Raw genomic sequence first — 72,089 nt, 5'->3', positions numbered from 1 at the left:
GATTTCTTTGTATTGCTGTACATTTAAAATGAATAGCCAACATTTAAAATAAAGCCTGTATTTAAAATATTTAAAATATCAAGTTGTATACGTACTCTGACAGTGTAAATCATATTCCCAGGTTCAGCTAAAATAATCATCATAAACAATGCTTTCTTTTAAATAATTAAATCTAAAAAGTACTGATATTTGATGATAGGCATGATACTCATTTAAATTATTTTTAAATTAATAGATTGTTCATTTAAATTGAAAGCAAGAGAACAGACCCTTGCTCACCAGATCTCTTTTTATGTGCCGTGCAGGGAGTATGGGCAGAATTAGAACTGCTTTCAAAGATTTGCAATTAATCTCACTTAGATTTTTCCTGAAGAGGTAAACTGTAAGTTCATCACAAAATGATTCAGAATGCAAATATGTAAGACCCCTGAAAGGGACAATGTCATCTGGCTCAAAGAGTCAATTTGTGACTCGTAGTAAATAAAGACCTGGGAGATGCAGGATAGTGATATCTCCGTAGCCCCTGATGTGAGAGAAGCAAATCTGGCCTTACCAAGACCTGCTGCTCCCTCTAAACAGAGTTCCCCTGCAGTCAAAATATGTAAGAATGCTGAGCTCCAGCCTGGCCTTATAACCATAGATCTTGTTAACGTTTCATCAGTTTAAGCTTCAGAACCCAGAGAACTATTTGATCTCGCTTTGATATTTCTTCTGCATGTGACAGGTTTGGGTTTCAGTATCTAGCTAGGCACTGCAGAAATAACTACCCTCAAAAACTCAGTCATAAATAATTATTCAGATCTTCAAAAGATTTTTCATTTATTCTCTCATGACACTTATATCAATGTCATGCCTTCCTTAATAGGGTTAACAAAACACATTATTGCCAGTGCTTACCATTTAAATTTTCATTCTCATTCCTTTATTTCTCAAGGCATTTGAATTGGTCCAGATTTTTTTAATTGCACCATTTTGAACCTATATATGAAAGAAGAACTTAAAATACATCTCTTCTTTCAACCATTTATTAAAAAATAAATATTGTTTCAATATTAGAAAAAACCTGGAAGGAAGGCAGAGTTACATACATTTAAGGAGGACATAGTGTTTATTTAAAAATTGTTGGACTACATTGTGTAGGTAATGAATAGTCCCCGATGGCCCGTGAGCAGCGGAATGGCTAGAATACAAAGATTACACAGATTTCATTGCCAGAGTTGAATTAAAAGAAGAAAGTACAGAAGAGACATTAATCTCTAGATACTGGTCTTAATTCTTCATCTTCAATTCAGTCCCTAGCCAACAGAATTCCAGTTTCTAATTTTCTCTTTACAGAATGAATTGTTGTTAAGATTATCAGTGAGTTCATAATAGCAAAATAAAACGTATTTTCTTCAGTTTTAATTCTATTTGATGCAAGTATAGTGTTTGCTTTCCATGTGATTCTTCCCTCTCGCAGTATTCATTTGATCATGTATTTTTGTTTCATTTCCTGTCTTTTTATTGTCCGCTTTCTTTCACAATTGTTTAAATATTTGCCATCATTTTGTACCCTTATTTTTTTTAACTTGACTTTATATTTTAGAGCAGTTTTAAATTTACAGTTTCCATGTGACATTCCTTCCCCTTAGTATCTACTATTATCAACATCTTGAAATAATGTCGTATATTTATTACAAGTGATGAACGAAAATTGACACACTATCATTAAACAAAATTGATAGTTTACATTAAGGGCCACTCTGCTTCATATATTCCATGGTTTTGAAGAAATGTGTGATGACATGTACCCATCATTGTAGTCCATACAGCATATTTCACTGCCCTAAAAATCTCCTGTGCTCCACCTACTCATCTCTCCCTGCCTGTAAAGCCTGGAACCACTGATTTTTTTTTACTATCTCTGTAGTTTTGCATTTCTATAATGTCATGTAGTTGGAATCTTACAGTATGAAGCCTGTTCAGATTGACTCCTTTTACTTAGTAAATATGCATTTAAGCATCCCTCAGGTAATTTTTTTTTTTTTGAGGCGGAGTCTCACTGCATGCCAGGGAGTGACAGCAGCACTTGGCTCCTGTAGCCTCCTCCTGGGTTCAAGTGATTCTCCTGCCTCCAACCTGATAATTGGGATTACAGGTGATTATCCATCACCACACCTGGCTGATTTTTGTATTATTTTTATTGGAGATGCAGGACACCATATGGTGGTCAGGCTGGTCTGGAACTCCTGACCTCAAATGATCCTCCCGCCTCAGCTTTGAGTGCACTGGGATTACAGGCTGAGCCACTATGCCTGGCTTCTTCCAGGTATTTTTCATAAGCTTGATAGCCCATTTATTTTTGTTTCTGAATTACAATTCATTGTGTGGCTGTACCACACTTTATCCATTTACTTATTTGAAGAGCACCTTGCTTGCTTCCAAGTTTTAGTATTTATGAATAAAAATAATATATGTCCCTCTTTTTTAATCATCATATTTTCTTGCTCCTCAGGACTACAGATTCATTGCATCTCTTCTCAATTATTTACTGTCCCTTGATGAAGTACTATATTTACCTTTATCAAGTTTTGTATTTTTAATATGTTTGCCACAAAGAAGTCATACAAGTATGACAAAATTAATCTCCTTAAGCCAGAATTCATCTTCTTGTAGCTAACCTGACATCCTCAGTCCTCATTTCTCAGATCTACTACGCGAATACCTTATCCCTGGTCACCCAGGATCAAAGTTAGACACTCTTTAGCTTTCTTTCTCCATTCTTATACCATCACCAAATCATTTAACAATATTGGCACAATATTTTGTTTCTACATCCTTTTTTCACCCTTACAACCTCTGACATAAACTTTCAAAATATTCTATCTAAAGACTTGGTCTTCCAGGCTTTGTTTCTTAACTCTTAACCCAAAGTCTTTATGTAGCCAGATTTAGCTTCTTAAAGTGTAAATCTGTTCATGTTATTGCAACAAATGCAATATTGCAAAAATGTCTATTTAAAAATAGCCTAAGTTAAAATTATTTTTTTTTTATATAGCGGGCCCTTTATTATCTGACACTAGCTGACCTTTTCAGACCTAATTCTTACAACTGACTCACAGATACAACAAATTTCTATAAATTTCTTTACCAGGCCTATTTCTTCCTGCTTGTGTTTTTGCATGTGTTTACTTTTATCCCACTCAACTGGAATGTCCTTTATCTTATTTTGCCTCTTAGTAAAATCTAACTCTTCCATTAAAATTGTAAAGAGACTACTTTTGAGGATTTCCCCTAAATGTTTTACATAAAATTTTTATTTCTCTCCTTTGTGATACCTAGAGTTTTTAACATATGTCTCTTTCAGTCTTTTCATATGCTGTTAAAATATTTTACACGAATATTTCACCACCCTATAGTGTTTACCTCAAGAACTGAAATCATCATGTGTCTTCTGAATTTGACACACATACAAACCCGGCAAATTGAGTTGCCCATATTAATAAGTGACTGAATTACACAACTGAAACGAGTCATTCAAGGGGAAATTTATCAGCGTTTATACTAAGAAGGTTGTACATAACAGATCTATCTTGCTTCATTTTTCTGGTCTGTGGCCCATAAAGAGATACCTAGGACTCTCAAACGTCAGAAGAATGAAGAATTAGTATTCAAATATCAGCATGAGCAATAAATGAAATTTCTAAATACTCTACCATTTAATGTCAAGTTCCTGAACTATACAGGTCTGCAGAAACCTCTAAAATCATGAAACATTTTCAATCAAGTAATGGATTCTATAATCTATTCTCTGAACTTAATAACCTTAATGAATATGTGATTAGCATGCACCTATTTTTCTGGCCTAAGACAAAAAACATTTTTTCATTTTGTTAAAGTAAAAGCTGCTTTAATCAAAATTTAAAAATAAATTTTTTTTTTTAAAGGACACTTTAAAATGCTGACAACAGCTGATTAAGTCTGCTACAGAAACCTTTTCATTATTTTTATTTGGAAAACTCAGAAATCACTATATTTCACTGGTAAGAATTCTGATGTTAAAGCCTTTTTTTAGTGTTTTGTAGAATTACTTTACCTGAGTGACCCCACTCCACAGCGATTTACAGACTCACCAGTTTTATACATTTATAATAACATAGATATACACAGTAACATTATCAGTCATCCCTTTCTTGGAAAAATATTTATGTAAACTGCAGGTCAATAATGTTAATGAAGGTTTCTACATTCATTGAGAAAACTGTTTTTGACTTCAAATGATATATACTTTAGTCCGTATCTAATTCATCTTTTCTATCTGCAACTTACAGATTTATAAAAATAAATAATCTCAAATCATTTAAATGAAAGACAATGTATGTATGCCCATATCCGTATGTATTCTGGGGCAGGTGACTATCAATACTCCCTTTCTTCTAGAATCATATGCTCAAGATACTTTAAGAAAGGCATATCATGATGAATTTTTCCCATAGTTTTGTTGAAGCCAACTGGGAGTGCACTTTTGTTCTCCTGACACATTTGTGGGTCAGGTAGACACGTAGGGGCTGGCTACCTAAAACCAACTAATCACTAGGTCTGTTTACAATAAAAAGACATTTCAAGGTACATTTCTGCTATATGAATTCCTGACAATTTTTTCTGTAAGAGTAGCCTCTTTTAACATACAAATAGTTTCCTTTATGTAGAAAGTGGATATAATGCCAAAGGGAGTATATCATATCTCTATTTAATAATTACATATAAAAATTTTTATTTACTACTTTCCTTGCTTTCAGTCTCCCAGTCTCGTCTCTAGTTGGATTAAAACATTTGTAGCTGCAGCCTAGCCAACATAGTGAAACCCTGTCTCAACTGAAAATACAAGAAATTAGCCGGGCGTGGTGGCAGGAGCCTGTAATCCCAGCAACTCAGGAGGCTGAGGCAGGAGAATCCCTTGAACCCAGAGGCAGAGCTTGCAGTGAACGGAGATAGTGCCACTGCACTCTAGCCTGGGTGACAGAGTGAGACTCCATCTCAAAAAAAAAAAAAAAATCAGCAAATCAGCTGTACAAAGAACTGTGTAAATATGGCAATAAGAAGGGTTTAAGTAAGCACATATATATGTATATATATATTTATATATTTATATACTTGTATGTATTTATATATTTATATTTATTTATATATATTTACATATTTATATATTTAATTGTCAATTCTTGGAAAGTCTCTGGATTCCATATCTCTCTACATTTTAAAAACACAAAAATGATTTTATTCATGTATCCATTGTTCCATTTTTACTAGAAAATATTTTTTTCTATGCTGTCAGAGATTTTTACTTGAATCTCCTTTCATTTATTTGTTCTTGGTTTTGTGGTGATAGGGGTTGGATATTTTTTATTTATTTTATAATTAAATCTATGTAAACCATAAAGCCCTCAGTGCAGTTGGCTTGAATTAAGACTGTGGGTTATTTTATCAAGTCATAATTTTACTTTCCCCTGAATTGTCCATGCATTCGAATATTGCTTATAAACAAAAAGGCTTTGTTTCTCCTAAACAAATAAAATTCTATTTGTGTTTATATTTTTATATGTGCTGTTATTTCTTGGGTTTTTCAAAAGTTCTGAAACTTTCTTGGAGACATATTATAATTCTACTCCTTGTTACATTTTGGCATAAAAATTATTCTGAGGTATAGTGATCTTGCCCCTTTAAAGATATTTGCCCTCAAATTGTAGAGACAAGGTCAGTATCTAGATGTATCTTATTAAGATAAAAATAAGAATCGTATCAGAAGTTATCAGGACCTAAAGATGACTGGTGGCAAAATGCATGTGGATAGACGTTTTAGGGAAGATATCCAGGCAGCAGTGAAATGATGGCATTGTCACTGTGTGTCGTTTAGAAATGCCTGCATTTTCTAATATTTCAAAGCTTAATGAACTTTGTTCATTATTTTACAAAACAGTATCATATATGAAACAGATAGGGGTGGTACTTCTATTAAACTTGTGTATTACCATGCATTTATATCTTTTTCTGTCTTCCTTGCAGCCTTCCATGACCCTCAACCTAGTGGAATTTTGAAATTACTTATTTTGTTCAAACTTTTCATTTTGCCACTGAAGTATAGGAGGATTCAATGACACAGTTCAGTTCTCACACACACAAAAGAATGTCCTTCTACTCTCTTCTCTGCTTAAACCACACCAAACACCAAAAACCTACTAACTAACTAAGTAATAACAAAGAATAAAACAAACATAATAGTCTAGTTCCTAAGTACACAGGCTCTGGAGCCAAACTGCCACTGAAATATTTTATGACTTTTGATAATTTGTGTTTTGGTTTCATAATCTGTAAACTAGGCTAATAAAAGTACCTTTTATAGTACAAATTAATGCTATGAAAATTAAAGCTTAATAATCATAAAACTTTTCAGAATATGTTTTAGTTCATTGTAAGTGCTGTATGGTGTTTATTAAGTAAATTTATATTATAAAACATAATACTTATAAAAACGTGCATAGAATATACTCATATAATTTAGTAAACAAGTATGAAATAAACATCCATGTATCTATGTAACCTTAAACAAATTCAACAGATAGAAAATTGCCAGGACCCCAGATATAACTCCAACACTACCACACATCTTCTCAGTGATAAATTCCTTTTTCCTCCTTGTGTATCTATATAATAGCTACTAATATTAATAATAATATTAATATTAGTATTATTAATTAATTATTAATTAGTAGTAGTAGTATCATCATGTATTCTTACAGAATCATTTTCTCACTTTCCTTTACATTTTTGCAACTTATGTGTGCAATCCAAAACAATATAGTCCATTGTCACTCTTTCTGAGAGATACATAGAATAAAATCATATTGTATCTTCTTGAGGTCTGGAAATGTTATTTCAGGAGTACATTGCCTGTTTTTAATGATAGGTAGGGTCATATTGATATGTAGTATCTATTATACGATTATACGTCATTTTGTTTTTTCAATTTTTCTATTGTTATTAGACATTTGAATTATAACCAGTTTTGCTGTTATAAACCAAGACCGGTGCAGATTTTTTTTTCACATGAAACTGTAGTATATGAGTATAAACTGTAGTATATGAGAATAAGTGAATTTGCTAAGCAATATGGTATGCATATTTCAACTTTACTAGATAATAGCAGGTTTTTCCAAAGTATCTTTACCAATTTATACTTTCAAAGCAGATATGTAAAAGTAGTCATTGTTTTACATATTACTACAGATAAACTTCTCTAAAACTTGTTAACTGCGAACAACCATAGTGATTTATCATTCCTCACATTTTCCATGGGTCAAGGATTAAGGAGCTTCTCAGCTGGGCAGTTCTGGCTCAGAGTTACTCATTAAGTCACAAGCAAACATCACCTGGCACTAATGGTCATATGAAAGCCTCACAGGAGTTAGAAGATCTGCTTCAAAATTGATTAATTCACATGGCAGATGAAAAGTGAAAAATGGCAGGCAGGGCATTTGCCAATGGCAGGCAAATTGGTGGTGGCTGTTATCTTGGTGGCCAACTTTCTGTCCACATGGGCCTCTTCAATTTCCTCATGAATGGCATGACAGGCAGCTGGCTTTCCCCAGACTGAACAATCCCAGAAAGGAAAGCAGAAACTGAAATGTCGCCGGGCGCGGTGGCTCAAGCCTGTAATCCCAGCACTTTGGGAGGCCGAGACGGGCGGATCACGAGGTCAGGAGATTGAGACCATCCTGGCTAACACGGTGAAACCCCGTCTCTACTAAAAAAATACAAAACAAACAAACAAACAAACAAACAAACAAACAAAAACTAGCCGGGCGAGGTGGCGGGTTCCTGTAGTCCCAGCGACTCGGGAGGCTGAGGCAGGAGAATGGTGTGAACCCGGGAGGCGGAGCTTGCAGTGAGCTGAGATCGGGCCACTGCACTCCAGCCTGGGCGACAGAGCGAGACTCCGTCTCAAGGAGAAAAAAAAAAAAAAAAAGAAACTGAAATGTCACTTAAAACCTAGTCTCAAAGGGCATAAATTACTTCTGCTATATTATGTTGATATACAGGCTAGCATGATGCAATTCAGATGGCATTACACCAAAGTATTAATGTCCAGGAAGCGAGGCTTACCAAGGAAAATCTTGGAGGCTGGATATAACACACTTCTAATTTCTCATAATGTGAGACTTTTAAAATATTTTATAAGTTTTAATTTGGATGTTTATTATTACTAATTAAGTTAAGCATTTTCACATGTTTATTGGCATTTACATATTTTGGGAAGTTTTTTTTTATATTTTATTTTTTATTGTTATGGTTACCTAGTAGGTATATATATTTATGAGGTACATGAGATGTTCTGATACAAGCATACAATGTGTAATAAGCACACAATGGAGAATGAGGTATCCATCACCTCAAGCATTTCTCCTTTGAATTACAAACAATTCAATTATATTATTTAATTTATTTTAGAATATACAATTAAGTTATCATTGACTATAGTCACCCTGTTGTGCTATCAAATAATCTTATTCATTCTTTCTATTATTTTGTACCCATTAACTGACACCACATGCCCTAACCTTCACACTACTCTTCCCAGATTCTCATGACCATACTTCTATTTTCCATGTCCATAAGCTAAATTGTTTTGATTTTTAGATCCCACAAATAAGTGAGAACATGGAATTTTTGTCTTTCTGTGCCTGGCTTATTTTATTTAACATAATAATCTTCAGTTGCATCCATGTTGTTGCAAATGACTAAATCTCATTCTTTTTTATCACTGAATAGTTTTCCACTGTGTATATGTACCACATTTTCTTTATTCATTCATCTCCTAATAGACACTTAGGTATGTTCCAAATCTTAGCTATTTTAAACAGAGCTGCAACAAACATAGGGAGTGCAGATATCTCTTCAATACACTGATTTCCTTTCTTTTGGGTCTATAACCAGCAGTGAGATTGCTGGATCCTACAGTAGCTCAAAGTTTAGATTTCTTCTTTTTCTTTCTTTTTTTTTTTTTTTTTTGGAATGCCTAAATTGTTCTCCATAGTGGTTGTTCTAATATACATTATCACCAAAGGTATAGAACTATTCCCTTGTCTTCACAGCCTTGCCAGCGCTTGTTACTTCCTGTCTTTTGGGTATAAGCCATTTGAATTGGGTGAGTTGATCTCTCATTGCAGTTTTGATTTGCATTTCTCTTTTCATATGCATGTTTGCCATTTGTATATCTTCTTTTGAGGAATGTCTATTCAAATATTTTACCAATTTTTAAATCAGATTATTAGATATTTTTTTCTACAAAGTTGTTTGAGCTCTTGAATATTCTAGTTACGAATTACTTGTCAGATGCATAGTTTGCAAACATTTTGAACACATTCTCTGGGTTGTCTCTTCATGTTATTGATTGTGTCCTGTGATATGCAGAAGTTGTTTACTTGATGTGATCCCATATGTCCATTTTTACTTTGGTTGCTTGTGCTTATGGCAAAATTGCTAAAGAAAATTTTACACAGACAAATATTCTGGAGACGTTTCCAAATGGTTTCTTGAAGTAGTTTCATCGCTTGAAGTCTTCAATTCAAGTCTTTAACTCATTTTGATTTGATTTTTGTATATAGCGAGATACAGGGGTTTAGTTTCATTCTTCTGCATATGGATATCCAGTTTTCCCAGTACTATTTATTAAAGAGACTGTCTTTTTCCCCACTGTATGTTCTTGTTAGCTTTGTCAAAACCAATTATTACTGTAGGTGTGTAGATTTGCTTCTGTGTACTCTATTGTGTTCGGTTAGTCTGTGGGTCTGTTTTCATGCCAGTACCATGATGTTTGGGTTACTACAGCTCTGTAGTATAATTTGCAGTCAGGTAAAATGATTCCTCCAGTTTTGTTAAATTTGTTTAGGATAGTTTTGGGTATTCTGAGTCTTTTGTGGTTTTATAAATTTTAGGATTTCTAAAATATTTTTGTGAAGAACATCATCAGCATTTTGATAGGGATGGCGTTAAATCTGTAAAGTGTTTGGGGTAGTATGGACATTTTAACAATATTGATTCTTTCAATCCATGAACGTGAAATAATTTTTCATTTTTGGTGTTTTACGTCATTGATGTCTTATAGTTTTTATTATAAAGATCTTTGACTTATTTGGGTTATTTCCTAGGAAGTTGATTTTATGTGTGGCTATTGTAAATGGGACTACTGTTTTAAATTTCTTTTTCAAATTGCTCACTGTTGGCATATAGAAATACCACTGATTTTTGTGTGCTGATTTTGTCACCTGCAACTTTACTGAATTTGTTTATAATTCTAATAGTTTTCTTGTGATGGACTCTTTACATTTTTCCAAATATAGAATCATATTATCTGCAAACAAAAATAATTTGACTTCTTCCTTTCCAATTCAGATGCCCATTATGTCTTTCTCTTTTTTGATTGCTCTAGCTAGAACTTCCAGTACTGTGCTAAATAACAGTGGTGACAGTGGGCATCCTTGTCATGTACCTGATCTCAGAGGAAAGGCTTTCAGTTTTTCCCCATACAGTATGATAGTAACTGTAGCTCTGTTATCTATGGATTTTATTATATTGAGATATATTCTTTCTGTCATGAATTTTGGAATTTTTTAAATCATGAAATAATGTTGAATTTTATCAAATGCTTCTTCAGCGTCAGTTGAAATGATTATATGGTTCTTATTTTACATGTTGTTGATATGATGTATCAAATTAATTGATCAACATATGTTGAACCATTCTTGCACCTCAGTGATAAATCCAACATAGTCATAATGAATAATCTTTCTAATATATTGTAGAATTTGGTTTGCTAGTATTTGGTTGAGAATTTTTGCATACATATGTATCAGAGATATAGTTTTCTTGTTTTGATGCATGTTTGTCTGGTTTGGTATCAGGGAAATTCTGGCCGTGTAGAATTAGTTGGAAGTATTCCTTCTTCCTCTATTTTTTTTAGAATAGTTTAAATAGAAGTGGTATTAATTCTTTAAATATTTGGTAGAATACTGCAGGGAAGCTATCAAGTATTGAGATTTTCTTTACTGGGATACTTTTTATTATGGCTTCAATCTCATCGCTTGTTATTGGTCTGTTGAGATGTTAGATTTCTTAATAGTTCAGTTTGTGTAGGTTGCATGTGTCTAGAAATTTGTCCATTTTTTTCTAGATTTTCCAGTTTATTAGCATATAGTTTCATGTAGTAGCCACTAATGATCCTTTGAATTTTTGTAATATCAATTTTAATGTCTCCTTCATTTTTGATTTCATTTATTTGGATATTATGCTTTTTTCTTATGGTGATTAAAGGTTTCTGAATTTTGTTTAACTTTTCAAGAAACCAACTTTTTGTTTAATTGATCTTTTTATTGTTTTCATTTAAATTTACTTATTTATATTCTGATCTTCCTTTTTATTTCTTCTGATCTTAGTTTTTTCTTATATTTCATATTAATGATGGGTTTGGTTTGCTCTTGGTTTTCCAGTTCTTTATAATACATCATTAGATTGTTCATTTAAAGTTTATCCTCTTTTTTGGTGCAGGCAAGTATAGCTATATAATTTCCTCTTAGTACTGCTTTTTCTGTATCCCAAAACTTTTGGTATGTTATGCTGCCATTATCATTTGTTTCAAGATATTTTTCAATGTTCTTTTTAGTTTCTTCATTGACCCAGTGGTCATTCAGGAATATACTGTTTAATTTCCATGTACCTGTATAGTTTTCAAAATTCCTCATTATTAATTTCTAGTTTTATTCCATTGTTGTCAGAGAAGATGCTTTATATTATTTCAAATTGTCTTAATGGTTTAAGACTTGTTTTATGACTTAGTATATGGTTTTTCTTTAAGAATAATCAACATGCTGAGGAAAATGATTGCATTCTGCTGCCATTGGATGAAATGTTCTATAAATATCTATTAGATTCATTTGGTCTATAGTGCAGATTAAATCCAGTATTTCTTTGGTGATTTTGTTGCCTGGAATATCTGTCCAATGCTGAAAGTGGGGTGCAGTCTCCAGCTATTTTTGTATTATGGCCTATCTCTCTTTTTAGTTGTAATAATATTTCCTTTATAAATCTGGGTGCTCCAGTGTTAGATGCATATATATTTAAAATTATTATATCCTCTTGCTGAGTTGACTCTTTTATCATTATATAATGACCTTCTTTGCCATTTTTTTGGTGATTTTCGTCTTGAAAACAGTTTTGTCTATTATTAGTATAGCAACTCCTGATCATTTTGGTTTCTATGTGCATGAAATATCTTTTTTTCATTCCTTTATTTTCAGCCTATGTGTGTCTTTACAAATGAAGTGTGTTTATTGTAGGCAACAGATCAATAGGTCTTGTGTTTTCATCCATTTAGCCAATGTATGTCTTTTGATTGGAGAGTTTAGTCCATTTATGTTCACTGTTGTTATTGATGAGCAATAACTTACTCCTGTCATTTTGTTATTTGTTTTCAGGTTGTTTTGTGATGTTTCTCTTCCTTCTTTCTTCCCTTTCTATCTTCCTCTATGCAGAATTTTTTGTGTGTATGTGTGTTTTGTTTTTTTCTGGTAATATGATTTAGTTTCTTGCTTTTTATTTTCTGTGTGTCTATTGTATGTTTTATTTTTGAGGTTACCATGAGGATTATAAATAGTATCTTATAAACCATTAATTTTACCTGATAACAATATAAGTTTATTTACATAAACAAATAGACAAACAAGCAAAAAGAAAACTAATAAAAACTCTATGCCTTAAATTTGTCCCCCTGCTTTTTAATTTTTGTTGTTTCTTTTTATATCTTATTGTACTGACTATGTCTTTAAATGTTGTTGTATTTACTATTTTGATTGGTTCATTGTTTAGTTTTTCTATTTAAGAAAAATGTACTTTACACACCAGAGTTACAGTGTTATATAATATTTTGTATTTTTCTGTGTACTTAGTATTACCAGTGAGTTTTGTACCTTCAGATAATTATTTATTACACACCAATGTCCTTTTCTGTTTGAAGTACATTTCTTTCTATTTGAAGTATATTTTTTTCTATTTCTCAGTTTTTGTTTATCTGGAAAAAACTTTCTTTCTCATTTTTAAAGGATACTTTCCCTGGGTTTCCCAGCATATTTACTTTTTTCCTTCAGCACTTTAAATATATAATGCCACTCTCTCCTGGCCTACACATTTTCCATTGAAGAGTCTCTTGCCAATGTACTGGAGTTCCATTATACATTGTTTTTTTTCTTTTTTTGTTGCTGCTTTTAGGATCCTTTCTTTATCTTTGACTTTTGGGAGTTTGATTCTTCAGTGTCATGAGGTAATCTTCTTTGGGTTAAATCCTCTTGGTGTTCCATAACCTTTTTGTACATGGATATTGATACCTTTTTCTAGGTTTGGGATGTTCTCATCTATTATCATTTTTTATAAATGCTGTACTTTTATCTCTTTGTCTCCCTTTTAATGCCAATAACTCTTAGATTTTCCCTTTTGAGGTTATTTTCTAGATTCTGTAGGTTTGCTTTACTGTTTTTTCTTTTGTTTCCTCTGACTGTGTATTTTAAAATAGCCTGCCTTCCAGCTCACTATATCTTTCTTCTGCTTGATCAATTCTACTATTAAAGGACTCCAATGTATTCTTATTTTTCGGCTCCAGAATTTATACTTGATACTTTCTAATTATTTCAATCTCTTTGTTAAATTTATCTGATAGAATTCTGAATTTCTTCTCTGAGTTATTTTGAATTTCTTTGAGTTTCTTCAACAAAGCCATTTTGAATTATCTGTCTGAAAGATCATATACCTCTGTTTCTCTAGGATTCATCCTCAGTGGCTTATTTAGTTCATTTGGTGAGGTTGGTATTTTTCCAGGTGGATGTTGATGCTAGTATATGTTTTTCAGGTTTGAGGCATTGAAGAGTTAGGTATCTATTGTAGACTTTGCTGTCTGGTCTTATTTGTAGCTGTCCTTCTTGTGAAGACTTTGCATATATATGAACAGACTTGGGTATTGTGATCTAAGCTATATCTACTTTGGGGGCACCCCAAGCCTAGTAATACTGTGGTTCTTGTGGACTTGTGTTGGTACCAGTTTCATGGTCATGGACAAGATTCAGAATATTTCTCTGGATTACCATGTGGATACTCTTGTTCTCTTCCCTTTCTTTCTCCCAAACATACAGAGTCTCTCTTGCTCTGTTCTGAGTCACCTAAAACTGGGGGTGGAATTACACAAAAGTCCCTGTAGCCACCTCCACTGTGACTGCTCTGGGGTCATACCTGACATACCTGAAGCAAGCACAGTGTTGGGTCTTGCCCAAGGCTTTCTGTAACTACCACCTGGCTAACGTCTATGTTTTCTCAAGGTCCTGGGGCTCTACAGTGAGCAGGTGTTAAAACCAGCTAGGCCTGTGTACTTTCCTTCAGGTCAATGAGTTTCCCTAGGCCCTAGGTGACTACAGAGTTGCTATCCGGGAGTCAACTACTAGAGTCAAAAACATTAGAAGCCTATCTGATGTTCTATTGTATTGTGACTTAGCTGACACTCAGGCCACAACATGTAGTCCTTTTCACTCTTCCTTCCAATTTTCAAAAGCAGAAGAGCTTCATCCTTTAGCCACTGCCACCTCAGGTCATGAAGAGTACTGCCAGACTTCCTGCCAATGTTGCCTTAAAGCCCAGGGGCTCTTAAGTCAGCTGTGATGAATGCTGCCTGGCCTGGGACTCATGCTTCAGGACAATGGGCTCCCTTCTGGCCCAGGGCAAGTCTAGGAATGCTGTCCAATAGTCACGTCCTAGAATCTAGAACCCCAAGAGCCCACTTGATTCTTTTCCCCACTCCCCAGCTATCCCCCATAGCTGTGCAGGTACCTGATTTTTAGTTCTTACGAAAGTGTCTTATCTGTATAGCCATTTGTTAACTTGGTGTCCTTGCAGGGGATGGGAGACAATCAGTGGAGTTTCTATTCTGCCACCTTGCTCCACCTCTGAGCATTTACATATTTTGTTTATGTTTCATAAAGTATGTATTTTTTGCTTATTTTTCTTCTATGGTCAATTATATATTTTGATCCATGATAAGGTGGCTCCTTCTAAGATTTCTGAATTGGTTTTTAAAAGTGTCACAAGCTCAAATGCCAGTTTACTGGTTGAAAGCATGGACTCAAGTATATAAATTTCTAAACATATAGAAAAGTACTGTTTATCTCTAGAGCTATAGGAATGAAGTAGATGACAGTAAAATCCAAAGTTTTCATTCTGATCACTGAATTAAAATATCATAAATTCATATTTTCTACAGACTTTCTATGTAAAAGTTTGGGAATTGTATAGGAAAGAGAGTTTCAAAGACTTGTAATAAATTAATAAATTAAAAAAATGAATACCATGCAAAACAACAAGTCTCACTGAGCATTTCTTGAACTTAGAAACAGATCTTGCTGCCCTATCTCAGGATGCTATAACTCCTTCATCTAAGAAAATTACTTTGCAATTGACTTAGAAAACCAATTCTCCTTGCTCTCTATATTCACAACCCATAATTTCCTACATCTCTATTACTAAAAGTAGATGTCAATGTGGTCATTTGGGAAAGAATCTTAGATGATTATTTTCTTTCCATCTCTCCCCTTACTGGGACTATTAGGCTCAAGTATTTTGATTTTGGCCAGTAATAGCAAAATGCTCACTATCATCTAAATCCACATGCATTTTTCTCAGGCTTCTAATAATAATAATAATAATAATAAACATGGTGCTATACATCTGGTTTAAGAGACAGTTTGTAATGCAGAAGCAGGAGATATACTAGGAAGGAGGAGATGCCTAAGTCTAGGCCTAGAAATATCACTTATTTTAGATGGTGAAATTTTGATGAGCATGCCTAAGTATATGGATAGAGGTAAGTTAATAAAGGGTAACATAGGTTTTATTGTTAGTGTCTAACAGTCAGGCAGTTAGTTTTTATCAGTACAAAGAGCATAGTTGTAGTTTCTTCTCAAAAGAAAATTTTACTTCCTGAAGAGGGAATTGCAATGTTCACAATATCCTAGGAGCCACTGTGACTCTCACTAAGAAATGGGACAAGATTAAGACATTATATAAATATGCTATTGATATTCCAAGAATATTGGGTCCAATGAAACTGTAGGCCTAAGTGATGGAGATGTTCATGTGTGTTTCTGTTTACATATATGCATATAAACAGCATCTGGTAGACTAATATGTTCACAACAGGTGCTAGGGTTTGTATTTATTTATTCTAAGAAGAAGATTACATTTGGTGCAGTACATTGTAATCCTTTGCTGTCCCACTGGAAGCACCTATTCAGGGCAGTGTCCAACAAGAGAATGCCAGTGGTTTCATCTGCACATCTTTCAAGATTTTTGTAATCGGTTTACTATCTGAAGTATCCTGAGGAATATAGCATTCATTTCATTTATTATTTTGTTAGCCAAGCTCTAGTGACTACCGTTTGATGGTTCTCATAATATTTTCAAGGGTACAATGTGGAGTTTATTTCAATGCAAAGGATACATATTTCCACTATACAATGAAAAATGAAAAATCATAGGCAGATGTTAGAATCCATATACAAGTATGTCTGGATCAAAAATTGTACCACCTTATCCTTAAAACTGATACTCTGAATGATAGTCAATGTGAAATAGTGTCTTCATGAAAAAGTCATAGCTCAGGGCTATTGTTGAGTAATTCCTGCAAGGTATGAATACCTTTGTTTTTGTAGTTCACAATTACTCTGGTAATCAGTAATTAATCTGTGTGGGGAATGCTAAATGGACAAATGCATAATAAGTATTTGAATTACATTTCCTTAAGATCATCCAGGCTTCACTTCATTTAAAGGGTTCTGGGGGTATAAAATCAGCCAAGTATGGGTATTAAATTATTCATTCTAAAGATATCAAGTCAAGCCCTATTCTTTAGAGATCAAGTCAACATATCTGAATTGGGGTGTTTATACTATGAAAATTAAGCAGGATATTAAAGAGCTTTTTGTTTATTTTTGTCCCAAGGATCCCATGATTAATTAAATACTGCCAAAGATCCTGGGAATCAGACAGTTTTGTGTATCATGTAGTCAGCTATTTTGTCTCTCAGTTATGTGGCTTTTGTTGACTTCTATTCTTACGGGATACTTCCGTACTCAACGAACATTTCCATGTTATGGTACCCAACCAGGAAAGTCTGCTTTAAAATGGGATTATGTTATTTTATTTCTTAAATATGTTGAGCAGTTGTATTCATTTTTTAAAATTGTATCAGTTTTGTGCTTGAAATCTAATTACCCAAAATCTAGTAGCTTAAAACAACACAAATGTATTATATTACAGTTCTGTATTTTAGCACTGAAGATGGGTCTCACTAGGCTAAAATCAAGGTCTCTGAAGTGCTGTGTTTCTTTCTGGATGCTCTGTGGGGAGAATCTATTCCACTGTCTTTTATAAAGTCTGTAAGCTGAGGTTCATGGCCCTCTTGTTCATCTTTAAACCCAGAAATTGTTATCCTTCTGACCTTGTTTCCCATCATCATATCTCCTTGTCTTACTCTGACTTTCTTTGTCTCACACTTTCTCATTAAGGGCCTTAGTGTTTACACTGGTCCTACCTGAATAATTCAGGATAATCTCCTTGATTTAAGGTTATTTTTGTAGTTGCCTTATCTTCATTTGCTACATTAATTCTCCTTTGTCACGTAACTTAATGTAGCCACAGTTTCCAGGGATTAAGACATGGTCATCTTTCTTTAGATTATTATTCTGCCTCCCACAATAGTGTTAATCAAACACTTACCCATTATTCAATAATTATATAACAATACGTATTTTTAGTCAGATGAATATATTTGTGAAGAGTATCAAAGCGATTAAACAATGGGTGTTGAATAAATATAAAGAAAAACATTGTGACACAATGTAGTGGGTAGCCAAGAATTTCTAAGGTGAGTACGTGGTCTGGGCTAGTAGCAGACAAATCTTAGACTGACACCCCGTTTTTATGTCAAAACCATAACTTACTTGGGGCTGTTATGTTGTATTGCATGTGGAATACTTCCATGAATATTTCATGTGACTGAATTGCTATTTGCTTTAAAGAAGTATTACCTCAAATGTGGGAAAATTTAATTTATGCTTCCCAAATCTCAGTCAAGGGGCTTCCTTAACCTCTCACATTTGCTATTAAACTATGAGGATTATGCAGTCTGACTCCTTTACCTCTCCACCTTGGTCTTTCTTTAGCCATTATTAGGCAGAGTTCAATAATTCTTATAAGACATACCCAAATTAAATTGGCCATTCTTCTATTATGGCGTTAATCCACTGAATCCTATTTGATCCCCTATATTTCTCCTATTAATTAGTTCTTTGATCTCTAGAATGATGATTCATCCTTCTTGTCATATGGCCAATATCACAGTGTGAAGTTAGCCATGCTATAGTTTCTACAAAGGAATAAATCAGTTTCTATATATAATTACTTAATAGTCAACACAAAAGTAGTTCTTCAAATTGAGATATATGAAAAATAGAATATTAAATATTGGTTAAATTGATGTGTATGTGCTTACTGTATTTACTGGGGTTCTTTGAAAACAGATAAAATATTTTAAAGTAATTGAGAATAGGAAAGAGAGTTCTCAGCATGAGTTGTTCTCTGATTTCTATATAGCTTCCTAAAGTAATTCGTTGTGACACCTGCCTGCTATTTTCACCTGACATAGGTTAATATCATTTGAGTCGTAGGGTTAATGAATTTGAACCTTTTTTGAGTAAATGTCATTATCCTGCAATATATTTGAACTCTTTTGAGTTAATTTTTATTATCCTGTAATTTCTATAGCCAAGGTTTCACTTACTAATGACAGAGTTGTACTCATTAAACTGAAAGGAATCACAAAATTGAAATATTATTATTGATCAAATTTACATTGCTATTTCTAACCAATTAATATTGATTACATCCTGGATCAAATTAAAATTTCCCAAATTATTTCACAGTGGCCTCGGAATGCAGTATAATCCATTTAATTGTTGATGGAAAACCACTGATATTTTCTAAATTGTTATCAGTAAGTGATTTGCATTAGCTTTGCATTTCAGACACTTTCTGAGTTCTTAATTATTTAACTTGTCAAATCAATAATTGATCATACAAATGACACTAAGAATTGCTTTTTCCCAAAGGAAATTCAGCAATGTTAACCATTTTATGAAAGATTTTAGAAAATGCCTCTAATAACTGAATTCAATTTCCATCTGCAGTATATATAATATGCAATCTTACACATTCATAGAAACACGATAACTTTTATTGACCTAAAATTAACTATTGCACATCTAGTTTCCTCTCCAGAATGTAGAAAGCTAGAAGGAATTCCTGCTTTTACAACAGCAATAAAAAAGCTGAACTAACTTCATGACTTTGTGAGCTCATTAAAAAGTTGTGGTCACCAAGTGAACGGATCCAAATTGTAAAGAAAGACACTGCCCACAGGAAAGAGGAGGTGCTCACGCAGTCAACAGTGTTAGACGCAATCACACGCCAATAAGAAGTTGTAGAGACATTGTGGAACTTTTGTGGGCTGCAGAAATGTGGCAGATTTTATACTCTCTTATCTGCCATTTCTCCACAAACCCTAACACACTTCACAGAACAGAACAAAAAAGCCCTGAGCTGTGTTGATTGTGGTGCAGACCTGGAGGAACAGTGGCCACACAGAAAGGAGAAACAGCTCCTCCAAGAAGCTACCCTTCTAACTCTACACAAAAAACAATGCGTAGAAGGAAGAGCAATGCTGCTAGCAGCTAGACCAAATGCATTGGTGAACACTCATTTTAGCTGAGGGACAGCAATGAGGAGGGAGAGACAAAGTTTACATCTGGAAGAGAGTAAGCATTAAGCACTGAGCTCAGAACTTTAAGCAGTAGAGGAAAGGAGAACTGAGAAAGCTATACACATGCACAAGGTCAGAGACCTTGCATGCCTGAGGCTGAGTCTTAAACAGAAGGACAGATACTATATTACCCTCACAGTACAACCAAACCAGATTACTTGAGTTACAATGACAGCAGCACACTTTTAGGAGATGGCCAAAAGGAAAGAACATAACACAATACTGTCTCTGAGTTACAGTAGAAAGGAAAACCTAAAATTCTGAATCTTATATTAGTGAATTGTACTCCTACAAAGTACCAACCACCCTAGATACAAGGTTAAAAACTCCTGAACTAAAGGCTTAAGCAAAAGAAATGTTGTGATGATTTTGCAGTATGCAATTATTACCTCAGTTTTACTATTATTTATTGCTCTACACAACATGTCAGTTTTTAACGGAATGAATGCACAAAAATTGTCCATTATCCTGTCGATGGTCATCTGAGTTTTAAAAGGGAGCTTAAAAAGGCAAAGAAAAATCCACAGTCAAATAAAAACAAACAAACGAAAAACATCTTCAAGAGAAAGAACAATTATTATAACCAGATTCAGATGTGACACAAATGTTGAAACTATGTGACTATCAAGCAGGGAATTTAGAATAATAATTAATACATGTAAAATTCTAAAACTTTCAAAAATAGGAGGACAGTGTGCATGATCCAATTGGTTATTTTAGCAAACCATTGGAAATCATAAAAAAGAATTAAATGAAATTTATGGAAATTAAAATATATAATGGGAAAGAACCCCTTCTCTAGGCTCCTCAATATAATCAACACAGCAAAAGAAAGTCTCAGTGAACTTAATGCATATTCAATGGGAAATACCCAAGTTGAAACACAAAGAAAAAAATCTAGTGAGGGAACAAAAGGAGGATACCCAACAGCTGTGAAACAATAGCAAATGTTCTAACATATATAATTGTAATTGGAGGAGCAGAAAGAGAGAGAGAGGGAAAATACATATTTGGAAAAATAATGGCTAAGAATTCGCTAAAATTAATGTTGAGAACTTCAGTTTTCAGTTTTAGTCCAAACTCTATGATTAGTTTTTCAGGCTTGGCCACAGGCAATTAAAGGCTTTCCTGGCAGGTGGGAGGGTACAGGTTGTCTGCCCTACATCAGACTTAGTGCACGGCCAGTGCATTTCAGTCTCTGAAGCGAGTTGCTGTCAAAAACTAGTATTCCCCTACCTGGCCATGCTGCTATGCCTATGTGCCCAAACACTTCTCTTTGGAGATCTGCTTATCAGCAAAAGCTCAAGATAATTTTCACAATTTTAAACCATATATACGTGTATGTTTATTTATTTATTTATTTATTGAGACAGAGTCTCGCTCTGTTGCCCAGGCTGGAGTGTAGGGGCTTAATCTCAGCTCACTGCAAGCTCCGCCTCCCGGGCTCACACCATTCTCCTGCCTCAGTCTCCCGAGTAACTGGGACTACAGGTGCCCACCACCACGCTCAGCTAATTTTTTGTAGTTTTAGTAGAGATAGGGTTTCACAGTGTTAGCCAGGATGGTCTTGATCTCCTGACCTCGTGATCCATCTCCCTCAGCCTCCCGAAGTGCTGGGATTATAGGAGTGAGCCACCATGCCCAGACAACAATGTATATTTTTAATAATACAGTATATATCCTTCTCTGACTTTTTTTACACTCCGTGTTATATTTGTCAGAATAATTCTTGCTTATGCATAAAATTATTTGTCATTGATTCTTACTTCTGTCAGTTATTGCATAAATGAATGTACAAAAATTGTCCATTATCCTGTTGATGATCATCTGAGTTCCTTACATTATTAAACTTACATACATTGTTTTTATTGATATAACTTTAGGTGTCTCTTTGAGCAAATATGCAACAATGTATTTAGGGTTTAGGCCTAAAAGGGAGATCCCAGGATCACAAAATAAGCACATATTCAATTGTTCTGATAATGCCAAACTGCCTTCTAATGAAGTGTGTCAGTGTATGCTCACATCATCAGAATATGAGCATTTCTACTGATGCATTCTTTTCCTTAACAGTAAGGTTTAACATTTACAATTAAACGTTCTTGATTATTAATAAAATTGAGTGTCTTTTGATATGTGTACAGTCATTCGTGTTTTTTCTTCAGTCTTCTGTTGGTCTTTTAAGATTTTCTCTGTCTTCATTATACTGAAGGATCTGCAATCTACTGTGTGCTTGACACTTTTATTTATTGCTATTTGAAGATACAGTCATTCAAATAATTGAAAGTTTCCCTTCTCTCCTAGAGCACACAATTTGTAACAAGTAAATTAGCAAGTATATAAATAAGACAATTGTGGATATTTATAAACACTCTCCAGGTTTTTTGTTGTGTAAGAAATTCTCTATTAAGTTTTGTAATAATGCAAGTAGATAAAATATCACATTGTTTTCTATATAAGTATTATACACAGGATATTTCAGTCTCTAGCATGCATCTCTACCTGGACTCTTCCCTTCTGTCTTTTCATTTCTATAGTGTCGCAGTGGGCTCTATATGCCACAGGTTGTGTTTTTTGCAAGTAGACACTGAGATGGAATTTGGCATGCATAATGTTTATAAGTGATAAGTATTTGGGAAAAAGATGGGGATGAAGGTGTGTGGTTGGGCAAAGAAAGAAGTTAAATTATGATGCAAGCTCAACAAAGCCTCGGTCAACCTTATGTTGGGAGATCTGAAACACAAACAGCCAGTTAGAATAATCCCACATTGGCCAAAATATAAGGACCTTTGTGCCTCCACCTCAATTAGTCATTGAATATGGGCTGCCCGGGTCATCATATGCCATTTTAAGTGGGTCTTTGCAACTGTAATACGGAACTAAAAACATGGGGCTCTTTGCTTGCAGCCCAGCCACTTGATTTCAAAATGAATTTATTTTTTTTTTTTCCTTCTCTTGCATTTAAAGATAAAACCTTGAGGCAAAATGGAAAAGCTTTTTTTTATGAACATTAAAATAGACTCATATTCCTCCTCTTTTCATCATATATACTCCCTTTACATTTATCTAACTGTGTGCTAGTATCTAATTACATGTCTTCTTAAATGTTCCAGGGGCTAATCTTGAGACAGGTAGACCAATTCTGCAGACCCAGCTGCAGAGTTCCAGAGATTGCTTCAAGATGACTAATCAACAACGCAGCCATTGTCGACATGCTGTCAGCCTGAGGTCCAGGTGGACTGCAACCCAAAATAGCCACCTGAACAAGACACACAGCCATTATACTCATCCCCATTCTTACATGCCTTCCTTCCTGCCTTTCCCCCCACGCTCCAAAAAATCAAAGTAGTTACTTTGGATGGGAATCCAACTGCTTCCCCTTTGCTAGTTTTGGTTAATAATAAGTTACTTCCTACCAGACCTCACTTGTGGTAATTGGGCTCTGCAAGCAATGAGCATCGGGTCCCGATTTGTTCAGTTGGTGACATACCCCGTGTGCTCCCGGGGCTCAGCCCAAGGCTCTGGTTTCCATCAGACAAAGCATGAGGCTGCCTGATGCCTGTGAAATACAGCTACTTGTGGCTAGCTGACCCCTGTACTGGAACGGTGGGGAGTTTCCTTGCGGCTGTCTTAGGGGGATCCTCTCCTACTTTTCCTGTTGCAGTGTCTGTTGACTTCAGTGTTTCGTTGGTGCAAACAAAGTGACTTTTAGAGAAGTCGGCAAACTTTGAAACTAGAATTTTGGAACTCTGAACTTTGGAAGTGAGTGACTCAGTTGGAGTGCACCCGAACACCCTCTGCCCCCTTTGGACTGTTTGTTGCTGGGGCTCCACTCTGTTTAGACTTGGCAGCTAGTGAAACCATTTGAGCGTTTTATGCGTTTGCATTTGTGGCACCCTTGGGGCTTTGCTCGGTTTGGACTTAGTCCCCTGTGGGGAAGGTGGGGAGGGAAGGAGTTTGAAATTGAGGTGAGGGATTTGAGACTCTACCCAGCCTCTTAAACGGATATGTATTTGGAGGTGCGCCATTTATTTGTACATGTGAGTATGAATATGTGTCTTTTGTATGTGGAACTTAATTCATTCTCTCTCTCTCTGTATGTCTCTCTCTGTCCCCTTTTTCCAATTTAGCCAAAAGCTCCCTCTGCCTGAAAACAGTTCACCTTGACAGGTGACTTGCAGAGGTGGGAGGGATTTGTCTGGAGTGCTGAGGCTCTCCCTGGCGGGAGAAAAATGAGGATGGTGGGGGAATTAACCCTTCCCGGTGTGATGGCTGGAAGGCTTCCATGTCTCCCCTCCTGTCCTTCGTTTTCCTGTTCTTTTCCGTAAAGCCTGACTTCTTTTCTGCCCTCCTTTCCTTTCTTTTCTTTTGGCCCTTTCTTTATTTCTTTGTATTGAAAATAGTTATAATGGCAATTTGCTATTTTCGTATTTTAGCAAACTTAGCTAATGCGTGCTTTTGATGGTTTCTGTTTTGTTGTTTTGTAATTATAACACAAACTAATGTTTTCATAGATATTTAAATATGCTAATTATTCTGGCTCTTGAAGGGGCATTTTGATGTGTAGACTCCAGTTTATCCTCCATCAAATAAGTTTTTTCTTAATCAGTTTCTGAATTATTTTTTGTTGTTTACTTGTTTAGTACTTAAATTGTCTTTATTTTATAGATTTTGCATCTTAAATTCTCCTCCTTAGTGCAATGAATGAGGCATGATAGTTGGATCCTTCCGTAGTGGAAACTATAGGAGGCTTAAAAATTTTGTTTATGAACTGTTACTTTCATTCTCAAAATACTGGCTTATAATAGAAGAGAATTTACCTCAGTTATTTTTATCACTATAAATGAAAAGTAATTTGTTGGTTGGAATGCTTAAGAAACAGAATACTTGTTCTATAACTGTTGAAATAATTAAAAAATTAAAAAATCACAAGAATCACATTTGTGGTAACAAAATTATATATATATGAGAGTGGTTTCATTTATAATTTGATCACTGATTGCCTTCTTATCTACAGAATTTGCTGATTCAGTTTGGGAACTGGCTTGAAGCCTTCGTACCCCAAATATGCAAATCTAGAATTATATACCCTACTAAAAATAACCTTCAATATAAAAGTCATAATAAAGATGTTCTTAGACAAACAACTGCTAATAGTGTTAGTCCCCTGTAGAGCAACGCTACCAAAATCCTATAAGAAGTTCTTCAGGCTGAATAACAATTATCTCAGATGGTCTAAAGAAGGTATAGGAAGAATTAAGATCTTCAAAAAGGTAAATAAATGAGTAAATACAAAAGACTTACCTGTTTAAACCAGTACATCTCAAATTTTGACATGCATCAGAAACATCTTGTTAAAATAGGGCTTGTTAAAATGCAAATTTCTGAGCTCAATTCCAGAATTTCATAATTTCATATGTGTGTATATATATGTCTGTGTGTGTGTATATATATATATAAGTGTGGGTGGGGTGTTAATATTATCTATCTATCTGTCTGTCTATCTATCTAATGTATTGTAAGAAACCATCTACATTTATTGTTGCTGCAAATGATAGCTGTGGTATAAAGACAATATTATCATTAGTAAATCCATTTCAGTTGTAAAATTTATACATCTAAAAAAAATGGGTGATTCTAACTGTTATTAGAATTATTAGTCAAAGTCAATAGCCTCACAGGTTAAATATTTTTAGTTCAGTTTAAGTAGGTTTACGGAGAGTGGTGTCTAATGTGTGTTCCCTGATCTCTTTGCAGACAACATAATTTTGTTTATAGTTCATATGTTCTTTTCATACAAGGTGTAGAACATAAACACAGTAAAAAACTATCCAGGAAATATTATTTTTTGATACTATGCTCATGAACATGGCATGAAATATCTACTTTCAGGACTTAAATCACTGTCCGTTAGAGCCAATATTTGGCTTTACAAGTTATATTTGATCATACATATATTTCCTCTCAGTTTCTACTTTTTTAAATTTTCATAAAAACAACATGCTTTAAACTTTTCCTATGAAAGAGGACTTTAAGCAATAGTTAGAAAACCAAATGTTTGGAATACATTTGTATTAAATTTCATTAATTACTTTTTTAATAGGTGCCAATAAACACACAAGACTTGAACAGTTCTTTCATAATATATTTCCTTATTGCAGTAAAAATAATTCTAATATAGGCACACATATAATCACAGGGGCTTATAATCACAAGAAATTAATGTTACAATTGATAGCATTTATTTAATTTTCAAGTTTTGGAGGAATTTTAACTATATTACCAAATTTAATCATTCTATTAATATTATGATATTATTATTATTATTCTGTTGATGAAAATTGAACATTAAAATATTAAGAAAATTCTGTTTGAGCTAGAATTTGGATGTATGCTTACGTTCATTCTCAAATAAAAGAAATTATTTACAGTAAATTCCAGGGCCCTCTGAAATGCCATGTTATCTTTGTGGAATAATTCTTAGAAATATAAACAGGTATAATTACTTAAAAATACAGAATGAAACAAAAGTAAGGAATAGAGATGTGCTAATTTTTTTATAACGCTATTACAATTTGTTTTATCGTTTTCAGAGCCAAGGAACTTACAGAAAAATAAATATATTTTACTTGAAAATATCATATTTCTTTCAAGAAAATGAATATATAACTTATGGTAGTGTCTTCTGGGATTGGTGGTTCAAAGCCAAACTGCAGTATAGGGTAATAAGGCACTGAGTATGAAGTCATACCATCTTTTCCTCTAAGGAATGTTCATAACTTTCAATACCTTTTGGGATTGTCTGTAAGTAAAGATATCACATAAAATTTCACTAGCAATATTTGAGATTAAAATGAAAAAAGAAATAGTTTTTAAATTAGCTTTTAAAATAGTTACTGGTATGAATATTTTATGGAAAGCAGTTCCACCAATTAGCTCCTAGGTGTGCAGAGACCTGATAGCTGGATGCTGCCTAAGGCACATATGACATTAAAAAAATAAATCAGCTCTGAGGAATTCAGAGGACAGGTTGAAACATGAACATAGATTAAGTCACATGAAAATGAAAGGACTAAAGTTTGAAGTTCTTTAAAAATTTGCAATAAGATTGTAAACTCAATTCTCAGTTGCTCAGTCAGTAATTGCTTGGATACATGCATGCTAGAAGACTTGAAGCAAGATGTTGATCTTTTATTCTCACCCTATGGATTCTGTCCTCTCTTTGAATTTATTATTGATTCTTTCAAAATAAATATTCACTGGGGTTTAGATTAGAGATGAAAACCTGGCACATAATTATGCTTGTGAATCTCACTATCAGAGGATTTGGCAAATGACTGTTTTCTATTTGAGTCTTCTCAAAAATCAGTAGCAGCTTTCATTGGCTTTTGTATCAATTAGCTAGAGAATTGATTTTAAGTTAACCCACAGAAGCATTTTATGACTATGGAAATATTTCAGAAGTTTTATGTAACTTGAATTACATTTTAGAAATCATTAGCCTAAGGAAGAGTTGGTTTATGAGATTTGTTTTTGGTTTTTTTCTTTACCATTATTTTGGAAATTAGAGTTAGCCAGTAAATATTTCTGTTTTGTACGTAATTTGTTTTGGTCTGTTACAATCCTTATGTTTTAAAAATATAGAATTATTCCAGCTTTCCTTACATCTCACATTTCTACATTTTTATGTCAATACAAATTATAATTTAATATTCTTGGTAGTTTTCATACTGCTCACTCAGTTGCATCATGCTGCCCAACTCTCAGGGGCAACATTAGTCTATGGTCTAATGTGAATAGCATCCTAAGGCGTAACTACAATAATAGAGCCTGGCGTGGTGCCTCACACCTGTAATCCCAGCACTTTGAGGGGCCGAGGTGGGGGATCACCTGAAGTCAGGAGTTCCTGACCAGGCTGGCCTACCTGGTGAAACCCTGGGTCTACTAAAAATACAAAAATTAGCTGAGCATGGTGATTGTACACCTGTAATCCCAGCTACTTCAGAGGCTGAGGCAGGAGAATCGCTTAAACATGGAAAGTGGAGGTTGCAGTGAGCCAGTCACTCCACTGCACTCTAGCCTGGGTGACAGAGAGAGACCATCTCCAAATAAATAAATAAAAAATAACAAATAAATAAATAAATGAAAATAAATACAGTGTAACTACAATAATAGTGTCTTTGTTTTTGTGAGTATTGTTGGAAAAGGGCATTATAATACAATGGAAAAAACTATGTAAAAATGAAATGTAATTCAATTTATATCATAAATATTTTTGAGAACCATTTATCTACTCAGCAATTATTTACCAAACTCTACCACATACAATTTGTGGTATGTGCTAGAGATTAATTTTGAGAAAATCATACATAATTTTTACTTTCATGGAACTTTATGGAATTAACTTATAGAATTAAAGAGTTAATTAATCTTAAACATATATAACTTTCTGCTTTAATAATTTCTAAAGAGAAGAATTACAGAAAATATATGTATAATGGAAATTTTAAAAATGATTAATAAATGAAAACTTCTTTTTATAAAGTGGCAGTTGAGCTGAAAATAGAATAAATCAGTTAATGGAAACATGTATGTGGGATTGCTTTTGACAAATATTCCATAAATTTCTTATACTGAAATGAGCTTGGAACAATAAGAAATGAAAGTTCACATGAATGTAGCATAGGGAACAAGTGAAATTGTAATAACAGCATATCACTCTAGAGATAGATAGAGTAGAGCTAAAGTAGGACATACAATCGAATTGAGGATTTACATATTTACCTGAAAAGTAATGGTAACCAATTCAATTTTTTTTTAACAGGGGGTTGAATAAAGTTTAAAAAGACCAATCTTCCTGGACACTTCATCAGTTTCCTAATATGTCCCTTTTTCTTATTTCTCGTGTGACATTTTAGTTTATATATATTTACTCATCCTAAGCAAGGTCCATATCTGCTAAGATAATTTCTTATTCTGAATATCAATTAAAGTTTTTGTATTTTCAGAATGAGAGTCACAGCTAACTATGAGGAGAGCTAATCTTTTAACTGTATTTACAACAAACATAATTAAATGATAATCTCTTAAAATTAATCATGTTATTTCAAATTCCACATGTTAAAACTTTACCTATTAAAATCAATATTTCTTTTTTTTTTTTGAGGTGGAGTCTCGCTGTGTTGCCCAGGCTGGAGTGCAGTGGCGCGATCTCGGCTCACTGCAAGCTCGGCCTCCCAGGTTCACACCATTCTCCTGCCTCAGCCTCCCGAGTAGCTGGGACTACAGGCGCCCACCACCGCACCTGGCTAATTTTTTGTATTTTTAGTAGAGACGGGGTTTCACTGTGTTGGCCAGGATGGTCTCGATCTCCTGACCTCGTGGTCCGCCCGCCTCGGCCTCCCTAAAATCAATATTTCATGATTATAAATGAGTTTATAATATCAAAATTTTGGTGGTGGTAATTATGATAGGAAAGAATTTCACAGTCACTTTTTTTTCACAAAAGTAGAAGTTGAGGTTAATCCAGTATGAGCATATCTTCTCTTGCATGATGAATTTAAAAAATGATGACATTGTGGTTAAAATTTTAGTTTTTAGCTTGAAAGTCTGTATCAAGAACTGACTTTGCCTTTTTTTTTTTTTTTTTTTTTTTGATATAGAGTCTCACTCTGTCACCCAGGCTGGCGTGCAGTGTTGTTGGCTCACTGCAACCTCTGCCTCCTGGGTTCAAGTGATTCTCCTGCCTCAGCCTCCCAAGTAGCTGGGGCCATTTTTAGACATGGTATAATATATATTTTCCACCAATACTAGAATACACGTATTACTTGTATTTTTTTGATGAGAAAACCAGATTTGGAAAGTTTAAGCTGTTTCCCCAAAGCACTATGTTAAATAATCTCAGATTGTACATACCTAAGAATAGATGATCTTGCCCTAAATTTCCTCCATGTAAATGTAGGCTCTGTTAGTATTTGTATAAAAATGAGCAATCTACCTCCTTTTCTGTGCCTCTGTTTTTACATTTGCAAGTTAGTGATGATAATATGATCTAAAAATAGGATTGCCGGAAGGAATAGATAATGTTATATAAAACAGTGTTTAGCACATAGTGTTTAATGGCAGTTGTTCTCATAATCATTATTGCTATTATTTAGTGCTAATAGTGATAGCAAGAGTAGTTATGATATTTATGTAGTGTAAAGCATGTGTGTGAGGTAAGAAAAACAACGGGATGTGTAAGATGTTGATACTTGATTATCACAGTTTATTTTCCCTTTTGCAGATATATATGTAAAAATACATATATCTGCAGAATATGCATCTGTAATATTTTGTGCGGATGGAGATAGATTATATTCCAAGTATCCCTTAGTGTTAGGTGATCATAATAATAATGTTATAGTCAATGGGATGTGGGCAGAAGTAATGTTTGTCTCTCTCTGGCCCAGTTCATAAGTATATCCCACAAAGTGATAATTTGCATGTTCTCCTCTTTCACTAACTGGATGCCAATGACGAAGGTGATTCTGGAATTTTCAAATGGTAGATTCTCATCTCTTTGAACAGAGATAACCCATATTTGAGCTAAAACAATTTTGGAGTCTAAATTCTTCTGTTTTTTTCTTTCATAGCGTCATGATTCTTTTTTTTGCGTAAAGTAATTTTCAGCATATCAATGTCTATCAAAACCTATAATGATACCAAGAGATTCTTCTGTCATAGCTAGATATAACCTTCATTCAGATAGAACTATGAACACAATGAATATTTATTCAAAGAACATATATTAACATTCACTGGATAAAGTTTAAAAAAACTGAATTAAAAATGCATAGTTTATGTTAAAAACCATTTTTACAAAAATTAGTTTTACATTATATATTTTCAAAGCAGCATAAAAGTATAGGAGGCTTTATTATGACAACTGCCAATTCTATCAACATAGAAACGTTTGATTTAATAGAGACTCTTTAGTCAAAGTATTAAACTCTCTCGTTGTCTAACTCACTTTTTACAACCCCCAACTATATTAATAAAACTTTTTAAAGTACCTATTTTACAATCATTGGAAACATAAATTACTAAAGTTGTCTGATTTTATCAATTATTAATAGTGTTATTAATTCTTATAAAGATATGTAATTATGGAAAATATAATTTGATACCTGAAAAAATGATATCCAGAAAGATACAAATTATGTTAGCCTAGGTCAACAAGACGTCAGAACAGAAATTTCACAGTTCACATTCCCCAATGGAAACGAATATTAGCAGCAATTCACAGTCAAAAGTGCATTTTCAGGAGCATTGAAGTCCGGATAGGAGATTGTGAATCCCCAGTGGAGTTTAAAACCAAAAAGGTCCACTGTAAGAGGGCAGGCTTGTGCCTCAATGGCAGGCTTACCAACCATAGTCCTAGCTTTAGACTAAGCAGCCATATACTTCTGGAAGATTAGCTCTGCCATGGTTTTCACACCAGCTTCATTAGCTCAGGCACCTGGGTGGATTCATGCCCATATCTACCCTGGATAAAAGGCCCTCTGACATTGAACCTGACTACAGATCCTCCAGCAGCCCTGTAATTTGGCTCCATCTCCACACTATCACAGTCCACGGACAGTCTTGCCTGCTTTGGTACCTAATGAGCGCTATGCCTCTTTATGCCCATGTTAACAGGCTCACTGACATTTGACTGGACAATAGCCCCTTGAAGAAGCTCAATGGCCCACTCTATCCCCATGCTATCATGGTCTAGAGGCAGTGTTACCCACTCAAAAACCTGGCAGGAGCCATGAAAATTGGCATTCCCAGTAGAAGCCTGCTGACCTCAGACTTGCCTGTAGACCCTGAAATAGCCTAATGTTCTGGATGCAGTATTGCTCTACTGGGTTCCTGAAGGCAGTCCTGCCCACCCAGGGGTCCACTGGGGACCTTATCAATGAGTCTTTTTGGCAAGAGCTGTACCTATATAAGACGCGAATAAAAGGACTATCATATTCAGAGTCAACTGTAGACCCAAAAGTGGCCCCACAACCCATTTCTATTCCTGCTCACCTGCAGTCACAGAGTTAGTCCCGCCAGTCTGGGTATCCAGCAGAAGAAGGTCTATATCTGCCAAAATCAGTCTGTAAACACAGATAAATGTATTTGCTCCTTCAATGTACAGACACTAATGCAAGTCTACAAGGATCACCAAGAATCAAACATGACACACTAATAAAGGCCCAGTAATTGACTCTAAAAAAATGGAGTTTCATAAACTGCTTGACAGAGAACTCAAAATAATCATCTGAAGGGAACTCAATGAGCTACCAAAAACAAAAACAAAAACAAAAAAAACAAAAAAAAACCATGTAGCTAACTGAACAAAAATCAGAAAATCAATACATAAGTAATATTAAATGTGTAACAAAGAAATGAAACCATACAAAAGAAAGAAATCCTGGAACTAAATAATACAATGACTTAACTTAAAAATTTAACAGGTAGCTTCAACAACAGACTCAATAATTCAGAAGTAAGAATCAGCTAACTATAAAGTAAATCATTTGAAATTATCCAATTAGAGAGGTAATAAAAGAAAAAATAAAGTATAAAGGATTTATGGGACACCATCAAGAATAACAATGTAGTCATTACAAGAATCTGTGAAGGAAAAAAGGGAGAGAAACAGCAGAAAGTACATTTAAAGAAATGACAGCTGAAAACTTTCTAAATCTAGAAGGGGAAATGAACATCTTGATTCATAAAACCCAAATTTCCAAATAGATATAATTAAACTGAAAAAAGTCAAAGACAATGAGATAATTTTCTAGGCAGCAAGAGTAAAAAGACATGCCACATACAATAGAGCCCACTTAAGACTATCAGTCTGTTTGTCAGCAGAAATTTTGCAGGCCAGGAATGAAATGATACGTAGAAAGTACTAAAATAAAAAAAGAAAAAAAAAAATTGCCAACAAAGAATACTTTACAGGGTGAAACTGTACATTAAGAATAATGAAAAGACTTTCCAAGACAAACAAAAAAATAAAGAAGATGTTTAACCACTAAACCTGTGTTACAAGGAGTGCTAAAGGAAGATTTTCACGTTTTAAAGTACAGATGCTAAACAACAACATTAAAATGTATAAAGGTATAAATGTAATTTAAAAGGTAAGCAAAGAAACAGAATATTTTAATAGTATAATAGTAGAACATAAATCATTATTAAAAGCAGTATATAAATTAGAAGAAAAAAGTAGTCAGAATAACCATTACCACAGGATTATTTTAATACCAATACACTGTAAAAAGAAAATGTAACATCATTTACATAAACTGCATATGCAAGAAAAAACATGAAATGTAGAGTATCTGTATCCAATTGAAGTTATGTTATCAGCTAAAGCAGACTTATTTATCTAGAAAACGTTCAATTTGAGCCCATTGGACAACAAGTTGCAGAGTAGATACACAACAGGTAAAAGGGAAAGAATCAAAGCACATCATACAAAAAATTACCAAACTACAAAAAGAAAAAGAAGAGAAGATTTAAAAAATTACAGAGACAGAAAACAATGAAATGGCAAAAGTAATTTCTTACCTATCAATAATTATTTTAAATGTATATGGATTAAATGGTTACACTTAATATGATCCATGTAATCTATTATAAATAAAATCAATTTAATAAAATGTAAATGTATATGAATTAAACTTACCAACCAAATGAAACAGAGTGGCTGAATAAATTTATGTATATATAAAAATATATTACATATATATGTATGTTATCTATAAGATATTTTCTAGATTTATGGTACAAACAGGCTGAAAGAGAAAAGACAGATAAAGACATTTCATAAAAAACAGTCACAAAAAGAGGACAGGGATTATCATACATAAAATAGACTTTAAGTGATAACTTGTCTCAAGAAACAAAGCAGGTCATTATATGATGATAAATTGTCAACGGAATACGCAGATATAGCAATGATAAATATATATGTACCCAATATCAAATATATCACAAATTGAATATATTCAGCCTTTTATTTGTCAATGATACTTCAATAAATCTGGGAAAAATAATTATATAAGAAAGAAATAATTTCGTCTCTGTGAGGTCCTTTCTACAGTGGTGTGTCACATTCACTTAATGTTTCATTTATTGAAGTAGTATTCAACTAGGTATTAGTAAGAATACTTAATTAGTGTCACTATGTCCCAAGATTACTAATGATAGAGATTTTTAAATATTTTACTCTTTTATGTTTGATCTGTGCTCACACAAACATAGAAAATCAATATGTATGGCTATATTTTTCAGATTGATGCTGTAGAATTTCTCCAGTTATGCACTATGAATAAGTTCTGGAGATCCAATATACAAAATGGTGACTATAGGTAATCATTCTGTATTGTATATTTGAAATTGGTTAAGTATAGATCTTAAGTCCTCTAACCCAAAGCTTAACATGTGAGGTGACGGATAGGTTAACTAGGATGATGTAGTGACTCACAATATATAGTATATCAAAAAATCAAATTGTTCACTTTAACTATATAAAATTTATATTTATCAGTATAACCCCAATAAGGCTGAGAATAAAGAAATCAGCTTTGGGGAAACAAAAATGAATCATGTTAGTCCAGGCATTTATATACGCTCATAGGCTCATTTTAAATGACTTTATTTGGGATCTAGGCCTTTATGTAGAACATTTGAAAGCTGGTACTGGTATATTTATTTCTTTATCTTCAATCCTTTTTGACTTCCTCTATTACTCCAGTCTGTATATCTAGCAGTCTCCTCTCAAACATCTCTACTCTTTCTTCAAATATATTTGCTTAATCCATTCCCAGAGTGCCAAACTTGACTTTTCTTTTATAAATTTATGTACGTGTTTATTCATATTGTATTGTTTCCGGCAGTTACTGGCTCAACAAATGTGTTTTAACAATGACTTTCATTCAGATCAATATTCTAAATACGTCACTCACAACAATAAAGATGGTTTTAAAATACTTATAATCCTTTTCCAGCCTCTGCATAATTAATTTAGTCCTCTCTAGAAACAATTTTACACAATAATGAAGAAATAACCCTTTCCCAATTTTCAGTCTCTCTCAAGGGCAATAAGAGATGATATTGACTAGACTATACTCCTTATGTGAACTGCATGAAGTCAGAAAAATAAAGAGCATATCTTTAAAACAAAACAATGCACTTGGCAAACATTGTAGTAAAAATGGAAAATGTTTTAGTGTTTTTCAAGTTATACTCTAGCAGTCAACTGCCTGCATGAAGGTAGGCCCTAGGTATACATATATGTATGCAAGCTAATGTTAATCATAAAATTGAGGACTTTGCCCCTAAAATATCTTAATTACACATTTTATTGTCATAATGCTTTCTGGTCACCCACATTTAGTGCTGTGTCATAGGATTTATACCCTTTTTTACCCATTTATAGTCTTTCAAAAATGAAAGCAGAATAAAGTTAAAAGATGGGCTATTTCAGACAAGAGATCCAGGACAGACTTGTTTGACTTGAGGCCACTTTATTATTACACTGAATGTGACATCATAGGCATTCAGAATCTGATGAAACAATCTTCTAGGAGCAGCTAACCTAACAAGAATCCTAAGACAGGAGTGTTTATGTTTGGGTTGAGACACATTGAGGAGCTGAGTGATTGACAGCCAGGGGAGCAAGGCATGAGGTAGATTTGTATTCTATTCTCAGTGAAATGGGAGAGCTTTAGAAGCTTTCTAATAAAAGGGATATATGATCTAAATTTTCTACTCTAAGTATCATTCTCTGTATAGCATGGAATGTAAATAGTACAAACAGAGAAATAATGAGAATGCATTTGCTAAATTTTATAATAACTTTATTATTTTAGTTTATACTATACCAGTATAAAGTGAACATTGAATATTTTATGATAATTTTGAGAAATTTTTATTGTAATGAATAGTTTCAGCAGTGTCTTTAGAGTTCCTTAAGAGTTCCCCAAGAATCATTAAATTAAAAATATTTTATTATGAATATTATCAATTATTTGGCAAAATTGGAGTAATGATATAAAGAATCATAAGTGGGAGTATTCTATTGATATATAGTCTCTAAACAAAATACTTCAAATGTAAAATAATAAATATATTTCCAATTATACATGTTCTCAAAATATGTTAGATACATTTTAGACTAACGTTAGTTTTAATATTATTTTATATTAAATATTTTATATTTATGTTATTATGCTATTTATGACCCTACTAATAAACCACAAGTAATGTATTCTTGGTTAATTTTAAGATATATATATATCTATGTGTATATATATATAGAGAGAGATATAGTTTAGTAAATTAACAACTTTTATTTAAAAATAGACTTTGAATCACAACTCAAATGTTTTCCCCATTTTATTAATTTTTACACTTATTAAGCTCCATTAAAATTATAAATTCAGATGCAGCTTGACTTACAATGGAGTTACAATTCAATAAATCTGTTATAAATTGAAAATATTATAAGTAAAAAAAGGCATATAATGCACCTTTCCTACAGAAAGTCATAGCTTAGCCTAGCCTAGCTGAAATGTGCTCAGAACACTTACATTAGCCTACAGTTGGGCAAAAGCAACTAACAAATAGTCTATTTTATACTAAAGTGTTAAATATCTCATGTAATTTATTAAATACTGTAGTGAGAATGAAAAACACAATCGTTGTGTTGGCTCTCAATGTGTGATTTTAAATGAATGCATATCTTTATTGCACAGGTATGGTATAAAGTCAAAAATATATTAAATTGAAACATCATAAGTCAGGGTCCATCTATATATCTTGCAGTATTTACATAAAAGGGGCAGAAAAAATGATCCAACATTTGTATCATTAAAATCAAAGAATAGGGAAGTGAGAATAGAACTGCAGACTAATTCAGTGAAATAATGACTAGAAACGTTGTAAATGTGGTAAAATACATAATATACAGAGTTAGGAAACTCAACTGTAAATAGGATAAATTCAAAGAAACCCCACATATTATGAAGACCCCTTAAAACCCAACAAGACATGTCACAGTGAAATTTCTGAACATCGAAGACAAAGCAAAACCTTGAAAATAGCTAGAGAGAAATTATTCATTACCTACCAATACAAATATTATATCTAAAATGATATATACATAATTTCAAAACAATATCCATGTTTTAAATATGTTTAAAATATATACATAATTTCAAAACAGCATCCATGTCTCAACTGACATGATGGTGTCTAGAAAAAAATTGCACAATATTTTTAAGTGCAGAAATAAGATAACTATTAACTATGAACTCTATATCCAGTGAAATTTTTATCATGAATGAAGGGGACTCAAAGACATTCCATGTCAAAGAAATAGTAAAATAATTTGGGTAGCATACCTTGAGGACATCATTGAAAAATGGCAGAAGGAAATTCTTCATAAAGCAAAGAAATTATAAAAGAACAAATCATGGATCACCAGGAAGAAAATTCAACTGAAAGAATAGATATGTGGACACATGCAATAGACTACCTTCACAAGTTGGATAATTCATTCATTGTATAATTCATGCAATAGGCTATCTTCAAGAGTTGTATAATTCATATTGATGATTGAAACTAAATAATGACATCATCAGATAAAAAAGAAAATGATAATTAAAAGTCAGAAAGTAAAAGATTTGAATGAAAGTCAGTCTTCTACACTGCACTTGAAATGTTAAAATGTAGATACCATTAGACTGTGTTAAGAGTCATATGAATAAAGTAATACACAGAGTAAATATACTAAGACATACACTCAAAGCATTATGAAAAAAATTAAGATAGAATTCTAAAAAAAATTTCAAGTATCCAAGAAGAAGGCAAAAAAAAAAAAAAGAGAGAGAGAGAGAAACAATGGAGTAAGAAGCAGAGGAAACAAGCAGAAGATAAATAATAAAATGGGAAATGTTTCTCTGATATAGCAGTATTGTTTTTTTTTTTAATTGTACTTGGTTAGACATGTCAATTTAAAGAAGCAATTGACAGAGAGGATAAAACACACAGCCTATCCATATGCTGTTTCCTGGAAAATTTACTTCAAATTCTACAACATGCATAGATTTAAAGTTAAAAGGATGGAAAAAATATATCATCAATTATTACTTCACATGTAAGTTGCTGGACCACAGCTCCAGAGTCTCTGTTTCAGTAGTTCCAGGGTGGGATCTGAAATGCTGTATTTTTCTTTTTTTAACTTTTATTTTAGTTTCAGGAGTACATGTACAAGTTTATTATATAGATAAATTGTGTGTCACAGGGGTTTGGTGTACAGGTTATTTTGTCACCCAGATAATAACCATAGTACCTGATAGGTAGTTTTTCTATTCTCTTCCTCCTTTCACAGTCCACCGTCAAGTACTCCCCAGCATCCATTGCTCCCCTCTTTGTGTCAATGTGTATTCAGTGATTAGCTCCCACTTATAAGTGAGAACATGCAATGTTTGGTTTTCTGTTTCTGCATTAGTTTGCTTAGGGTAATGGCCTGCAGCTGCATCCAAATTGCTGCAAAGGACATGATTTTTTTCTTATTATGGCTGCATAGTATTCCATAGTGTATATGGACCACATTTGCTTTATTCATTCCACAGTTGATGAACATGTAGGTTGATTCCGTGTCTTTGCTGTTGTGAATACTGATGTGATACACATACAGGTGCATGTGTCTTTTGGTAGAATATTCATTTATCTTCGCGTATTTAGTAGTGTGATTGCTGGGTTGAATGGTAGTTCAACCCTCAGTTCTTTGAGAAATCTCCAAACTGCCCTTCACAATGGAATTAATTTACATTCCTACCAACAGTGTATAAGCCTCCCTTTTTTTCTGCAATCCAGTCAACATCTGTTATTTTTTGACTTTTTAACAAAAGTCATTCTGACCGGCATGAAATGGTATCTCCTGTTTTGATTTTAATTTCTCTGGTGATTAGTGATGATGAGCATTTTTCCATATGTTTCTTGGTCGCTTATATATCTTCGTTTGAGAAGTGTCTGTTCATGGCCTTTGCCTACTTTTTAATGGGATTATTTGTTTCTTGATTGGTCTTTTAAATTCCTTGTAGATTCTATTAGGCCTTCGTCCAATGCATAGTTTGCTAATATTTTCACCCATTCTGTAAGTGATGTGTTTACTCTGTTCATAGTTTCTCCTGCCTTGCAGGAGCTCTTTAGTTTAACTAGATTAAAACTTTTCAAGTTTTGTTTTTGCTACAGTTGGTTTTGAAGACTTAGTCATAAATGCCTTCCTAGAGTTTGTTCTAGGATTTCCCTGTCTTAATTACATCGTGAAAACATAGTTTCAGCATTAAGTATTTATTCAGATGATTACAAATAATAGAAAGAATATGGAAAATTTTGTTCACTTAAATAAATGTAATATTGTGTCTTGTAAGTTGACAATTGTCAGGCTATATATTCGTACTCTGTCATCATTCAAGTTTATAGTCTTAAATTAAAAACTAGATAGCAATTTATGCATATATTTAAAAGTGAATTTAGTAGGTATTCCTGTGTTGATGTTAGTTTGGGTTATTTTAGTTGTATTTTTCAAATTTGGACTTCTTTTTCATAGACTCAGAAGCAAAAAAGAAAAAAAAAAAAGAAAAGAAAAAAAATGCCAGTAACTAAAATTGTATACAAATATTCTGCTTTACGTGGGAGATGAACTTTACTTATCAAATAGACAGAGTCATCATCAATGAAACACTAATATAAAATAAACATTTGTCACATAAGACTACTTTTATAAAATAAAATGTTTAAAAATCAAATATCCTCGAGAGCTGGATAATATTTATACAAAAAAAAATGTTTTAGATATGCTAGGACAACTAATAACAATGTTAAATTCATGATATAAAGATTCATTAAAAATATAGGGATTAAGAAAAAATAAATTATACTTACTCTTTCAAATATATATATATATAGTTATAGAATGAAAGGTTAAAAATGTGTGCATTCATTCATAGAAGGCTGAGAAAGCTACAAAACTTTGTGTTTAAATAATATACATTTAAATGTTGTCACGATTTCCAAAATTAGAGTTGATAACATGCCCATTTTTTTTTTCCAGAAAAAACCTTTAAACTGATTTTCATAGTATAATATTGTCTGATCATTTAAGGTTAGTAACATTCCTTCAAAGAATAATTGTGCTAATAATTTTTAAGCCATGTGTAATCATCAAGATCCACACAAAAATTGTAATTATTTTATCTTCCTAGACAGTGAAATAAAATAATTTTGAACAAAGTTAAAGTATGTTCTCAAATTTCATCCAAGACAAACTAAAAGGCTAAAAATTGAAAATATTTTATAAATCATTCTGAATAATATTACTGAATCATCTAGAGTATGATCAAGACCAAACATTTTTCTACATAAATAGGTTAAATGAATACAAATTGTTTCTCTCACTATGAAGAACTCAACACTTATTGCAAATTCTAAATTCACAGCAGTTCTCCAGGTAGAAGTTGATGGTTTTGTGCTGATTAGAAAACAAATGTAAAGAAGGCTATTTTAAGATAGGCTGCCTGTGTTCAACATAAGGCCAAATCTAAAGGAGGTCAAATAATTTGTAAATACAGTCATACAACAAAGCATCCATAGTTCAATTGGCAATAACATCTTCTTCTCAGGCTCCTGTCTATAATTTCTATGAATAAGATTATGTAATTCACAGGATTTTTGTGATTAAATGTGTGACCACAAAAGACTCTAGAGAAAATCAAAATCAAATAATTTATTGAAATGAACGTAATTAAATATTATATCTAAAATGATATATACATAATTTCAAAACAATATCCATGTTTTAAAATATAATTTTACATTTTTTATTTAAATAGAGTTATATGTTTTATTTAAGTCATAAATTATGTCAAGGAATATGTAAGGAAGATAGTTAATGCCTAGGAATGTAATAAAAATATTTTAATGCTTTCTCTATATGTTTTGATTCATAATTAAGAAAGTACCTAAGAATGACATAAATTGAAAATATGGAATAAATTATGAGATTCATAATTGTAAATCACATAAATTATAATTATTTGTGACATTAATAAATTATGAGTGGTTTATAAATCATTTCTGACAACAGTTAATTAACAAAAAGTTACTTCAACCATTCTGAGAAAAAACAATTGGAAACCTTATTATAAAGGATATTATTTATCCATAGAAAATAATCCCTAAGTGAATTATAATTTGCAAATTGAAAATGTATGCTGGTATTCATCTAAACCATCTAAATTTGTTAATATTTTAATCTCTTGCAATATATTGGATACAACAAATTATAAAATGAAACATTCTAAATAAAATTCTAAATACATTCTGCACGAGTTGGTGACCCAGTTATTATGGAAGGATAACTGATAGTCTTCAGTAAGTTGTTGAATATTTTCCCCTGTAAGTCTGTTGTTTTCAAGAACACAGTGAACTTACAAAATTATTCTAAGCTTCTTTCAATTTTATGAACTCTTTCTAATGAAGAAATAATCCGATTACCATACACTGACAATAGATAATACATGTTATTAGAGTATCAAACGTCTTAGTTAAATTTTCACATCAGAATTCAATTTTTATTTTTCTTCTGTGTTATTCTATACCACTTCTGGTTAAATTACACTAAATGTTATTTCTACACATGAACTTAATAGGGATTACTTCCATGGCAACTGGTATAAGTTTTCAGTAAAGAATAGCTTTGAAAGTACTGTATCTTCGGGATTATGTTTTGAGTTATTCTGTTGACCTTAGGGACTTTTATATTTATTTTTTCTTGGAAGGACTTAATTTGAAGAAAAGATCAGATCAGATTTAAGTTAGAATAGATGTTTCTCTTTTTTTCTCTCTGAGAAATATGGACAGAGACACAGAGACGTGCTTGCACCCTGTGTTACATAATTGATCATTTAAAACTAAATTAAGCTAATTATTTCCAGATATGATTGATATTTCAAAGACATTGTTTGCATTGGTAAAATATATTCATTCACATTTGCCTTCACAATTATTTATTCCTTAGGGATTATACCTATTTTGTTTACAGTCAGAAAGTCACATGGGTTTATAGAGGCTATAGAATATTTAATTTTTAATATAATTTCATTTTATTCTTATTTATATGTAAATATAATTTGATAATAAATAATGGGTAATAATTATTTTAGTTTTTATTTTCTCAATGAACATTTATTAAGTTTTCTAACATGGTAATTATCTAGAAGGACATTGAACATAGACTAGTTAGCAAGCAGACATTGGCCCTGATCTCATGAAGGAAGCATTTAATTAGGAAACATTACAATTTCATATAAGTGTAATTTTATCTTCTTATATGAGTGCAGAAGACTAAGACAAGTGAAAAGACAAAATAGAGTTACACACATTAAAGTAGTAAACATCCATAAATCTATCAAGGTTTAAAGTGCTTCAAACACATCAGAGGGATAATCCACAGTATATGAAACCGGCACATAAAATGCTGCCTTAGTTGAGAGAACAACCTTGAACAACAGAAAATGAGCAGTTCTTTTAAGTATTTCTGCATTTCTGGGCCTTTCTATTCCTATTTTCCTGACACCACGTTGCAGGTCTGGAATAAGCCTTTTAGTTCTTCTTTTCATGTGTTTTAGACATTTGTGGTTATTTTTCCAGCTTCTTCATTGATGAATTACATACTGTTCTATTTTTTTTTTCATTATCTCTAGAGAGCACAGCACCTGTCTTTATCTGTGTATAGCCTGCATTTTGTCATACAGAACTACATTAATGTGATTTTTTTTTTTTTTTTTTTAAACATGCAGTCTCATTCTGTTGCCCAGGCTGAAGTGCAATGGAACAATATCAGCTCAGTGCAACCTCCGCCTCCTGAGTTCAAGCGATTCCCTTGCCTCAGCCTCCCAGTAGCTGAGATTACAGGCGCCTGCCACCACGCCCGGCAAATTTTTGTGTTTTCAGTAGAGGTGGAATTTCACCATGTTGGTCAGGCTGGTTTCGAATTCCTGACCTCATTTCTTTCCACAAAGCCCCCAGCTCTGTGTATCTTGTAAAGATATAATTGCCTTTAAAAAAATGTTTCCTTAACTTGGAAGAACACTGCTACTGAAACCACTAGAATCAACAAAGATGCTCGGCACACAAAATGCTTAATTATGGGGTTAATATAAGCAAACTTTTCTATGAAGTTCTTTACACACACTATTTGCAAATCTTCATCAGCCACCCATTCCTTAACACTTCAAGGGGTTGCCTGAATAATTCTTCTGGAACTTATCTCGAGTAAGGTTATTAAAGACCTCATATCTTGAATGCAATGTACATACCTTGATCCTAATTTGTCTTGCTCTGACTTTAGCACCTTATAGGGTTGGCCTTGTTTTTCTCTAAAAATATTATCTGTCTTGAATTTTCTATTTCTATTTCCATGAAATGCCATTTTACGTGTTCCTGTTATTTTTCTGGACATTCCTTTGTAGTATCTTGTCAGCTTCTCTTAATTTATACACTCATTAATGATTAAAGTTTTCCTGAAATTTATAGTGGAAGTTTAAAACATTTTAGTGGCATCTACTCTGGTTATTTCAGTTACAATCTCTTTGTGAGAGCTCTCATATTCATATACCCAGTTGAGATTGCTCTAGGGCCTAAATATGGAGCTTCTTACTGACAACCACCTTGAACTGTCTCACCGGCACTGCCTGTTTAACACAAATCTCCTCTCCAAACATATATATTCTCTGTGTTCCCTAAGTCAGGAAATTACACCATGGTTTACATAATGGTTTTCCCTCAGCCCCAAATCTGGGATTATTCTTGATTCTCTTATTTGTCATCAATTCTATCACAAATCTAATTTATTCTATATCATACATACCTCTGAAACCCACCCACCATCTTCTTCCTCATGGCCAAGTGGCCATCATTTCTCCTCTGGATTATTGTAATATTCTCTTAAGTGATGTTTCAAAATTAACTCTTCCTACTTTGTTATTTGTTCTTCGTTCTTTAAGATCTCCTTTTGTAAATGTAAAACTGATGGTCATCTGATGTATAGAACAATTCAAGGCCTTCCTACTGATATCTGAACAGACCCAAAATCTGGCCAATAATACCATCCAGAAAAGGTTTCTTTCTGTCTAACTTTCTAGGATCTTTTCACATATCTATTCCTTTAACTCTCCATACCTTAGCTATATTGACTTCCATTTGGTTCCTTTATTTGTCATGTTTATTTCAAGCCCTAGGTCAGTTTTTCTGTTCTGAAAAGACATTTAACTCTTACTATTCCTTTATATGTGTATTTGCATGAGAACACAAACCTATATAGATTCTTCTATTAATTCTTCACATAGAATGCTGAAAATCAATTCCTTATAATTATTACAATTGAAATGTATTACATGATAAATATATATTTTCTATGATATTGAAGTTTTCCATTAGCACAGCACTTGTGTTAGTCTTGTTCATCATTATAGTCTAAGTATAGAGCTTGATAAATTGTAGGCATCAAATAAAAAGATATTTGAATAAAAATGAATAAATCAAAAACCTTATATAAACAGAATAATTAAAATTGTTTCAATGAAGAAAAAACACAGAGGCCAAATTTAATTTAAAAATTTACTAAACCTTAAAAACAAAAAATGCATCCTATTTTATTGTTCTGAAATTAAATCTAGTGCAGATGAGCCAGGGCCCACAGCCAGTGAGGTAAGAATTTATAAAATCTTGAAGAAATTCAAAATGAAGCAATGCTGTTCCCTAGAGTTTAGAAGACTAGTTTTTTCAGGAGTATACATTTCTGAAATTTTACTTCTGTTCTTTTAAAATTATTACTCAGATTTTATTGTACCAAATAAACTGTATTTATATATTTTTAAGTTTATGCATATAGGCAAATATCTCTAAAATTTCTCTTCTAATAAAAATACTTACGGCCGGGCGCGGTGGCTCACGCCTGTAATCCCAGCACTTTGGGAGGCCGAGGCGGGCGGATCGCAAGGTCAGGAGATCGAGACCACGGTGAAACCCCGTCTCCACTAAAAATACAAAAAACTAGCCGGGCGAGGTGGCGGGCGCCTGTGGTCCCAGCTACTCCGGAAGCTGAGGCGGGAGAATGGCGTAAACCCGGGAGGCGGAGCTTGCAGTGAGCCGAGGTCGCGCCACTGCACTCCAGCCTGGGTGACAGAGCGAGACTCCGTCTCAAAAAAAAAAAAAAAAAAAAAAAAAAAAAAAAAAAAAAAAAAAAAAATACTTACAAATACACATTTAGATATTTTGTGTATTTATTCAGTAAGTGTATTAATTCAAATCTTATGTTTAGCAGTTATTAATATTCCTTTTGCACAACATCATAGGCTTCATAGACAGACATTCCCGGAGCTAGGATTCCTATACTAGAAACGTTGTATACTGCCTTACACAGATTAGACTTTAACATATGTAAGCAATTTGTTGAATTCTTATTCACTAAACGTTCTTTTCCCATCTTCTGGCCTGGCTCAGTGGGTCATGCCTGTAATCCCAGCACTTTGGGAGGCCAAGGCAGGCAGGCAGCAGGCAGATCATTTGAGGTCAGGTGTTTGATACCAGCTTGGTCAATATGGTGAAACCCCGTCTCTACTAAAAATACAAAATTAGTCGGCCTGGTGGCACACACCTGTAATCCCACCTACTCCAGAGACTGAGACAGGAGAACCCTTTGAATCCAGGAGGCAAAGTTTACGGTGAGCTGAGATCAGGCCACTGCACTCCAGCCTGGGTGACAGAGAGACTCCGTCTCAAAATAAATAAATAAAAATATAAAAGTAAATATATTTCCCATCTTCTAGTAAATTGCTGTTTTCAGAATTGATCGTAAATCTATACTTTCTGGGCTTTCATCCTTTTAAACATCTTAGCCAATAACTTCTGTACTCCATTCTGTCTAATATATTCATTGATGAAATGGGGAGTAATTCTCATAATGCTGAATATCTTATTATATTAATTTAGTGTGTTGATATTACTGCCTGGCATATACTTTTAATCTTCAACTTTCTTGTATGAATTTAAAATATGCCTATTATATTAGTATTAATCTTTTAGTATTTTAATATTGTTACATTTTACTCCTTGATTAACACCGAGTAGGCTACAAAATACATTATATTTTATACTAATATTTTAAATACATAATAAACATTTTATATACTTCTTTGGAATAAGTTAGTAACATTTCTAAATATAGTTGAAGGAATATAATGAAGTCCTTAAGTGCAAACTAGTTGATTTTAGATGTATTCAATGTTTCATAAAACATTCAGTAAAAATGGCAATGTATTTTTAAATATATTAATACAAAATCTATAAATTTACATAGATTAATACATGAAAAGTAACTCAGTTTTTATTCATAAAAAGAATAATTCTTTTTAAAGAGATAGTTTGGTCCTAAGTTGTGTTTTTTGGCTCATTTCATTGAAATGGTAAGCTTACTTGGCTCTTAAATTAATATTTTTTCAAAGAAGACATTATATAGTCACAATAACCAAATACTCCTTTATTTATATATGTAGAAAATCAAGTGAGTAAGATATACTCAAGCTAAACTGTAATACCTTCAGTGAAACATATGTCCAATAAAACACCTTTGGTAAACGTTTGCTATTTTTTCCAAGTGCCATAATCAAGATTCATTTAATTAATGAAATTTTTAATGTAATTTCACCTTCTTTTCCATTTTAGGTTAATAATTATCAAACATATGGCAATGCTGGACTTTAGCTGATCACCGTGCTTCTGGAAAATAACAAAAGTTAAGACATCTGTTCACCATTTTGTGTGTCCAAGGACCACCTACTTTTTACATATGACAAGAACTACCCACCTCCACTCTTCAGGTAAGACTTACTGTCCACTCTGCCCTGTGACTCCCCCACGTCTTGGGGACGACTCCCTTGTACCTGAAGCTATACTACTGTAAGCCTCCTTTCCTTTTTTAAGATGTTTGTCATTAAGGAATGTTCATTCTATTGCAATACCCTGAATAAAATCATTTTCTCAATTGTTCAGTACGTATTGTCTGTGACAAAACAAAGATAGGTTATAATTTGGCATATATTAATAATTTTAGTCTTTTTATTTATGAATTATTCTATCTTTCCAAATGCATAATAAAACGTAATTTTTCTTTTTATTTTGAGAGGGAGTCTTGCTTTGTTGCCCAGGCTGTGACACAGTCTTTGTTTACTGCAACCTCCACCTCCAGAGTTCAAGCAATTCTCCTGCCTCAACCTCCTGAGTAGCTTGGATTACAGGCACCCACTACCACAACTGGCTAATTTTTGTATTTTTAGTAGAGACAAGGTTTCACCACATTGGCGAGGCTGGTCTCGAACTCCTGACCTCGTAAACTGCCTATCTTAGCCTCCCAAAGTGCTGGAATTACAGGCAGGAACCACCGCACCTGGCTGTAAAATGTAATTTTATACAAAGTTATAGACACATTTAAATATATATATATACACACACACACATATATATGTGTATATATATATCTCGACGTGCAAATATGCTGTATTGGCCTGTTATCATGCTGCTAATAAAGACATGCCCAAGACTGAGTAATTTATAAAGGAAAGAGGTTTAATTACTCACAGTTCCACAGGGCTAGGGAAGTTTCACAATCACAGCAGAATGTAAAGGGGAAGCAAGACACCTCTTACACGGCAACAGGCAAGAAAGCTTGTGTAGGGGGAACCCCCTTTTTAAAACCATCAGATATTGTGAGACTTATTCACTATCGCAAGAACTGAATGGAAAGACCTGCCTCCAGGTCTTTTCAATTACTTCGCACCAGGTCCCTCCCACAACACGTGGGAATTATGGGAGCTACAATTCAAGATGAGATTTGGGTGGGGACACAGCCAAGCCGTATCATACACACAGATTATTCACCTGAATTAAATAAAAGCAAATAATAGAAAGAAGAGAAATATTAAATGAATATGGAATATTTTTCATAAACTTTATATATATGTACACATTTGAACACACGCAGACATAGTTTATGGTGGCTACATGAAAAGATTAGGTAGAAATAGGTCATTTCAATCTCTTCAACTAAATATAACTATTTAAAAATCCAAAATAGATTCCTGAAATCTTTATATGTTTTTATTTGGGTTCAGCAAAATCTTTTGACTTTAAAATGTTAGCACCACAAAGCACTTCAGTAAGAGGATAATGAAACACTCAAAGGGTAATAAGTTCAGAAATCTCTCTCCATTTAAAAAGTTATTTCTTTATAAAAATTTTATTTTCCTGTTGATAGAATACAGAAATAAAACTCAAATTTTGCTTAGTGACATAGTGAAGTCATATTCAGGATATGGATTTTTACCCTACCAAAGAGGTGATAATGAAGACATGTAGGTTTCCTATTCAGCCTTTGTACTCAAAGTTTAAATTCAAAAAAAGAGAGACCCTGTATCTTAGAATACCTTCCCCTCTCCTAGCAACCACATTATTGAAATTCAAACTGCTAACATTCTAAAATCCCCTTTTTAAATAAGGATAGAACATGCTGAAGAAAAAAGTTACAACGAGAAAATATATGGGAACAAAATGCCTACGCAGTGCAGAAGTCTGAATAACTAAACCACTCAGAGTAGAGGAAAAAAGCGAGATTCCAAAGATCCAATAAAGTCGATTCTTAAAAACGTATAAATCAGTTCCTACATTTTTTATCAAGTTCAGATTTCTCTGTCCTTAATCATATATTAAGATAATCTAAGATAAATTATCTTATATTTTGCAAAGCAACCATAAGTATAAAAAATACTGGAAGAATAATCAGCATATTAAATTCATGAAGAATTTTTACAATGTGAAGAATTTTTAGAAAACGTATCTCCAAATAGAGTGTACAAAAACATTTTCTAATAATTGTTGCTTGAAACTAAATATTTAATTTTTTAAAATTATAATAGAAGCATACTAAATAATATGCCTAAATAAATCTAGAAAACAGTTCATTGTTTTCTATCCAAAATAAATGTATATTTATATATTTATTCTAAAACATTGAAATTATATTAAATTTGACAAAAATAATAGCCACAGGAGGAACAGTTTTTGTAATTTTTTAAATGAGAACAAAATATTAAAGAATATATTTATTTGGTGAGAAATATATTAAATAGTCTATTGCAGCAGGGTAGGGCACCGTTAAATCCTCAAGTTTATTTATTTTATTTTATTTTTTTAATTTTGAGACAGTTTCCCTCCCAGGCTGGCGTACAATGGCTCAATCTTGGCTAACTGCAACATTCACCTGCTAGGTTCAAGATATTTCACTGCCTCAGTCTCTCTAGCCGGGATTACAGAAGCCTGTCACCATGCCCAGCTATTTTTGTAATTTTAGTAGAGACAGGGTTTCACCATATTGGCCAGGCTGGTCTCGAACTCCTGACCTCAGTCGAGTCGATCCGTCCACCTCAGTCTCCCAAAGTGCTGGGATTGCAGGCATGAGTCACTATGCCCGGCCTCAAGTTTAATTGTTAAGTGAGTCAATCAGTTACAGTTCTGCTCAAAGCTTTGAATGCACCTAAAATTTCATCCAACATCTATTACCTTTCATCATATCCTAAAATAGCTTGAAGATGTATATGATTTTATGAAAAAAATCTGTAAAACGAAACAACAAAATTAAGGGTTTACATTTTAAAGCAACAATATTCACCTATAGTTGATGAATGCACAGAGTGAAAAAAAAAATAGAATTTTGATGAATTCTGAAATGGTTCCACCCTATTCAAACAAGTTGTATTAATGTATATATACATTTCTTAATATATAAAATTCACAAATTGCTACGAATACAAAAGCTTACAAGTTTTCAGTGAGAATAGCCTCTGTCAAAAACTTTGCTTGATTTGCTGTATATTGATTAATTTTATTACTGTAAAACAAAAAGATATCTTCTAATTGAAAAATATCAAACACAAAGTTTTGAATTATAAAAGCAGCCTCAAGCAAATAATAATTTTAACCCAGCACCAAAATTAACACATTCAAAGGGCGTAAGCAAGCATTGGGCACAGATAAAGCATTCGTTTCAAGGAGGATCCCAAAACCAACAGATGCAGCAACCAAAGCTATCATTTCCCTCCTATGTTAAAATGTATTTCAATTTTGGATTAAGACAATGTATGCAGAAACACAATTCACTAAAGGAAACTATTATGGTTTTGAGATTTTTTTCTTTTATATACTGTTGATTGCATAGAGAAAAAAGTTATTTATAGGCTTCTCCCTATTTTCTTTCTTTCTTTCTTTTTTTTTTTTTTTTGAAAGGGAGTCTCGCTCTGTCGCCCAGGCTGGAGTGCAGTGGCCGGATCTCAGCTCACTGCAAGCTCCGCCTCCCGGGTTTATGCCATTCTCCTGCCTCAGTCTCCCGAGTAGCTGGGACTATAGGCGCCCGCCACCTCGCCCGGCTAGTTTTTTTGTATTTTTTAGTAGAGACGGGGTTTCACCGTGTTAGCCAGGATGGTCTCGATCTCCTGACCTCGTGATCCGCCCGTCTCGGGCTCCAAAAGTGCTGGGATTACAGGCTTGAGCCACTGCGCCCTACCAAGCTTCTCCCTATTTTCAAGCCAGCCAGCCATCCTAAATTCATATATTTTATTGTAAATTATAACAAATCTAGACCATGATATTATTGCCTGCTCCAAACAACAGACTTTCCCTAGTTTATACCATTAACATTTTTATCAATGGTATTTATATTTGGTACTATTAGGAGGTCATTATAATTTTACAGGAATGTCTAACTGAGATAATTTATTCACTCTTTTATGTTAATCTTTTTCTTCGTAGCATCACATAAGATAATGGAGGTGTGATTTTTCCAGCAACTTTTGCTAGTTTAATAAATGACTTAAACGACCTCCTCTTCCATATTCATTTTGAAATTATACTTAGTTTGTTAATGTAAAAGAATAAGCATAATACTGCTGAATCTACTATGCATTACATTTCATGATTCTTTAATATTGTTTTGATCAGGGAATAAAGAAAAATATCTTTGACTAGTTTTGATATCCTGAAAGTTTACCATGTTTTCTTTCTTGACTGAATAACCTCCTACTTTGGGAAGTCCTTAATACTTTCACTTTAATCATAAAATTAATTGGTAGATTATCTCTTCATATATGTATGTGTTTGTATGTAGGCATGTGTGTGTAGTAAATCAAAATAAGTTGAAAAACAATATTCTCTGATAACCTCTACATATTACAAGATAATTTTTATCTGGATAATTTATAGAATTTATATTTTCAAATAAATTTTATTTTTCAATTGTCTATACCACCACTGGCAAGCCTAAAGTCTCCCAATACACTCTTCATGTGCCTGTGGGCAACGGAATATGATACAGAGTCCAATATTTTCCCCTTTGCCTATTGGTAATGGATAGGCAAGAGGCTTGCCAAAAAAAATCAGATCTGATTCCTCAGATCCCAAATCCTATAAATAAACAGATGCTGTCCCAAATATCAATAAGTTGAAATTGAGATCTGAAAAGCCTTTGTGATAAGATGTCTCTAAACTGGCTCCTAAATATCTCTATTTCTGGTATTTGTACCTTATGAAATGTTCTCTTTTTGAGTGTGACCTGGACTCTTTGAAATGCTACTAATTAGTAAAATACTGCATATATAATGAGACATTACTTGGAAAACTACTTTACAAAATTGACTGTTGACTTTCATTTAAGGTGCTCTTCCTCACTCCCTGGCTTGCGCACTTTCTGGGAAGATATTTGTCATACTGTGAGATACCCTGTGAAAAATCTCAAACTGCAAGAAGTGAGAGGCTCCAGACAATAGCCAGGTAGAAACTGAGGCTTTTCATTCAAAATCTTTGAGGACCTGAATATTTCCATGAACCAAATAAATGAACTTGACATTCCACCCTCCCCAGGTTGCCCTTTAGATAAAACTCCAGCCCTGGCCAAACAGCGTGATTAAAAAAAAAAAGAAACTTTAGCCAGACGTATTCAGCTGAGCCACTTTCAGCATTCAGTCATTAGAAACTTTTAAGTTGATCAATTTGGAGTAAATTGTTATGTAGCAACAGGTAACTGATATAATATTCTACCCATTGTTAGGATATATGGAGCTTAAGGAAAAAAATGCAGTTTTATAGAGATACAGTGAGAAACTGCAGAATGGCATGCACAGGTGGAAATTAATTAGGGAATTGGGGCATGTGAATATGCTTAAACTGTTTGAGCCTCTTAGGTACATATTTGCTTTAGTGGGATAAATACATTTTAAAAGTCCAGGATGGCACAGACATTTATATTTTTAATTCACTTATCTCATATTTTATTTCAGTGTTAACTACTCCTCTATGTCAAATCAATTATGCTCATTGGATTATTTTACTTTTATTCAAATTTTGTTATCTGGTACTTATTATATAGAATATGCAAATTGAAGTCCTGTCCTTCAGCAATCAATAAGGTAAAGCAGAAGAAAGACAAAAATAAGTAGAATTTTATGATACTTTAAGATACAAACAGACTTCGCTTTGCATAATAGTGTGAGACCATAAAAATTACCATGAAAGCTGAAACTGTGCAAATAAACCTTAATAATCAATGGGGAAAATTATGATTGTTCCATGACCTATAAAATATTTATTAAAAATTTTAAAATGCTCCTACTGTGGGTGCAAAAGTATATAGGGAAATAAAAAATAGTAAAACTAATATTTAGTACACTGTAATTTTTAAACTTAAAAAAATTAAATGTTTTATTTCTTTGTAAAAAAAACTTATCAAGAATATTTTGAATATTGATTGCCTTCTTGTTGTATAACTTACACCACAAAGCAAGAATCTTTTTGTATGCCTTGGAGAATTGTTATATTCCTTTCTAAATTTGGATCAGCCCCCAATATTTTATTCTTTACACTTCCAACATTAAGAAATATCTTTGAGAGTTATTGGAATGTGAAGCTTTGTGTTGTTTTTGCTTCCTGTATGTCATCTCCAGTCTTTTACCATAATCAGCTTCTTTATTTACAATGATAAGTTCACCTTCACTAAATTAACTCTGGCTGCCTATTTAGAGCCTTTCAGGCAGTGGCAGCGTCGACATTGCCACAATCTGCCATTTCACCTGTAAAATCTATATAGTGTTACATATTATGTATTAAATAGGGATTACATATATTATCATATATTATATATGTGAAAGGAAAATAAACCTCAGGACTCCCAAATCACTAAGCCAAAGCAAAAGTCAAGCTGGGAGCTATGTCAGACAAACATACTTTCCATTATATTTCTAAATATGATTGCTGCAAATATAAAGCTACGCATCTCCCTCACAATTTTCCCACAAGGAAATTCCTTGTGGGCAAAGGTCAGACAGAAGTCAAAGTCATCCCTCTGAGGCTCACCTGAGACAAATACATATCTGATTACTACCTCTGTCCTATTGTTTATGTAAAAATGCAGATTCGAGCCAGACTAAATTGTGTGTTCAGTGGAAAGCTGATCAAGAACTCAAATTGTGTATTCAGTGGAAGGCTAATCAAGGACTGAATATAATACAACCTTTGACTCTCATCTAATTATAGCTTGGAAGCCCCCACTTAGAGTTGTCCCACCTTACTGGTCCAAATGAGCATATATCTTATACATATTGATTAATGTCTCTTGTCTGCCTAAAATGTATAAAAGCAAGCTGTATTCCCCCCATTTCAGGCACATGTCATCAGGACCTCCTGCAGCCATGTCACAGGCATGTCCTTAACCTTGGCAAAATATTAAATAAACGTTCTAAATTGATTGAGACATTTTTCAGAAACTTTTTGGTTTACACAGGCAATAGTATATATAATACAATAATGGTATTATACTACTAATATATACTATATTCTATTAAAATACTATATTATATTAATATATAATGGTATTATATATAATATATGGTTTCATTTTTGTAAGACGTCATGTAAGTTTATCACTAGGAGATAAGGAAGCAACACTACACATTTGTTATCTGTGTGTAAACTGAATCACAAGAAAAGCTGTGATTAGTCATTTATGAGGACATGAGTCTACTGTATACATAGTAATTTGTGGGCTGCAGAACCAGCAGCAAACTTTATACTTTACGCAGTTACAGTTTACATTTTGTGATAATTAAAAATTGCACTTTGTTGTTTGTGGGCTGGTGTTATTTTCTCTAAGTCATGGAAACTGAAATTTGCACATATCATTTCCATGAAGAGTGAGGTTTTATTTATTTAAAACCTATAGTTTGAGAACATCAAAGCCTAAAAAAAAAGGTAGCTCCTTCTATTTAAAGGAGGAAATGGTTAAATCATCATGTGCAGGTTGCTCAAACTCTACATATTCAGGAAAACAGAGTAGCTTGACAGTTTAGGAAGAAAGATGATCTCTGAGATCTTAGAATATTTTGTTTGTTGGATAAGTGTGTTTATGTATCCCTAAAGCTTTGGTCCTGAAGGACCAGTGTGATCAGGTAGTTTATGCTTATACTGTGATTTATGGTGGCTGAATGTATTCATCCTAAGGGACTGGAACCTGAGTAGCTGAAGTCAGTCATGCAGGGACTAGATGCCTATGTGGTAGGACCCTATATTAGTCCATTCTTATGCTGCTAATAAAGACATACCCCAAACTGGGTAATTTGTAAAGAAAAGAGCTTTAATTGTCTCACAGTTTAGCATGACTGGAGAGCCTCAGGAAACTTATAATCATGTCAAAAGGCCAAACAAACACATCCTTATTCACATAGCAGCAGCAAGGGAAAGTGAAGAGCAAAGAGAAAAATGCCCCTTATAAAACCATTAGATCTCATGAGAACTCACCACTATCAAAAGAGCAGAAGCATGAGGGTAACCATCCCCATGATTCAATTACCTCTTACTGTGTCCCTCCCTCCACACATGGGATTATGGGACTAACAATTTAAGGTGGGATTTGGGTGAGGATATAGCCACACCATATCATTTTATCCCTGGCTCCTCCCAAATCTCATATCCTCATAATTTAAAACACAATTGTGCCTTCCCAACAGTCCCCGAAAGTAGTAACTCATGCCTGCATTAACTCAAAAGTCCAAGTCCAAAATGTCATCTGAGACATGGCAAGTCTCTTCCACCTATGAGACTGTAAAATCAAAAGCAAGTACATCACTTCCTAGATACAATGGGTTTATAGGCATTGGGTAAATACACCCATTTCAAATGGAAGAAATTGGTCAAAACAAAGAGGCTACAGGGCCCAAGCAAGTCCAAAATCCAATAGAGCAGTCATTCAACCTTAAAGTTCCAAAACAATCTTCTTTGATTCCATATCTCATATCCTGGTCAGGCGGATGCCAGAGGTGGGCTCCCATGGCTTTGAGCTTTGGCTCCCTTATGGCTTTGCAGGATATAGCCCCACTCCCAGTTACTTTCACAGGCTAGTGTTGAGTGCATGAGGCTTTTCCAGGCACACAGGGCAAGCTGTTGGTGGATCTACCATTCTGGGTTCTGGAGGATGATGTCCCTCTTCTCACAGCTCCACAAGGCCATGCCAGTGGGGACTATGTCAGGGATTATGACCTAACTCTGTCTGGGGTTATGACCCCACATTTTCTTTGTCCACTGCTCTCACAGAGGTTCTCAGTGAGGGCTTCACACCTGTAGCAAACATCTGCATTGACATCCAGGCATTTCCATACATCCTCTGAAATCTAGGTGGATGTTCCCAAACATCAATTCTTTACTTCTATGTATCTGCACACTCAACACCATGTGGAAGCTGCCAAAGCTTGGGACTTAAACCTTCTGAAGCCTCAGCCTGAGCTGTGCCTTTACCCCTTTTAGCCATGGCTAGAGTGGCTGGGACATGGGGAACCAAGTCTCTAGGTTGCACACAGCAGGGATGCCTGGGCCCAGCCTAGGAAACCATATTTTTCCTCATAGGCCTCTGAGCCTGTGATGGGAGAGGCTGCTGTGAAGGTATCAGGTATGCCCTGGGGACATTTGCCCCATTGTCTTGGTGATTAACATTCAGCCCCTTTTTACTTATGCAAATTTCTGCAGCAGGCTTGAATTTCTCCTCAGAAAGTGGGTTTTCTTTTCTATCCCATTGTCAGGCTGCAAAATTTTCAAACTTTTTTGCTCTGTTTTCTCTTGAATGCTTTGACACTTAGTATTCTGCCAAATACCCTAAATTATCTCCCTCAAGTTCAAAGTGCCACAGAGAGCTAGGGCAGGAATAAAATGCCACCAGTCTCTTTGCATAGTAAGAATGACCTTTACTCCAGTTCCTAACAAATTCCTCATCTCCATCTGAGACCACCTCAGTTTGGACTTCATTGTCCATATCAGTATCAGCATGGTGGTCCAAACTATTCACTAAGCCTCTAGAAAGTCTCAAACTTTTCCACATTTCCCTGTCTTCTTCTGAGCCCTCTAAACTGTTCTGACCTCTGCCTGTTACCAAATTTCAAAGTTGCTTCCAAATTTGGGGGTATCCTTATAAGAGCACCTGAATCTCTATCACGAGAAGAGCATCATGGGGGTAACTGCCCCCATGATTCAACTATCTCATACTGGATCCCTCCCACAATATGTGGGGATTATGGGAATTACAATTCGAGGTGAGATTTGGGTGGGAACACAGTCAAAACATGTCAGACCCCAATTTGAGCTCTGGACACTCATAGCTGCATGGGTTTCTTTGATTGATAACACTTTAGCTTTCCATGTGTTGTCACAAGTTGTTGCTGGGAGATCTAAACAGGTCCTTGAAATTCTACCAACAGAAGACACCTAGAAGATTGAGTCTGGTTTTCCTTGGACCTTGTCCCATAGACTTCTTCCTTTTGTTGATTGCAATCTATATTCTTTCACTCTTAAAAATGTAAACATGAGTATAACAACTTCCCTGAGTCCCTCTAGTGAATCACTGAGCCTGAAGGTGATCTTGGAGACCCTTGACATACCTGTGTATCTTCTGTCTTATGGCATTACATCCTCTTCTTAAGCATTCTTTATTTTATATGAGACTATATATATATGTATATATGTATACGTAAAATATATATTTTTCTTTTTCAACTTTTATTGTAGGTTCTGAGGGTACATATGCAGGTTTGCAGGTTTGTTACATAGGTAAATTGCATTTCTCTGGGTGTGGTGCACAAATGATGTCATCATCCTTGTAGTGAGCATTGTACCTGATAGGAGGGTTTTTAACTCTCACTCTCCTCCCACCCTGCAAACTCAAGTAGGTTCTGGCATCTATTGTTCTTCTCTTTGTCTCCAAACATATGCAAGTTTAGCTGTCACTTATAAGAAAAGAAAAGCAAATACTGCATGTTCTCTCTTATAAGTGAATTAGGATAATGGCCACCAATTTTTTTTTCTTTTTTTTTCTTTTTTTTTTGAGATGGAGTTTTGTTCTTGTTGCCCAGGCTGGAGTACAATGGTGCAATCTCGGTTCATGATAACCTCTGTCTCCTGGGTTCAAGTGATTCTCCTGCCTCAACCTACCGAGTAGCTGGGATTGCAGGCATGTGCCACCAAGCCCGGCTAATTTTTGTATTTTTAGTAGAGACAGGATTTCGCCACATTGGTAGTCTTGAACTCCCAACCTCAGGTGATCTGCTCGCCTCGGCCTCCCAAAGTGCTGGGATTACAGGCATTAGCCACCGTGCCCGGCCTCCACCAAATATTTTTTATAGAAAAATGAAACAGCCATGATCCTTACCCACATGAAGCCTGATGAGAAAACAGAAAATTGGGGTAAACAATCACATTAACAAAAATATGATATTATTTTCAACTGGGTTAGTGTTGGCTGAGAAAAATAGAAGTTGATGCAATTTTAGGTAGGGAGGAAATATTTAGGAAAGTAGCATGTGAACAAGCACTAGGATAAAATACGGGGACAGTAAGATGTAAGAACAATAACTGAAACAACTCTGAGAGGAGGATATTGAGAAAGCCACTGTGGCTTAAGCAGATTTAGTAACAATCAGATTTGTAGAAAACATCTTTAGAGAGGTAGGTATAGGCCAATCATGGAGGATTTAGTTGAGTATAAAAGCTGTTCTTTGTTTTATATGTATGATGAAAGTAACAAAAGTTAATGTACATGTTAAATATATGATTATGGTTTCTCCGCACAGGATACAATAAAAAGAGAGAACAAGTTAGCAGTATGGAGATTAAAAAGACAACAAAATCAAAGTGAAGATATCCAGCTACAGTTCCAGCTGCGACTTGCAAGACTCTGTAATTTCACATGTGTCAATAGAGATGTATATATGGGAATACTTACTCTATAAATTGTAAGTTATATTAAAATGCATATGATTTTTTCAAAAAGCATCCAGAGTGATTGCAGAGCATGTTCAGTAATAAGAAGTGAAGTTCTTCAACATTTTAAAGGCAGGAAACATATTTAGGTGGAGTTTCCAAAGTGGTAGGAGAGAAACCTTGATGATATGGAGAAATATTTCCAAATAGAGGACAAGACTAACTGTGTCAAAAGCTCTGAGGTGAAAAATATGTTGAAGATTGAAAAGCAACCATTAAATCACTCTCTGCGGATAACTTTCCCTCTCAACTTCATATTCACTCACCCATTCAACGATTATTTCCTGAGCTCCTGTCCTTTGTAGAACCCTCTTCTAGGCACTTAGGCTATATCACTGAATAAAGTGTCTTGTTAAAAAGGATAAGTATATAAGTAAAGGAAAGAAGTACAACTACATGAATAAAAGAAAGAAAAAGTAAGATAAATCAGAAGTATAAGTAAAGGTGTATTAAATAATGTGGTTAGTTATAACCTTCAATGAAACAGTAACATGTAACTAAAGACTTGAAAGAGCTGAAAAAGTGATTCATGAAAATATAAAGTCTAAGTGTGTTCCAGGAATATTTCTTGTGCATATATTATAAGGTGAAAGCGTGCCTGGAGTACTGGGGGAGCAGTAAGGATACCTATGTGCTCAGAACACAGTGAAAGGGGAAATTACTAAGATAGGTCTCAGAGAAGACAATTACAAGATCTGGTATTTACTCTGCATGACACGGAGAAACATTGCAACATTTTGAGCAGAATGACAATAACACATTTGGTTTGCAAAGACTATCTGCAATAGAATCCAGTTTTCTGGGGTAAGAATTAAAACAAAAAGCATTAATTAATTGGCAGCTTATTACAGTAATCCAAGTAATAATTTATGGTGGTTTGTTACAGGACTATAGCAGTGGAAGAGATAAAGAACGGTTATATTTTGTTTATGTTCTTAAAAATAGACTCAATACAATTTCCTGATGCAGTGAACATGGATTACAAAAGGAGGCAAGAATGACTCCAGTGTTCTTAATCTATACAACAGTAAAGGCAGTTTTAGTAAACTGAGGTGGGGACTGTGGATGGAGCAGGTTTGGGGGTGATGGTCAAAATGTCAGCTATTGATTTATTAATATTTAGGTAAAAAAATAGTCATTCAAATAGCAAAGTTAATAATGTAGTTGAATATAACAGTCTAGATTGTGGTAGAGAGATTTGGGTTTGAGAAAATAGCATGAATAAGCAGGAGTAATATAATTCCCTGTTATCATCATTTACTGGCAGTAACATCCATCCTTTTCCTTTCTTTTGTAATGAAAGGCATGACCCTTCCCTGAATATAGCCTAATCTTTCCAATATACCTGGCATTCTATCCCCACTCTTCAGAGTAATTATTGTGCCATTTTTTCCACTGACTTTTTCTCATGTATTAAAAATATTTCTCTGGTAGAGATGAAAGCTTCTGGTAAAAAAAAAAAATATATATATATATATTATATATGTATATATATAATATATATGTATATATATGTATCAGTTGTTTTACATCTGTTCCTTGAATCCACTGACAACATCAAAGCCAATAAGAAAATGGAGGAGAAATGTTTCTCCTTCATTGCAGTTAGGAAAAATGTCATAACTCCAATGATGATCCATGAAGAACAGCTGAGAAATAATTTGAAATACCATCCAAAAGAGGAAAGATACTTAGAGCCAACATATATTTTCCTGAGAATATATTCTTATATCTTGATCAAGGCAAGTTTTTGTTTTGTTTTTAAGTAAAAACATTTGTTCTTAAACGCTCATCTGTGTCTCAATGTTAGCAGTATGCCTTTTTGGTAAGAAATAACCAGAACATTGTAGGATGTTTAGCTCCTCTGAGTCCACATCCTAGATGTCAGTAGTATCAGCTTACATTGTCACAACCAAGTCTGGCTCTAAGCGTCCCTGAACTCATTTTGGGAGCTGTACTCTGTACTGTTCTAAATGTTAAATAGTATTATTTACAGTTATTTGTTTTAGGCTTATAACTGGCAAGTCAAAATGGAAAATGAGCTCAGGTTCAAGTACAATAAGTGTCAGGCTTACTGATAGCAGAGGAAAAACTGTGTAGAAATACCACCCTTATTGTCTATGACATAGGCTTCTAATTATAAGACACTAGAGACATTGACATCTACTTAAAAAAGGAAGATATGATCACAGAAAAGCTGTCATATAAAAGGTCTACAATATAAAATACATCAACAGTTACGAAAAACCAATGACAGAAAACATGCAAATGTTTATGTTAGCTATTTATGAGTAAATGGCATTACAGGACAGTTTATCTTTTTATACTTTTACATTTTCAAAATTTCACAGTGTGTGTATGTGTGTGTGTGTGTGTGTATGTAAAATAAAAAAATGAATTTAGCAAAGTATCTTGTAAATTTAATGATGAGAATATGTTATTAGAGTCTTTCAGAAGCAATTAATACTACTATAATTTGCATTGTTTAAAATACATCAGTAGATTAAATATATTTGTAATTATAAAATAGAAACATAATGCGTACCTTAACCTTAATAACTATAATGTCATCTAAAGAGAAGATCAAGTAAATGTGTTATTGGAATAAATTATTTGATAATTTAGTGAATAAAATGATACAATTTGCATTTGCAGTTTTTCTGGAACTTAAAACAGTTTAATTAACAGGCTAGCCTTGACACAAGAATATATAGAAAAATAAGTCAAGTGATATTGTAGTAAAGCCAAAAACATTTTAAAAATGATTTTAATTTTAATCACAATATTTTTATTATAAATATGGTACAGTCATGCACTGCATAAGAATGTTTCAGTTAATAATGGACTGCATGTATGACTGTGGTTTCATAAAGTTATACTGCTTTGTTTTTATTGGACCTTTTCTATGCTTATATACACAATGGTAAATACCATTGTCTTACTACAACTGCCTACAGTACTCAGTACAGTAACGTAATGTACAGGGTTACAAACTATGAGAAGTAGGCTATTCACATACCTTAGGAGTGCAGTAGGTTACACCATCTAGGTTTGTGTAAGTACATCCTATGTTGTTCAAACAGTGACAAAATTCTCTTAACGATGAATTTCTCAGAACATATTCCTATCCTTAAGAATAGGATTTTAAAATGTCTGCATTTAAAAAATTTTCTAAGTAGTATTTCAACACCAGAAATTATGATTAGTAATGTTGATAAGGAATAAGAAAACAGCTAATAGATTTAAGCAGTCTAATTTTTAATCTCAGTCAATACATACGTTATATAAATCATCTAAGTCGCAGAGGTAATTAAATACTTATATTTCATGGGAAGTATAATAACCAATAATTTATATATTCTGATTTATGCTCCAAATTTATTTGTAAGGAATAAAGATGTTGTCAGAATAAAAACATCATTTTAATATGCTTAAAATTCAATTAACTCTCTTTTGGCAGAATCAATGAGACAATAATTATAAGACATGAGCATACAATAAGCAAATTCTTGAGAAGTGGATTTTATTATTCTTCAGTCAATATGGAATCAGCATGACAGTGTATTGAAATTTCATTTTTATCACACTTTTAAAACTGTCATTTCTGGAATAGTGGAGTTAAAGATCTGCAATAAAATAAAAAAGACTGCTGTTTACAGCAATCAGAGAAGGAGTATGTATTTTAATCTTAGCATTGTGAAATGCGCTGAGAGCTCATTTACCCATTGCCATTTACAATTTGTGAATCAATTTGTAAACAATAGTGCCTGCCTATATAGTTGGTCCGTTCTGTGAAATTTTACTTCAGGAATATTTTATGGGGTATTTAGGAGATCATACATCCCTTTATTTATTTTGGTCGCCATTTTCAAACTTCTATGTTTTTACCCTTCCATTTTCTGTAGATTGCCATTTCAGGACACCTCCTATATCTGAGGAAACATGCATTGGTCTTGCAGTATTTTTCTCCTCCAAATAAAAGTCAGTATGATCACAACTAAACTATCAGAAGTGAGTTTATGGGTAGCGTTAACCACCTCGTTTATCACCCAAACTGGGACACTTATGGTACTTCATTGCAGCAGGCATAAATTGAGACTTTTCTAGGCAAACTGAAGTGTTTGTTCACTATATTTATAGCACATTTTTAAAACTGCAAAACAATTACATTGCTATTTGCCTCCGTGTGTCATAAGAGACAATTGACTTGAATCCCACGGGTTGAGCAACAGCCCACAAATTTGACTTATATTTAGTTATAAAGTTTATGTAACAGGTCATTGGATATTCAAACACATATTCTAGAACAGGAGAAGAAACTCCACCTTCGTAGACGACATTGAATGCAGCTACTAATTATGGTATCTCTAGTTTGGTTTTAAGAGAATAGTTGGGACTATAAATTGCTTCTCATGGAACATATAGTGAACATATTACATCAACTTATCCTGAAAAAAGGTGTTGTTCAATATCTATGTAACAAGCAATACTGTACCTTTCTATTGTTAAACGTGTGAAAGGCACCTCAAGTTCACATTATTCTGATTATGCCTACACAGTGCTTATGGGCACTGAGATTCTTCATGTGAAAAATAGTAAGAAATTTTAAGGCAGCTGCTATGCAGTAAAATAAAACAAATAATAATAATTACTACTAAGGCAGCTACTAGGCAGTAAGATAAGGTACATGTGCAGCTATGCACATTTTATACTGCCATTTGTGAAGATTAAACAAATTTAAAGCATGTAGAATGTTGAGTGAGAAGTAATAACAAACTATGGTATCTGTTAAAGTTCTTATGTGAAAAATATTATATTCATAATTTAAATATTTGTTTTGCTTTTATCAAAAGACACAAATTGGCCTTTTCTTTGCATGCTACAGTTATGAATGTAACAGTTCTTAGAGATAAAAAATTATTTAAACTATGGCATAAAGAAGCCATTCATATTATACATACATGGGTAGATATTTTTTAAATTAGGGATTATTTATTACAGACAAAGTTGTTAGTAAGCTTGTTTTAAGTCAATCTTCAGTGATAATTAAAAATGAGAAGATACACAAACAATTTAAACATTTATTTGTCTAGAAATTAAAATAAATTTAATTAACATTTTGAATTATGTCCAAAACCACACCTCTAATAAATAAGAAAACATTAGGCTGGGTGTGGTGGCTCACACCTGTAATCCCAGCACTTTGGGAGGCCAAGGTGGGAGGATCACAAGGTCATGAGATCGAGACCATCCTGGCTAAAACAGTGAAACTCTGTCTCTACTAAAAATATAAAAAATTAGCTGGGCATGGTGGCAAGAGCCTATAGTCCCAACTACTTGGGAGGCTGAGGCAGGAGAATGGTGTGTTTTCATCCACAGTCAGATAATGTTGTTATTGTTGCAGTAACTTTTATTTGTCTTCTCAAATCTCACGTCATTTAAGAAGTACTCAGTAGAGAATTTAATATAAATTTTTATTAAAAGGCAACTGTGATTTACTAATATTTACTGTGAGGCAGAGCTTACAGTGAGCCAAGATTGTGCCACTGTACTCCAGCCTGGGCAACAGAGCGAGACACCATCTTAAAAAAAAAAAAAAAAGAAGGATTGCTTCAAAGAGAATAAAATACCTAGGAATCCAACTTACAAGGGATGTAAAGGACCTCTTCAAGGACAAGTATAAACCACTGCTCAGTGAAATAAAGGAGGACACAAACAAATGGAAGAACATACCATGCTCATGGATAGGAAGAATCAATATTATGAAAATGGCCATACTGCCCAAGGTAATTTATAGATTCAATGCCATCCCCATCAAGCTACCAATGAGTTTCTTCACAGAATTGGAAAAAACTGCTTTAAAGTTCATATGGAACCAAAAAAGAGCCCGCATCTCCAAGACAATCCTAAGTCAAAAGAACAAAGCTGGAGGCATCACGCTACCTGACTTCAAACTATACTACAAGGCTACAGTAACCAAAACAGCATGGTACTGGTACCAAAACAGAGATATAGACCAATGGAACAGAACAGAGTCCTCAGAAATAATACCATACATCTACAGCCATCTGATCTTTGACAAACCTCAGAAAAACAAGAAATGGGGAAAGGATTTCTTATTTAATAAATGGTGCTGGGAAGATTGGCTAGCCATAAGTAGAAAGCTGAAACTGGATCCTTTCTTTATTCCTTACATGAAATTAATTCAAGATGGATTAGAGACTTAAATGTTAGATCTAATACCATAAAATCCCTAGAAGAAAACCTAGGTAATACCACTCAGGACATAGGCATGGGCAAGGACTTCATGTCTAAAACACCAAAAGCAACAGCAACAAAAGCCAAAATTGACAAATGGGATCTAATTATACTAAAGAGCTTCTACACAGCAAAAGAAACTACCATCAGAGTGAACAGGCAACCTACAGAATGGGAGAAAATTTTTGCAATCTACTCATCTGACAACGGGTTAATCCTACAAAGAACTCAAACAAATTTACAAGAAAAAATCAAACAACCCCATCAAAAAGTGGTCAAGGGATATGAACAGACATTTCTCAAAAGAAGACATGCATACAGCCAACAGACACATGAAAAAATGCTCATCATCACTGGCCATCAGAGAAATGCAAATCAAAACCACAATGAGATACCATCTCACACCAGTTAGAATGGCAATCATTAAAAAGTCAGGAAACAACAGGTGCTGGAGAGGATGTGGAGAAATAGGAACACTTTTACACTGTTGATGGGATTGTAAATTAGTTCAACCATTAGGGAAAACAGTATAGCGATTCCTCAAGGATGTAGAACTAGAAATACCATTTGACCCAGCCATCCCATTACTGGGTATATACCCAAAGGATTATAAATCATGCTGCTATAAAGACACATGCACACGTATGTTTATTGCAGCACTATTCACAATAGCAAAGACTTGGAATCAACCCAAATGTCCATCAGTGACAGACTGGATTAAGAAAATGTGGCACATGTACACCATGGAATACTATGCAGCCATAAAAAAGGATGAGTTTGTGTCCTTTGTAGGGACATGGATGCAGCTGGAAACCATCATTCTCAGCCAACTATTGCAAGAACAGAAAACCAAACACTGCATGTTCTCACTCATAGGTGGGAACTGAAAAATGAGATCACTTGGACTCGGGAAGGGGAACATCACACACCGAGGCCTATTATGGGGAGGGGGGAGCGGGGAGGGATTGCATTGGGAGTTACACCTGATGTAAAGGATGAGTTGATGGGTGCTGACGAGTTGATGGGTGCAGCACACCAACATGGCACAAGTATACATATGTAACAAACCTGCACATTATGCACAAGTACCCTAGAACTTAAAGTATAATAATAATAATAATAATAATAATAATAATAATAATAATGAACATTCAAAGTGATAGGCACTCCAAATACCCTGACTTGGTCATTACACATTCTATGCAGGTAAAATGTATTCACATTTACCCATAAATATGTACAAATATTATCTATCAATAAAAGAAAAAAAATAAAGTGAGCAATTCAGTGGCAAAAAAAAAAAGAAAACATTTAATGCAGTGACCTTCTAAGTGTTTTTCCAGTATGTTTTAAAGTGCGGACCCAAAAAAGCAAAAGCGTATAGTGTTTTTCATATATAACATAATATTTGACTTTATTATTTAAACATTATATTTACACAGAAGGAAAGTGTTCTATACATTTAATATTAAGCATTTGTGAATAATTTTCAAAGGATATTACCGAGTTTTCTTATGCTTAAGAAATAGTATATGTAGAATGGAGGAGCAATTTTAAATAACTGCTAGGTTTTGTATAATAGGAATACATTTTAGTGGTCTTATAATTTATTTACTCACTTCTCTTTGAAGAATTGAACATAGTGATGTTTTTATTTTTCATATTTGTCTGTCGTTTCTCAGGTCTAAGCCAAAGGACACTTCAGTTATCCAATCTTGTAACAAATATATTTAAGTACCTAATATGGGCTACTGTCGGTACTAGGGGCACTGAGAACTTCAGATTTGATGAACACCCAAGAGCTGCTACCATAAAATAAACTAGGCAGCTACTAGGCAATAAGATGAGGCACACGTGTAAAACTTCTGCTTTTAGCTTGGTGAAGAGTGGTTACATAGCCATTATTACAAAAATTACTTTTTTCCACAAATAAAGACATCACTTGTCTAGAGAGTACATGCTGCCACTTGCTTTTGTCATTTAAGAAGTGCTCAGTAGAGAATTTAATATAAACTTTTATTAAAAGGCAACTGTGAGTTACTATCAAAGGCAATACAGACACATCATTGAAAAAAGGAAGATTCTTAAACCTCCTTAGGGACCATCCAGATGCATTATACTCTTTCAGAGTTCATTCTTTCTTTTCCAGGCCTTTCTTCATTTACCACCCCTCCCCTACTGGTAGAAGAGAGATTAGAGGGATTATTTTCTTTATCCACAGTCAGATAGTGTTGTTATTGTTATTTGTCTTCTCAAATCTCACTAAGTTTTTTCAACCTTTCACAAAGAAAATTCAATTATCTGCAACCTCCCAAATATTTTATTTAAACCCATCACATTTATTCATTTGTCTGTTTCTTTCTAGCTATTCTGAGACATAGATTATGTAGGTATTTCAATAACAATTTCTTATACAAAATGTAATACAAAAAATACATATTTAACATGTAAAATCAGTTTCTTAATAACTATTAAGATTTCAGTTAATTCTAAACTTTATGTAAAAGTTAAAATGAGCTCAATTTGCGTAGACATATTATGTTTTCTTAGGCTATTGATTTTTTTGCAATGTTTAGTAAATGAATAGGATAGTGCAGGGCTTTTATCATATTTCTTAAGAATTTTATGTTATTAGCCTTACTTTTCTGGTAACTGGTTTTCTAGTATATTCATTAGCAACCTCCTAGTACAACATATCTGAAAATGCTTCACAATTAAAATAATAATAACAACTTTTTATATGAATCCCTAAGCAGAAAACTACGAAGAAAAGTCAAAGTCCAGAAACTATGGGAAATCATAAATTAAAAATGATTTTCAAATATTAGAGTTGATGCTGCCTCTGGGTCATCTGTCAATCTCTAAATTACCTACAGCTTAAAAACAGAAGACAAAATTTCAGACCATGCAGAATAGTAGATCTTATCAGAGAATATGCATAAAACCAGGATTAACAAATATAAGGAAAATACAATTCTTCTACTGAAGAAAATAAAATTCTTATTCATTTTTATTTAAATTCTAAGTGTATGTGTGCACACACACACTCACACACACAATATTCTAATAGCAATCTTACCTTCACATGGATTTGAGGACCTAATTTACAATATCACTATGCTCTAAGCAGCTCCACGATGGCTCTATAATTTAAATTTTAAAACTACTACCTTGTCATCATTCAGAAAACTAGCAAACAAAAATTTAAAAATATTTTTAGAGAAAATTATTTTTAAAAATTTAATAATTTTATTTAGAATTAAATTTCCTAAACATCAGTCTCTGAAGCATACCGAAACAAAGTACCATGAATGAAAGTAAAAATGAATATAGCAGAATCAGACCCACATGAACAGCAGATACAAAAATAAAATAAAAGCAACATGTCTCCAGGTTCCCAGGAGAAATGGATCTATATTTATACACACATACATACAGAAAGAAATGTAGTATAAGAAATTAACTCCTGTAGTTATGGAGGCTGATAATTCTCAAGATGTGGAGTCAGAAAGCTGCAGAGCCAAAACAAACAAACAAACAAACAGTATAGTTTTATCTGGGTCTGATGCCCTGATATTAAGGAGTGCTGAAGGCATAAGTTCCAGTCTGTCTTAGTCCAAAGACAAGAGAAGACTCTCCATCTCAAGGACAGTCAGGCAAAGAGAGTGAATTCTTCCTTACTCAACCTATTGTTGAGGCCATCAATAGATTAAATGACACCTACCCATGTTGGGGAAGGAAATCTGCTTTACTGTCTTTTGATTCAAATATTATTCTCATTAAGAAACACCTTCACAGATACCACCAAAATAATGTCTCATCACATCCCTGGGCACCCCTTGTCCCAGTCAAATTTATACATAAAATTAAATATCACACAATATTTAATAGAAATAAAGAAATAAAGCAGGAATTGAAAACTATGACAGGAAAAAATTAGGGTATAAAATATAAAAATGAGGCTATAGGGTAGATTTGATTGAAAATTCAAATCCACAAATAAGGGAAACAAATTTATAAATTCTGTAGGGGTACGTGAAATCAATGTGATCACACATCTTGATAAAGTATTTTACATATGGAAAGAAAAACATTCAACAGAAGGTACATTTGTAAGATAGAAATAATAGATAAGATAACCTGGAACTAATATTCTAGGTGATATCGATATAAGGGAAGATGAAGGGCAATGATACAAGACTGAAACAACTATTTGCTTTTTTTATGAGCAGTTAATTGGAAATGGTCTTTTTTTAAAAGTGAAGAAGAGAAAGATGGAAACATTAAAAAAACTTGCAGAATTTGAAACATACGTATAGTTAAGAAAACGATTATATTCTAAACAGTATAAACATAAAGGACTACAAAGTAGACCAATAAAATTAAAATCAGGTCTTCTAAAAATGAGAACAACTTCAAAGCAGCAAAATGATAAGATAGCTCACTTAAAGAGTAATAAATAGACTTACCGAATACTTCATAAAAGCAGCAATGAAAGTCTAAAAAAGGGAAGGAATATTCTCAACATGCTTTGAGAAATAGATGTCAATATTGAATTCTATATCCACCAAAACTATCAATTCAAGGGGGAGCAAAAGTATATTAATTTCCAACTGAGAATCACTAGTGGAATTTTTAAAGGTATATTTCTGAGATTAAAAAATGGATTGTGAAAAAATGTGTTTCTGGTTAGAATGAGATAATGAGGACAATATTTGGCCTCCCATTTTAAACAACCAAATATGGAAAAAAAGAAAATAAATGTCAGTTCTCAAGAAACAGAATTTGAGACAAAAAAGGAGAGAAAACTTTAAAGTATAGAAGCAAAGGACTTGAGCCTTATCAACTCACTGCATTGACCCAGTTTCCAAGTCATGATCAACAAGGTAGATTCAAGCAAGTCTGCCAAATTGCCTGAGTTAAAGAGAGAGCTGAGCATCCAGGTAGATCAAGACTGCTAGTATTTGCTAATTGGAAAATGCCAGAATATTTTAAAAGAATGATACATAAGGAGATACATGGGTTTATCTGAATAGTGTGAGATTGGTTTATCATTACAAAATTACAATATGCTTCTTTTTTTTCATACAAATCTAAAAAAAGAAAACAACTATTTGTCTTAATGTGTATAATTATTATATAGTATCCAGAATACGTTTCTAATAAAAATCTTAGCAAATTAATAGTAGAAGAGCACTGTCTTGATCTGATGATGAACATCTAAGAAAGGCCTACAGATAAAAATATACTTAAGAATAAAAAATAAAATATTTTCTTCCTAACATCAGAATTAAGATAAGGATTCTTGCTTCTCAGCATTTCTATTCAGCTTCATAGTAGAGGTACTAGCTAGTACAGTAATCAAGAAAATAAGTAGCAGGCATCAAGTATGAAAGGTAGAAATAACGTCGTTTTTATTTGTGGATTGAAAAAATATGATATAGTATCAAAAATCCATGAGAATGAACAACTATGTTTATCAAGTTAAAATATTCAAGAACAATAGACAATAATCAATTGTATTTTTATATATTGTATATACTACCAAAAAGACTTGAAATTGACACTTAAAAGTAATACTAATTAAATTAGCATCAAAAATATAAAATACTTAAGAATATATATTTTTTTAATGTGAAAGACCACATCTACTCATGGTTTAAAAAAGAAAAAAAAAAAAAAAACTCTTAATGAACTAGAAACTAAAAGTAAATTCCTTAACTTGATAAAGAATATCTGTCAAGAAAATAGAAAAATTCAAACATTAAAATAATAATAACCTCATAGTTAATTGTGAGAAACTAGAAGTTTTTGCACTAAGGCCAGAAAAAAGGCAAGAATGCTCTCTCTCATCACTCCTTTTCAACATTATACTTAAAGAAATAGCTAATGCAATGCAAGAAAAATAAACAAAAGCCATACATTAGGAATGAAGAAATAAAGCTGCCTTCATTCATAGATGGCATGATCATCTATGTAGAATATAAAATAATCAACAAAAAACTCAAAAAATTATAGAATGATTACAGTGAGATTGCAGGATGCAAAGTCTATCACTGTCTTACATGACATCACTCTCTCTTATGTACTAGCAATGAACAATTGGAATTTACAAGTAGAAGCACAATACCCTTTATGTTAACGCTCCAAAGATGAAATCCTTAGGTATAAATCTAATAAGCCAAAAGGCTCTTGCAATTGATAAATGATTTCAGTAATGTTTCAGAATACAAAGTAGATATACATAAATATTCATGCTGAGAACAAAATTAAGAACAGAATCCATTTATGATATTAACAAAACACTAAAATACCTAGGAATACATCTAACCAAGGTGGTGAAAGATCTCTACAGGTACCACAAAACACTACTAAAGGGCATCATAGATAATAGAAACAAATGGAAAAACATTTCATGCTCATGGATTGGAAGAATCAATACTGCTAACATGGTCATATCTCCCAAAGCAATCTAGAATCAGAACTTTTTTTAAATCAAACTACCCACATCACTTTTCACAGAATTAGAAAAAAAAAAAAAACTATAGTAAAATTCGTATCAAAGGGCAAAATAGCCAGAATAGTTAAAGCAGTCCTAAGAAAAAAAAGAAAAATTGAAGCATCACATTACCCAACTTCAAACTCTACTAGAAGGATACAGTAGCAAAAAACACCATGGTACTTGTGGTACATAAACAGATACACAGACCAATGGAACAGAATAGAGAACCCATAAATAAAGCTACACACCTATGGCCATCTGATTTTTGACAAAGTCAACAAAAATAGGGAATGGAGAAATGACTACCTATTCAATAAATGAAGCTGAGACAGCAGCTAGGCACATGGAGAATGAAAATGGACCCCCACTTTTCATTACATACAAAAATCAACTCAAGATGGACTGAAGACTTAAATGTAGGACTCCAAACTATAAAAATCCTAGAAGAAAACCTAGGAAACATAATTATAGACATTGGCCATGGGAAAGCATACACAACTAAGGCCTCAAAAGCAATTCCAAGGAAAACAAAAATTGACAAGTAGGACCTAGTTAAACCAGAGATCTTCCTCACAGCAACAAAAACTATCAAAAGAGAAAACATACAACCTACAATATAGGGGTACATATTTGCAAACTAGGCCTCCAGAAAAGATTTAATATACAGAATCTATGAGGAAATTAAACCATTGAACAGGTAAAAAACTAAATAACTCAATTAAATAATGGGAAAGAGACATGAACAAACACTTCTTAAAAGAATGCATGCACACTGCCAACAAATATATCAATAAGTGCTCCACATCTCTATTCATCAGAGAAATGCAAATAGAAACCACAATGAGATACTAAATGGCTATTATTAAATGTCAAAAAGTAACAGATGCTGGTGAGGCTGTG

General features: G+C 33.5%; 1 long non-coding RNA gene across 2 annotated transcripts; it reads left to right on the top strand.

Moving 5' to 3' along the window:
• Positions 1–34,163: 34,163 nt before the first annotated feature.
• On the top strand, positions 34,164–62,522 carry LOC103887313. Of its 2 annotated transcripts, XR_004176581.1 has the most exons (5): positions 34,164–35,652; positions 46,757–46,911; positions 51,792–51,907; positions 58,240–58,401; positions 62,335–62,522. It is a non-coding gene; the product is annotated as an uncharacterized LOC103887313 (long non-coding RNA). The 2 variants fall into 2 exon arrangements; XR_651375.3 differs by lacking the exon at positions 62,335–62,522 and having other exon boundaries at positions 34,510–35,652; positions 58,240–58,441.
• Positions 62,523–72,089: the final 9,567 nt, after the last annotated feature.

Source organism: Papio anubis, chromosome 1 (genome assembly GCF_008728515.1).
Source record: "Papio anubis isolate 15944 chromosome 1, Panubis1.0, whole genome shotgun sequence".
Classification (NCBI taxonomy): Eukaryota; Metazoa; Chordata; class Mammalia; order Primates; family Cercopithecidae; genus Papio; species Papio anubis.
This window is presented reverse-complemented; position numbering and strand designations above follow the sequence as displayed.